The following is a 72089-nucleotide window of genomic DNA, read 5'->3' as shown; positions in this document are numbered from 1 at the left end:
CATTTGTGATTCCACAAGATGACTTAAGGATCAGTCACTTCTATGGATTTTTTTTTTTTTTTTTTTTTAAAGGCAGGTTGTCAGAGATATGGGTCATAATGAACAGCAGATGTGCAGGATCTTCTACAGCAAATATACATCCAGCTTCTCAGAGTAGCTGCAAACTCTGCAAGTGCTCACCTATTATTTGACACGTAACTTTTGTTTTTCTTTCCTCTAGCCACAGACTGGAGCTTTGGCTGAGCCCCTTCCCCTTACCTTGCTCAGGGAGTCCCATGTACATGCAAACACTGTAATGATAGGAATTTATATGGGCTGATTCACAATCCGCTTCCCAAGAGGGTAGCAAATCCAGACCATCAGCACAGGACCATGCTGAACACGAGTCACAACTGCCCGGTAATCGGAAGCATATGGCACAAGCATGGAATAGCCCCATGAGCTGAACAAGCAAAGGAGAGTTTTGGCTGAATGCATGGCTTGAAATAGGTAGGTGACAGCCAGTGAGGGCATAGTAGAGGGCACACAAATAAAAGGAAAGGAAAAGCAAGGTTGTTGGCAAAACAGTGGGGGCAAAAAATAAATGTGAAAGAAGTGTACAGAGGCTTTAGTCTTTAACTCTGCTGTTGGTGAATAGAGCCAGCACTTCAGCAAACAGTCCCATGGTGGGCTTATTCCTTACGTTAAAACAATAGTGATTCACAGCAAGAAAAATCTGTGGATGCAAGCCATTTTAATATGAAAGCTTATACCCTATAATGGATTTTAAGATGAGGCACACTTCAAGGGCTTTAGTGGTAGAGCAGACCAAAGCTTCTCTCCTGCAGCCAGCATCAGCTACTCAGCTGCTGTAAACCAGCCAAATTTCACTGACTTTAAAGAAAACTGTATTAATTTTCACTAGCTGTAAAGTTGTTCCAGATCTTCCAAAGCAAACACAATTGCTTCTTATTTTTCCTTCAAATGACTGTACTTTAACAAGTGACTGTGTAACCAATAGGTGACAGCACAGTGTCAACAGGAAAATGGAAATTATTAAAACTAACAAGGTAAAAATGTATGTATTTTTTGTTTATGTTTTTTTTTTTGTTATATATTGAGACCTTATTATCATTATTTAGTCATAGTTTTTCTCTTTGTTAAGCATTTTTTTTTTTTTTTAATTCCTAAGAAAACTTAACCCATGTGATTTTGTTGGTAATGTATCTCAGGGGAATTTTCCTGCCAAAAAAGAAAGAACTGATGATATTTTCCCATTAAGGGAAACCACATTACACTGGAATACATTCCAATAAAACCTTACACTTTATTGAAAAGAACTCTATATTTTTGTATAAAATTCTTACTAAATATATGTATATATGTATACATACATTTACATACTATGTTAAAGCACTAATGAGAACCAGAAAGTCAATTTTTGAAAAGTTGCTTGGCATCTTGTTTCTCAAAGCAGATGTTTACCTTTGTCTTGTTTGGGGGATTTCTGAGAGAACATAAAAGGCTATTTAACAAAACTCATTTAGTAGGATTTACTCTAGGTAAGAGGCACAGAAAAGGAGCAGACAAAATGCTAAGCTCTCTGAACAATAACAGATATTCTGAAAAAAAATGACAATTTTCATTCCCAGGTGCAAATTCCCTCTTTACCTCTTTTTTCATTTATGCTATCTGGAGTAATAATCCCTCTGAATATGTATTTAGCATCCGCTATGGTATGTGATTTTCTATGACAAGTGAATTGTTTCAGGCTTGGTGGTAATACCTAGGGACTTGGAAATTCTGAAGCTGCCTGACTTTGTTATGTACCAAGCAACCTTAAGCTATAACATGGTTAATTAAATTGCATTTAGAGGTATTTCACACTTGAATTATGTATGCAATGGCATGATAATATAGTGCTAATACAATTTCTCTACCCAAGGACCAAGTGCGGTGGCTGTGTTTAGGTTTGCTTGTTTGTGCCATGTTTGGTTGTTTTTTTTTGGTTTTTTTTTTTTTTTTTTTTTTTTTTTTTTTTTTTGTATGGTAAATGGCCTTTGCTGTAGCTTGCATGGCAGAGACTTTCTATAGACACATTTCCACTAACTTTTTAACTGAAGCATCTTCTGCCCTGTACCAAGTAGCTCTGTTGGCTGCAATAAAGAATTGTCCAGCTGTACAGGGACCAACATGCTGTCCCTTTGAGTAGCTAAGGAGCAGAGGCTGATTTCTTGACAAAATGCTTTTGTGTGTGTTGCATTTCTCAGCCTGTTAGCTCCACTGTATATTTAGTCACCCTGGAGCTCCTCTTTAAAGTAAATTATGATGGAAGTGAATCTCTAAGTGCAAACAAAACAAAACAAAAAACTCCCCAAATTCCAACCCCTCTCTTCTGCAGTGGGTGCATTTTTAAGAAAATACCTCCATGCAGAGCTGTATGTCTGCATGTGTGGGTGAAAACTGGACTGTTCTGTCATAATGACGACCTTTAAGGTCACCTCATTACCTCTTGGCAGGTTTCTCTGCATAATGAATAACTGCAATGTGGACAATGGAGAAGGCATATAATGATTTTATTGCAGCTGTGCGATCAAAATCCCTTTCACATTGATAATAGTTTTCCTTGGAATAAGCACTAGAGAGATCTTTCCTCTTTCCCCTTCTAACTGAAAAGAAAGCATAAGATAAAGAATAATGACAAGGTGAAAATCAAAGGAAGGAAAATGTATTCAAATAGGAAATGGTTTAGAAGCAGCTACAAAGAGCTAAATTACAGTTTTAAGAACTACCTCAAGTTAGTGGTAGGAGATAATTGCTCAGGAGCAGAGATTCACTTTTAACTTAACAAAATTTTTCTCTGTATTCTCCTATTTCATAGGGAGCTCAGTTTTCTGTGTAGGTCAGAGAGGAATGAATGAGTGCCCTCCATGTGATCAAAGCCATGCAAAGTCTCAGAGGTGAAAGATGGTGATATTTGCTTTCTTCCACTCTTTGGGAACCTCCTTCATTTGTCATGAACTTTCAACAATAGTCAAAAGTAGCTTTGCAATGGCACTGGACAGCATCATCAGCACCTGTGGGTGCATCCTGTCAGGTTCCACAGTCTTGTGCATGTTCTGTTAATTTAAATATCCCCTAACCTGATCCTTCTCCAGCAAAAATAAGTCTTCTTTGTTGCAGACTTTCCCTCCTGAAGGACAATTTTACCTGTACAGACCAAGGCAAAGAAGCCATGGCCTTTTCTTTGGCCTTTTTATTGTTCTTTGTGAACAGGTGAGAGGAGAGGAGCGGCTAGAGAGCAGCCTTGCAGGAAGGGATCTGGGGGTGCTGGTCAGCAGCAGGTAAGCCAGCGGTGTGCCCTGGCAGCCCAGAGGTCAAACCACACCCTGAGGTGCATCAGACATGGCGTAACCAGGCAGGCAAAAGAGGTGATGAACCCTCTGCATTCAGCGTTGCTGCAGGCTCACCTGGAGCGCTGTGTGCAGTGCTGGGCCCCACAAGTTAAGAAGGATGTGAAGGTCCTTGAATGAATCCAGAGGAGAGCAGCAAAGCTGGTGACAGGGCTGGAAGGAATGTCCTGTGAGGAGCAGCCAAGGGGTTTGAGCTTGTCTAGTTTGGCGAAAAGGAGGCTGAGGGGCGACCTCATTGCTCTCTACAGCTCCCTGAGGGGAAGGGGAGAGGAGGTGCTGAGCTCTTCTCCCTGGTATCCAGTGTTAGGATGATTTGGAATGGTTCAAAGCTGCACCAGGGGAGGTTCAGACTGGACATTACGAAGCATTTCGTTACTGAGAGTGCACTGAAACTCCGGAACAGGTTTCCTAGAGAGGTGGTCAATGCCCCAAACCTGTCACTGTTTAAGAGGCATTTGGACCATGGCCTTGGTAACACATATTAATTGTTGGTCAGCCCTGAACTGTTCAGGCAGTTGGACTAGATGATCATTGTAGGTCCCTTCCAAGAGAAATATTCAATTCTATTCTATTATTCTATTCTACTTGGTCTGATTTGATTCATAAAATTATAGAATCATAGAAATTTATGTTGAACTTGATTCTATATAAGGTGCTGCTCCCTATTCATCAGCTGGCCCACATTTTCCCTAAGCTACATTTTGCTGATGCTATACATGTAGAAGTCCCTCTGTTGCTGTTCATGTCTGTCACCAGATTCAACTCCAGGTGAACTCTGGCTTTCCCAACCACATTCCTGTATGCTCAGACAGTGTTTCCATATTCCTTCTGGGTCACCCTGTTTCCATCTCTGGTAAACTTCTCTTTCATGCATAAGTTTAGTCCTTTACATCCAGGAGCAACTTGTTCATTCATGAAGGCCTCCTACTGCCTTTGCTTGACCTGTTTCTCATCAGGATGCACTGCTCTTGAGCTTGGAGTGGATCCTTGAATATCAGCCAACTCTCACGGATCCTTCTCTCCAGGACTGTGTGCCCCCATAGGATTCTCTGGCATAGTTCTCTGAATAGTCCAAAGTCTGTTTTCCTGAAGTCCAAAGGCATGATTCTATTACTTGCTTTGTTCCCTCTTCTCAGGATCCTCAACAGAACCATCTCACGGTTACTGAAGCCAGAGCTGCCCCATCCTTCACATTTCCAACCGGTTCTTCCTGACTGTAGATATGAGGTCATGTAAAGCACCTCTCCTCATCATCTCCTTGATCACCTGTGTTAGGAACTTTTCATCAAGGTACTCCAGAAACCTCTCACATTGCTTTTTCCCATGTGTTATCCAGTCAGCAGATATGGGGCTGATTAGTCTCCAGTTAAGTTTGAAATGTAACTTACTTCCTTATCTGCATGCACATCTGAGAACTGAGGCAGCCATGCCTTCTTCCAGAACATCTGATTTACAGTCATTAACAATTGGCTCCTTATCTGTTCTTAATGACATTAGCAAAGAACATTACTATCTTCCACAGCCTCTTTCCAAACTTCACTGAATGTATATGCTAATAATGAGGCACCTACTTTTTATATGAAGGTAAACATTTTCCCATCTTCTTAAAATACAAATTAAAAACTAAACATTATATCACCTCCTGTGACTGTATCAATACATTTCAGTAAGTAAGTTCAAACTCATTAACTTTTGATAGCAAGTGTTCTACCAAAACCAGAATATATTTCTATAAGTAATAGCATGAGTGCTTTGGTAGTAAAGATTATGGCATCACTAATTTGGTGTATGAATTTCTCTGACACTGTTTGTGAGTTAACAACACAGTGTGCACGCCCATGGATTGTGATGTATTCTGACTTTTGAGGTCCCTAAGTAATAACTTGCAATGCTGTTTGGGAAAGTATAGCCTAGAAAACACATCATTCCCTTCCTCTGCTTGGAGGTTTCTTTCAGCTCATGTCTCAAAGGTCAGTGCATATAAGGACACTACACCAGATGAACAAGGTAGACTGGATAAATTGCTGAACACTGAAGGATAAGGGAAGCAATCTCTTGCTACACAAATGGGTGATTAAAACTTCTATAATGTTATTCTACAGGTAGGACAAGTCTAGGTGAAGTCGCAATTATGAAGAAACTTGCTTATAAAATTGTATACATGTAAAAAAAGTATCTAGGATATATCTGATTCTAAAGTTTTGTGGGAAGAGAGACCTGAAACAATATTTGAAATTGAAAAAGTACCTCGTTTGCTTCCATAGGAAGAATTTTGTTGATATTTCCAATCTATAAATAGGATTGCATAAAAGAACTACTTTATCAGCATGGGGTGATTTTTTTTCACTTAAAAAAAAAATAAAATAAAAAAAGTCTTCCTGTATATCTGCCTTTTTGTCTCCCTTTCATTCTCACTAATTTCTCAGTTCTTTGGTCATTTTCAAATAATTTTAGTAGAAACTTAGAGTCCATTAAGATATTGATTTTTGCCAGTTTTATGAAAATCATCAGTGAAATAAGAGATTCTCTCGTGGTGCCATTAAGTAAGAAGTAGTGAGAAAGCAATCATATACCTATGTATGCATATTTGGCAAGGTCTAGAGAGCAAAGCAGTGTTTATGAAGTTCTGTACTGGCACGGGGACCATGTGAGGACTGAATCTATTAGATGTGCTGGGCTCCAGGGTAAGCTTGGAGATATTGGAGTATATGAGGTCCTGAGAAAATGTGGGAAGTTTGAAATGTCTTGGAAGAAATACAGGAATATAGAAGATAAGTCTTGAGGAAGGCAAGCTTCGTTAAACAGTCATTGAAGTGTGTTTCCTTGCTAACAGAAGCAACTTGTAAGACCTTGAATATTGACCCTGACTGCAAGTGGTGTCATTCAGTTGTCTCGTTAACAGGACAAAGGCAGGTTGCAGTGGCCACAGTAGACTACACTGTGAAAACATCAGGTCTCATCAGAGATGTAGGCAAGACTACTGAAATATACATAGCATGTCTGCTACTCCTTTTAAAAACCTTCATAATTTTCTATCAATCAGAAGTTTTTATTAGTCAAAAAAAAAAAAAAAAAAAGAAAAAGTCTTCCTTCTAGTTTATTGTACTGTTGTTAAGGAAAGGTAGATATGAGGATTTCTAAGACCCAAGGGATTTCTCCATCTCAGTCTTTGTGCTACTGCATCAGTTTGCAGGTCTGGACACAAGCAAGGCTGAGCCTACACTGTAGAGAAGCCAAGATGTGCAATACACACACCTGCAGCCACACAGACCAACACAGATGGTGGTGTCATTACTGTTACCCACATAAATGCATACAACACTTGTACAGACATGGACAAGACAGACAGCTGACCCTATTTCTCCTCTCTGACTGAGCAGGATTTCCACATGCACACATCCTCCTTTTAATCCCCTTTTCCTTATTTTTTTTCCATGGTTGTTCATACCTGACTGTCTTTGATCCAATCCCTTACCCTCATTTGGCCTTTCCCCTAAACATCCCAGATGTTTTGCATATTCCCACAGACCCAAAACATCCTATGACAAATTTTACACTATCCTACCAGCCTAGTCAAACATCCAATCATGGTTTTGGATTATATAACAAGAAAGCTTGCTTGTTTTCATAAGAGCCATGGTAGTCAAACTACACTTGAGTGGTTCCTTTAGTGGCCCATCCATCCGTGAACTGAGAGCTCTTGTCCTTCATACCATTGCCATTACCTCAATGTTGTTATGGTTCATATACTTTAGTGTTTAATGTATTCTTCTTTTCTCTTCTTTTTGATTTTGTTTCATGTGGAATGGCTGTCAGCATCACCAGCTGGATGTCCTTACATTCAGGTTATCCACATATCAACATTCCGCATACCCTTATATCTACGACTGCCATATTTGTTCTCATCCCCTGTGCTCTTTATCTTTCTGTTAGTGTGTGTCTTATTTTCTCTTTTTTCAAAATTTCTTCATAGATCTCTTCTGCCTTTAGAGGATATTAGAAACATGATCTTAAATTACAGTTATTTTAAATTAGTTGTCTTGATTACAAAGTGTTAAGAGGTATTGAACCTGACTGACAGAGGGACAATCATAGAATAAGAATAATCATTGAATAATTTAGGATGAAAGGAACCTCTGGAAAACAGTCTGTCTAAGATACTTTTCAAAGCAGTTCTACTTTCAGGTTTATATCAGGTTTCTCAGGGACACATGTAGTCAAATACTGAAAATCTCCAAGGCTGTAGCTTCTACAACCTTTCTGGGAACTGTTCCAGAGTTTATCCATCCTCATTGTGAAACCAAAGCTGATTTCCACAGACATGTTTTGTGGTTTGTTTCTCTTCCCACCAGCTCCCCCCCCGCCATTTTAGAAATATTTACAAAAGTGAGAAAAACCACTGGCTTTTTAACAAAAAAACAAACATCAGTATTTGTGATAATATATTTTGACATGTCCTGTAGAGAGAATGAAAACTCTGAAACACAATTCCAGTAACAGTTTTCCATCTGTTTTGTCATTTTAAATATTTTTTTTAATTTCTAATATAAATATATGTCTATATAGTGAATATTTTATTTTTAAAGTCAGATTTTTCAGGAGAAAATGTCAGTGAAATAATTTTTCATCTTCAGATTTTTTAAAGAATGATAGTCAATCTCTGGAGTGAATGAAGGATTTTAATTAGACAAATAACAGTTTCCAGTGATTGAATTATAACCACATTTATATCTTCTGAATATGAGTTGATTTTATTATGCATTGATTTTAAAATCAGTTCATTCCTTTTTCTTCAATAATTTGTGTTAGGGAATCTCCAGAAACAGAAGGCTTCTTTGAACTACTTAAAAATTACATATTTAATTTTTTGAAGGAATGGATTAAAGTAACTCCTGGTAATGTCAGTAGTGTTGTTACTTCAATAATGTTTACTGTAGGAGATTCAAATTTATTTTTGAAGTATTTATTTTAGATATTTATACTGCCTCCATTATCACAGTTCCTAAGTACATCTAACCCTCCAGGTTTATTTTGATGATATCTTTTGGATGCTCAGGTAATAGCCTTTTACAAGCAGTCTGGGGGACTGAAGTGAAATCAAATAGTATTTCTAGGACAAATGAACAAGTGGGCAGACACGATTAGACAAATGCCAGTGAGGCTACCTTAGATCTAAGACCAAGATGGTTATTTTAGCTTATGTATAATGTCTGCTAATATAATTAGAGTGATCTGAGAAGTCTGTTCTCTACTCAGAACACACAGCATCCTGATAAACCTTTCTAAGAGAAACTATGTGTTAGAACATGAGACTAAGGTCAGAAACAGTATCATCTGGCTTTCTCTTTAGTAGTATAAACATATATTTTGCATCATGCTGTATCATATAATGTTGATGTATCTTTAAAACCTTCCTAAAGCAGACACATGCTTGAGGTAGACCTGGGAGTCAGACAGAAGCCTGCTAAAATCCAGGTTCAAGCCCTATTTGACCACTTCATCAGATACATGTCACTTGTGCTTTCTAGGTTAATAGTCACATTTTGTAAGGATTGAATGCATTTGTTATATATACTTCAGCAGTTATATTGGGTGGTGTCATCATTCTCTGCCCTCAATCCAGTGTTTTAAGTATAAAACTACTTTAGTGAATTAATGGTAAATACTCAGCTCTACCACTCCATGCACAGACAGTAAAGTTCAGTGCAGAAGTTCAGTTACTGACTTTTCAATCTTCCTTTGAGACAGGGGTAAGTCTCCTTCTTCCATTATTTTGTCATCCTGGTCAACTAGTTTGGTCATTAATTTTGGTGGATTGCATAAATTAGGGTTCTTTCATTCTTCTCCACTTGAAGCAATCACTACATGAGCCTGCTAATAGTGTAATTACCAAGTTCTGTAGTTGAAGTCAAAATCTGAGCAGAAAATTAAACAAGGACCTTCAACCCACTGCATTTCAAATAGGGCTGTAGAGAGAGAAATGTCATCTACTGTGGGAGGAGAAACATCTTGGGTTCACCTGGTGGCAAAGATGGTAATGTTAGCTTGGGATTTAGGACAGTTTTCTGTTCTATCTCAAAATTCCTGTGTGACCTTACACATTCTTATAAATGAATCTATAAACCTATTGTCAATGTAGATGAAAGGCTAGTGTCCTTTACATAAACCTCTAAGTACGTCTTGAAAATCCTTGAGATTGCATCTTTTTCTGAACTCTCTGTAGAAGTCCTATGTGATATCACTCCTACATTTCAATTTATACAGCACAGATTTCTCCATTTTCACCTTAAGCTTGCTTTGTTTTCAGTTGGGAGAAATAGGTCCTTTTATGGGTCAATCTCTCTGACTGTAAAATGGAACATACTGTGCCATAAAGTAGTATTCTTTCTCCCTGAAATCCTTAAGTCTATTATGAGCAGAGTAGTTACAGAGATCTACATTTCCTTCACTGAATTTCTAGGACACAAGTTTTTCGGGGTTTCTTTTTTCCTAAGTAACTTAGTTGTCTTCTGTAAAGATTAAATAACTATGTATTTGAAAAGCAGTAACACTATTTCTCTATCTCACTGGGATTTTGAGAGTCTAGGCAGCTACAAATGATAGGATAATAAGAGCAAGGAATCTAGTTTAGCTAGATCATCAGTCCATTCAGGTTTCCTGCACCCTTACTGAGATATTGATAAAATCTGTCATAGTTTAGGGGTTATATTTAATATACATAATTACTAATCAGAAGTTATATTTCTATATGTAGTAAACAAAGTATGGTTACATCTGGTGTGTATTTTTGCCCTTAGCTGAAATATTCTTCTCACCATGCAGTAATCTACCAAAAAAAGCAATTTTAGGATAAAATAAGAGATGTGTAGTCCTTCTTTTGTTATAATTTTGTTAAGCATCATGGCCCACTGTGTGGACAACTGACCTGGGCCTCATGCATTAGTCTGACATTCTTAAAAATTCTGCTAGTGATCTAGAAATAACCTTGTCCAAATCACTTTGTCTCTGTGTGACTTCTCTCATTTGTAACAGTCATAATTGTACTTTTATCTTTTGCAAAGTAACTAGAGATTACCAATAAAAAATCTACTGTGCAAGCCATGCAATCTTTTATTACCCATTTCAGGACAGGTATTAGTTAATATTTAAATTTGATTAGCTTGCCTCTTGCTATGTAGTCAGTGGGACTACTCTTAAAGTTATGGATATGCTGAAGTACTTTACTATACTGACTTAAATTCTAGTTTATGGGAAAAGCTGACATTTAATAACACATAGGGGTGTACTTTCAAATTGATTCTGCAGGTATTCATAATAAAGCTGCTGTAATTAGAGTGAAGGAGGTAGACCCTAGTGCTTCAGCAAATGATTTTAGTTTAATTCTTTCACGCCATCAGATATTGTTTAAGTATTTATCAAACTGTGACTTACATAAAGGCCACAAAGAAATTCAGTACTAGAAGTATCAGGTATTCTTGACTTTCAGTTTTGTGTCTCATGCTGTCTTTTTTTTTCACAGTATTCAGATGTGTTTGAAAATCCAATGAAAAGCACCGCTATTTTGTGAAATCTCCATAATAATTGGCAAGTGTCCTTAAAAAAGCAATGTTAGTATTTTTTTAATATTTTGATTTTACACTGCTTTATCTTAAATCTTGTTTAAAAGCTCAGATTGATTTTTAATGCTGACTATCACAAAGTGTAACGCTCCCTAAAGTACAGCCTCTTACAGCAACAGTTGGAAGGTATGTGGTTGTCCATGAATACATTTTGGGTTCTCAGGAGACGGAGGTCATGCCATATTTCATCAGAAAGGTAATTTATGCCAGATTTGTCATAAAGTTTCAGATTAAACATGTGATAGTTTGATATCTTGAACACACGTTGTACACCTTTCCTTAACAGACTAGCTCACTTGCATGCTGATAGGTACCATGGCTAGGAAATGTATTCCCTTTATTAAGCTTTATTTTACAAGTCTGTTTAGCTGAAAACTATTCTTTACTCACATTATGTCCTCCTAGAATATGCAAATATATTCTCACATTCCCAAGGCAAATATCAAAGAGAGACATGAGCAAACCATTTCCATCATCATTATAATCCTATCCTGAACAGATGTGGATTAGTGACGCCTTATTGCCAAGATCACAATCTGTAGTGGAATGAACTGATGTTACTCTGAAACTCACCACGTCCTTTAATTTGTTATTTTCCTCAGTCTTTCCAGCAACTGAGGAAGAATAAAAACAAGATAATAAAGTCTGCAGCTGATGGTGAATACCTTAGTATTCTGTTCCAAAGTCTCTGATGTTTCTAACATCCAACAGTTGTCACTTGGGTCAGTGAAACTTTATTATATAAACTTTATAATGACAGAGAAGATTATAGAGTTATTTCACTTAGTAACTTTCAAACCACTTTTACAACTCAACATTAAATCCCATTATCATTAGATTATCGAAGTAGGTTTTGGAAGCTTTTAACCCTATAGGATAAAGAACAGCTTAGGTAAACATCTCTTGGAGACTTTCTAAGTATAATTAAAGTTTACTCAAAAAGGAAGGATGAACAAGGTGGTCTCTTGAGGTTGTTTCTGCACTTACTTGGCTATATTCTCATTTTACTGATATAAATTGTTAATTCAGGGGTGAGACACTTGGTTTAAGGACATCAGCAGGCAAATAGCAGAGCTGGGAACACTGCCTAAATCTGCCCCTACTCCTTTTTTCTTTTTTTTTTTTTTTTTTTCATGGATATCTACTTAACCTATGACTGAATCTGAATTTAAATTTAAAGAAATCAGAATAATTAATTCTGTGGAATGTAAATCAGTCATTTAAAATGGACATTAAATCTATCAGTCTCCTTTACTCCTTTACTCTTTACTGGCTAAAACTCAGTGTTCAGTTTGAGAACAAGGACAATAGCAATCATTGAGTTAAAAATACCACTAAATTAAGAAATAAGTTATGTCTAAGATTCACCGTATTCTTTTAATGTGATTTCATGATTCTTCAGCCTAACAAGTACTGGAATATCAGTAAACAAAATCTTTATTGTGGATGGAGGAAATTCCCAAAAGGGCTGTGTTAGAAGTAGATTGTTTTCTATTGACATCTGGGGTATCTTTCTACCCTCATTAGCCCTTCCAGTCAATTTTATGTTTGCATAATGAAAGTTTGTTCTAGCTTTGAATCTGACATTAGATTTTAATGAGTGGTTCTTACACCTATAGTCAAATTAGGGCAGTCACAAGAGATTTTTTTGGCATAACAAAACCGCACTAATGTGCCTCGAGTTTTTGTTTGCTAAGTATTGAGCATAACTGCAAATAGTATGAATAATACAATCTTTAAGCCCCATTGCAACATATCTCTGAATATTTGAAATTTATTGAACTATTACAAAAATTCTTGGAATAATTTAACTACATAAACATGAGCAGGGAATCTGAAAGGAAAATGGGGAAGTTTTTGAGGACTTGCTTTTAAAATATATGCTTTAAGACAAAGTCTGTGGGCCCTGGTGAGTTTTTCTTCTCCAGAGACACTGACATGAATGTACCAACACTAAGTACTTGCATCCATATACTAACGATAAATTTCTGCCTGTTTCCTGTCTGAAGATATGGAAACTGTACTAATGATAATTGAGACAGACTATGATATTTAAACATTAGAATTTGCTACAAAGACAAGGAAAAAATAAATCTAATGAGTCTATACAGTAATTTGAAAACTATAGGGCTGTTCTGTTTCTGCTTTTACTGGAATATATGTCTAAATAATTCTTCTAATTTCTCTCCTGCTATTCCTGGTCTTCTTCAAAGTGGCAAGAGACATGAGTTGCATGTTCCACATGATTTATGGTGTTTTACATTCTTGCAAGTTATAAAGATCTTCAATGCTCTTGTAGAATTTGAATGAACTAAACTGAATTAACTTGTAAATGGATCAGGATTTCTTGAAATCTAGATAGAAAATCTGCAGATGTTTAATTTAAAATTACAGAACATTCATTTCACATCCTGTGTCATAAAAATGGTCCCAGGATACATGGCTTTTCAGGGACATCTGTGAGTAATGCAAATGAGGATGCCAACTGACAGCCCTGAAAATTATCCTTAGAGCAGCAGGGAGGTGGCAGCAGGGACTTTCTGCAAAGCTGCTCACAGCGAGCCTGCTGCACAACTCTGTTGAGCATCTCGCCTCCAGATCTGGCCAATTTTCTCTTTTTTAAAGAGGACTGAAAATTTGGATGGCAACTTTGAATCTGAGAACTCTGTTCAGTCATCAGGAGACCACAGAAGTTTACAGGTTCCTGCTTGCCTGCAGTTGAAACAGGAAGACATTTCAGACACAGAAGCTGATATTCAGTTAATCACTTGTATACCCAGGTAATTAGACCTGCCTGTGGCTGGCATGTTGTAGTAATACAGTCTGGAGACACCTGACAAAATGCAGCTTTTAAAAAATTTATTTGGAGGATTTCTTCCTTTTTTAGTACTCAAGAAGTCAAAACAATGAAGAATTTTTTTTTGAGATTGCTACAAAACCTATATTAAGAAATCAATAAAAGCAGAGTTATCTTTAGCAGCTAGTCTTAACTATTAAGGAAATAAAGTAATAAGCATCCTTTACTGTTTTCTTATCACTTATACACTGTTACGTATCCAAACTTTGTGCCTGTTCCTTCTCCCCTTGGTGGGTAGAACTTCTGGGCCTCACAGATTACAAGACTTTTTGCATCCCTGCTTTTCTTCTCCACTTTCCAATGAAGTTTTCTGCCTCACAGAGCAGATGCAATTGTGTTAAGATTCTTTTTGTGATAGGTCAGTCCTGCTGTACAGGAAAACCATCTTTGATATTTTATTAGCCACACTGATATAAACCAATGCTGCTCAGCAAGAGTATAACACACCTGGATATACTCAGATCTCCTATTGAACTCTAACTGTTGAGATCTTCAAACATCCATCAAACAATTGCTTTTGGTCACCTGGTATATTTCTTCCTATAATTTTAGCATTTAATTCCCTAACTACATTTTAAAAGGAAGGAAACAGGAGGGAAAGGGTGGAGATTGGTATTCCAGAAACTAATTTGCACAGAATTACTATCATCATTATTTTCAGACACGGAAATGGAATAGACGATGTGGTACATCATCCCTATATTTTGTTTTTGTTTTGTTTCTAAAGTTCGTTATCTTTATTTAACTTCACGTTTCTTGCAGAGACATTGCAGAAATTGCTGGATTTTACTTTAGGATGGCTACTGTCTAACAAGTTAGAAAACAACTCAAAGTCTGATTTCATGCTGGTACTAAAAGGTTTCTGGGAATCACCTTAATCCATTTTTTTCCTGTTTACACAAAAATATTACCAAAGAAAACTTAAACTGAAAAATAAGTTGGATGAAATGTGGTGGAGCCTGTGGGAATAATGGAGAGCATGCAACTTCTTCAGAAATTATTGCATGAAATAAATATAAGAACACATTTTGTGCAGACTAAAAAAATCTGCACAGTTTTTATGCTAAGTAAGCTAACTAAAAAAATACCTGTTTCTGATGCTGTTGCTGGAGATATGGCCGGCTGAGATGTGCTGAACTGCTTTTATATATGAGTTGTCAGTGCATATAAATGCTTCTCCTTTGTCAACCGGCAACTTTGAAACTCCATCTTTTCCCACTTCTTTGTTTTATAAACCACCAACATTTTAACCCTCAACAAGTGCTATAAAAAATGATTTTTTTTTTCCTTCTCTGTGATGAGTGTAAGTGTGATGTGTGAATATGAGAAGACTGATTTTTATGTTGATATGACCTATTAGGCCGTTGGTATGGGTATGTTACTTACAGAATATGTTATTTTGGAGACATTATTAAAATCTGAACTCTTATAGTACCATAGGGATGACCTCTGTTTCGCATCATACAAGTTTTTATGAAGATGTAATACAGTCTGGGTAGCATTCCAGCTATACAGGTGTCTGCAAGATATCATCTTGATTTTTTTCCTAATCCGATTGAGCAATAAACATTAAGACAATGCTAGCTATTGCCTTCAGTAAAGCTTCCATTACAGAAAGTCCTGGTGAGAGCTCTTCCTTTCCAAAACTATTGCAGAGCATAGATCCTATAACCTTCTCCTGTATGACAGGAACACCCCGATGATGGAAGATTGATTCACCTTTTAGGATGAAAGATGGTCTGGCTATATCTATGGCAGTAAATTAAACAGAGCTGGAGAACATTGCTGGACACAGGAATGTGACTGCACAGACTGCAAATTCCTCAAGCAGCTCCTTTCAGGCTTTTTGCCCTTGCCAGCTCATGATCCCTTAAATAGCTCCTGAGCTCAGTTTGAAAGTAGGATTCTTCCAGGGACTTCACCCAGGAGCACTTTCCATGCAGACTCTCTGCAGCCTGATATTTTAGTAACACAGTAAAATCTGGGCTGTTCTGTGTCAGCTGGCTTCAGTGCTAGGCGTGTTCCCAGCCATGTCTGCCATACCTGAAGAGGCAGATATAAAAAGTGCCTGTGGGTTTCTTTGTGTGTAGAATGAGAATCAAATAGTCTTCAATACCCTTGACATGTGAGGCCATCTTTTTTTGTAAACTATTTGGATAAAATAGTAAATTTGTATAACACGTGGTCAATATTTGTCAGAAACCTAAACATATATATTGCATATAGATTTCTCAGTGATGCACAGCTAAAGAATATATTTGAAGATGAACTGGATTTAGTTTTCATCCTGTCAGTGTGTGATTATAGTGGGTTTTTTTTGTGTGAAGATTTTAGTTTCTTCACCTAAGTAGGATTACTGATCTGTGTCTGAAGTCTGCTTACACAGGATGTGTTCTTGAAGCAACGTTAGTGGGAGCAGGTATTGCCTTCATACCTTGCTTTTGTCCAGGGATGTTTTCAAGAGATTTTGAGATAGCCAATGTACAACCAAGGCACCATGATCAGAGGCTATGAACAAGAAAGCATGGGTTTTTTTTCTCTCTCTCCTGTCATTTGTCTTTCCAAAATGAATTTGTCAGATTGTTGGATGAAACACAAGAAGGAGCTGGAGATAATTGCAATGTTTTGGAAAGATGAATGAATGGTGTCTTCAGTAAATACCCTGGGGGTGTACTTTGGTGATGTCACTTACAAAAAAAACAGAAAACTCTCCAGAGGAACACCTTCAGGGAGCTGAACCTTACTTCCCTAGAGAACAATCTCGCCTCCCTGATAGTATCAAACAGTGGTTTTTACAGAGAACCAGGACACCAGACAGCTCCCTTGTGAGCTGATGTAAATCAGTATCTCCACAAACCAAAGGAAGTCCAGCTGGCTCTAAATTTGCATGAGGTTACTAAATTGCCAAACTGAATGGTTTACTAGCACAAGGCTCATATCTGTTATCAGTACTAAAGCCAGAGGCATTGAGGGAAGGTCTAATGGTCAATGTAGATTTCTGTGGATCCAGATGCCAAGTACTGCCTTTTAAACATAGGCTGATCTATCAACTGATTCAAAATGCTCCTGTGCACACTGACAGGTGATTCATTTGTAATTCATGACATGGGTTCCACCTGAAAATTAGAAGTTACACTGGAAAACAATACATCCCTTCACCTGTCTGTTTTTAGGAGCTGTTTTTCCTGCTTCAGCCACGATATGCTCTGAGGAGCGACTTCATTGCTCCCTATAGCTCCCTGAAGAGGGGAAGGGGCGAGGGTGGTTCTGAGCTCTTCTCCCTGGTATCCAGGGATAGAACACATGGGAATGGTTCAAAGCTGCACCAGGGGAAGTTCAGACTGGACATTACAAAGCATTTCTTTACCAAGAGGGTGCTCAAACACTGGAACAGGCTTCCTAGAGAGGTGGACAATGCCCCAAGCCTGTCAGTGTTTAAAAGACATTTGGACAATACCCTTGATAACATCCTTTGACTTTGGTCAGCCCTGAACTGTTCAAGCAGTTGGACTAGATAATCATTTTAGTGCCCTTCCAATCTATTCTATTCTATTCTATTCTTCTATTCTATTCTATTCTATTCTATTCTATTCTATTCTATTCTATTCTATTCTATTCTATTCTATTCTATTCTATTCTATTCTATTCTATTCTATTCTATTCTATTCTATTCTATTCTATTCTATTCTATTCTATTCTATTCTATTCTATTCTATTCTATTCTATTCTATTCTATTCTATTCTATTCTATTCTATTCTATTCTATTCTATTCTATTCTCATGAAGCCCTCACCAGTGCTCTTCTGTCTCACCATTGTTATAGTCCTGCTAGGATCACCCTGCCTATACCATTCTGTTCTCTTGCTGTCTGTCATCAATCCCTGCACCCATTAAGAAACTAATGACGCTGAACTGTTGCAAGCTTTAAATTGTTTGTGTTAAATAATGTCTGGCACATACACCAAATGAGATACACAGAGAAACTCAGAATAACTGGCTGTTATTTAAATGAAGCAAAGTCCTATGCGTAATAAATCTCTGAATGTGTACCTTGAGATCATGCAAATGCACACACTTATGGAAGCTGAGCTGAAGTTTATGCTATACATTATTTCTGTGATTTGAGTTTGCAATTTAAACATTTTAATACATTTTTAATATATAAGAAGGAAAAATGGAGTGTGGAGCAAATGAAAAGTACTGCTTTTTGCATAATGCGGCCTATGTTCTTGTTAAAGATGTAGTACACAATAATGTGTCAGACAAGCTGTGTTCTACTTGATTTTTTTGAACACGTGCACACTCTCACACAGGCACTCATATTTATTTAAGTGATGTGTTTATGAAACAGTGTTGTTCAGTCACCTTTTATTTTTTTTCTTTCTATGGGTAAGCTGGTACAGAAAAGGAAAGGAAAACAAAGTTTATCTCTACAGAAGAAAAGCAACATGAAGAACATTACTGAAGTAGATATGTAGATATATGTATATGATTATATAGTTAACATAATAGTTACCTAAATATCAGCATCACCTGACTACATCTCAGGTTACTTGTAGGCCCTTGAAACATCTTTAGAAGATACTTAAAGCTGTGAAATAACACACACTTTGGACCTGCTTTTCTTCACAGTTATAGTTTGATTGCACTACAACTTTCAGTAGAGATATGACGTCAGAAAGTCTTTAAATTCCGGTGAGGACAGAACATACATGGTTGCTGCAGGCTGTCTGCAACCTTGGAAAAATGTGGCATGTTTTTATACTTTTTAATGGCACGTATTGTGCACTGAGAGATCTAAGCTGGAGTTTAATACAGGTAGGAGAAAACACCTATTCCATTTAAGAGTTTAAATAGCTTATCCAAAACTTGGTTACAGGATTCAGTACAGGTCAGCTCTTGACATCTGTTTGTTTGTACTGTGTTAAATCATGACTGTTCTGTCACACTGTCAAACATAAGTGTAAGGTAACAAAGCCATGATTTTATGTTTTCCTACTTTTCTAAAGGTGTGTGAGGTGGGGTACCCTTTGACACAGTAACATAAGAAAAAATTAGAAGAGGCTTACTATGCTTGTGAAATTTTTTTTTTTTCCGTGCTTTGTCCTGTGAAAAATTAGAGTATTTATGTGCAAATGGTCCAATAATTTTTAGTGAGTAGAGTTTTTCTCTCATATGATTCTTTAAAGTCAAAGAGCTTTCATATTTCTTTCTTCTATTTCTCCAGTGGCAATTCTTAGCTTTTTTCCATGTTCCTCTGCTGCAGCTATTGCATTATTTCACGCCAACTTGAATTAATTTAGGACTAGAAGTTCTGGCACAAATAACGAGTGCTTTATATGTCTTTCTTATTCTTTCTTTTTCTTTACATTACATTATCCCATTTTTCACTGAAGTACTGCACATTAAATCTGTCCATATGACATCAAGCCTGAGTTATTTCCCAGTCTTAGCTACTGCTACATTTTTATTTTTATTTTTAAAATTCTTAGAAGGGGTGAGGCAGCTTTGTACCAACAAACACAGCAATATCATGTACTTCACAAGTGTAGCAAGGAATCTGATTTACTTCCTTCCCCACTGTTTACTGCCATCACTGAAATCAGAGTTAAAACATGGTGGACAAATACAGAAAAAACATGATGAAAGGACTGTGGCAAGTAAAGACAACTAAAGGACTGCCCTCTGAATGTTTATATGAACAAATATAGTTCTGCCTATCTGGATAATACTAAGATATGCGTTGGTATAACTATGAGATAATGGGATGTTGAAGGGGTTAATATTGTTTTCTAAAGATGCCTGTATGGCAGTTATATTAGCATTTGGCTTTGGAAGTGTTTTGTGGTGTGTTGGGTTTTTCCCCTCCTTCTTTTTAGGAATCAGAATCATAAAGTCATTTAATTTGGAAAAGACCTTTAAGATAATGGAGTCCAACCATTAATATAGCACTGCCAAGTCCACTACTAAACCATCTCCCTAAACAACATGTCTACATGTCTTTTAAATACCTCCAGGGATGGTGACACAACCACTGCCCTGGGCAGCCTGTTCCACTGCTTGACAACGCTTTTAGGGAAGAATTTTTTCATAATATCCAATCTAAACATCCCCTGGCACAACTTGAGGCCATTTCCTCTTTTCCTATTGCTTGTGTCTTGGGAGAAGAGACCAACTCCCACCTCACTACAACCTCCTTTCAGGTAGTTGGAGAGAGCGATAAGGTCTCCCCTCAGCCTCCTTTTATTCAGGCTAAACTCCAGTTCCCGCAGCTGCTCTTCATAAGACTTGTACGCTGGACCTTTCCCCACTTTTGTTGCCCTTTCTCCAGGAGAATGCTGTGGGAAATGGTGTCAAAGGCTTTCCTAAAGTCTAGCTACACAACATCCACAGCCTTTCCCTCATCCACTAAGTGGGTCACCTTGTCACAGAAGGAGATCTGGGTAGTCAAGCAGAACCTGCCTTTCAAAAACCCATGCTGAATGGGCCTGATCACCTGGTTGTCCTGCTCATGCCATGTGATGGCACTCAAGCTGATCTGCTCCATAACCTTCCCTGGCACTGAAATTAGGCTAACAGGCCTGTAGTTGCCCGGAACCTCCTTCTGGCCCTTCTTGTAGATGGGCATCACATTTGTTAACTTCCAGGCAACAGGAACCTCCCTAGCTAGCCAGAACTTCTGATAAATGGTGAACACTTCTGCCAGCTCCATTTGTGCCCTTGGATGGATCTCATCTGGCCCTATAGACCTCTGTGTGCCTAAGTGGTGTAGCAGGTCGCTAGCAATTTCCCCTTGGATTATGCGGCCTCCATTCTGCTCCTTGTCCCTGTGTTCCAGCTCAAGGGGGCTGGGTATCCAGGGAACAATTTGTCTTACTATTAAAGACAGAGGCAAAGAAGGCATAAAATACCTCAGCCTTTTCGTCATCTTTTGTTTCTATGTTCTCCCCTAAATCCAGTGAAGGATGGAGATTCTCCTTAGCCCTCATTTTGTTGCTGATGTATTTATAGAAACATTTTTAATTGTCTTTTATGGCGGTATCCAGATTAAGTTCTAGCAGGGATTTGGCCCTTCTAATTTTCTCACTGCATAACCTCACGACATCCTTGTAGTACTCCTGAGTTGCCTACCTCTTCTTACAAAGGTCATAAACTCTTCTGAGTTCTAGACAAACCTCTCTGTTTAGCCAGGCCTGTCTTCTTCCCCACCAGCTTGTTTTCTGGCACATGGTGACAGCCTGCTCCTCCGCCTTTAGGATTTCCTTCTTGAAGAATGTCCAGACTTCCTGGACTCCTTTGCCCTTCAGGACAGCCTCCCAAGTGACTCTGCCAACTAGTCTCCTAAACAGGCCAAAGTTTACCCTCCAGATGTCCAAGTTAGCAGTTCTGTTGACCTTACTCCTTATTTCTCTGAGAACTGAAAACCATAATTTCTTGATCATTATGCCTAAGGTAGATTCCAACCATAACCTTGCCCACAAGTCCTTCTTTGCTCCCAAACAACAGGTCCAGCGGGACCCCTTCCCTAGTTGTTTTCCTCACCAGCTGTGTCAGGAAGTTATCTTCCACACATTCCAGGAACCTCCTAAACTTCTTCCTCTCTGCTGTACTCCACTTCCAGTAGACATCTGGTAAGTTTATATCCCCCAGGAGAACAAGGGCTAGCAAATCGGTTATTCTTCATTACACTTACATAGTCAAAACAACTGAGTTGCAACAGTAATTGCATAGATTTGATGATTAAAATATATCATTATATGTTTGACTTCATGTAACACAGGATTGAAATCTTTATGATCCGTAGAATTGGTGTTTCCTAGCAATAGAAGTAGAAAATGATCAGCACTGAAAGTTCATGACTGAATTAGCATATTTGATATATGTTTAGAAGTTAAGTTTGAATGCAAGTATTTAGTGCAATTTTGCTTTTCTTGCTTTCCTTACATGACATAATGTATAGCAAGTTCAAGCAAACAGCTTCTTGCAATTATACTTTAGCTCCGATCTCATAACACACGCTTCAGCTGCATTCTCTGCCAAGGGAAGCTGAAATTGATGTAATTCAGCATCCAGGCAATTTCTCCTCCTGTTCCTCTAGTGGACACACACTAATAGATGTCTTCTACTGATGGCCTGGAGACCTGTGGAGACAGTCCATGGCCACCAGATGCAAGGCTTAATCAGATAAACAGATGGACCTGCAGCCTCCTTACTCTTCTCCACCCTCTTCATTCTCCCCTTCTGTGTTGTAATTCATGCACAAAGTGAATACATATCCTCAAATGACTTCTTAAAGCCTATATTTTTCAAATATTGCTTCTTTTACCTTATAAACTCACACATGACTGGTACAATAATTATATTTAAAACATCTGGATTTGCATTAGATTTTCTCTGGTTTAGGAAAAGCCAGATATTTTCATTTAAAGTGTGTCAAACACCCAATGATATGTGGAAAAGTGTTTGAGCATCTGGCAGATAAAAATCAGAAAAAAATCTGATGCAATGGAATTTTAAAAATATATTTTGGCTGTTCATTACCCAACTACCTTGAAACTTTGTAAGGCTGTACATTATAATTACACAGGGTGTAGTAAACAGTGTTTTACCAAGCCATTTGTTAATTCTAATGACATTTCTTTTTAAGACCCCATGAAAGCTAAGCAAAATATTTTATAGTCTGTAATCATTAGTGTTATATGGAGAATCTGAATGGTCTTTCTTCACTATGGTTTCTTCCTCTTTTAAAGTAGATAAATTAAACACATATTTCAACAAAATTATGATCTTCTTAAATGTAAAAGGGTTTCAAAAATACAGCCCAAACATTAAAGTTAATGCTTCCAAAATTATTTATATTTCTGCCATTAAAAGCCTACACAAGGCAACACAGAGTTAAAATAAATTCCTTTATGACTAGTCACTAAATCCTTGATATACACATCATTAAAATAAAGTATGGGAGGAAATATGTGACTCCATCAGAAATTGAGGTCAATTAGTGACTCGTTATGAAAAAGCAGTGAAATTGATTTGTAGCTGTATCTCTTCAGGCTGCTGCCATTCTGTAGAGTTAATAATAAAATCTGAATTCTGACAAGGAGAGTCATTAAAACACTTCATAGGCAAGAGTTATTCATTACTTTAAAACTTATTATCTTGAATTTATTCCCTTCTGCTAAAATGATTTGTCATGTCCAAGAGATTAATGATTCTGAATACGAAAGAGATGGCTGACACCAGTTGTAGTGTGCTGTGTTTCCAGGTGATTTACATGCAATCTGGGTCCTTTGTACAGTTTTTAAAAATCACTGCTCCTGAATCTCACATCTTTATTTATTAATTTTCCTTCAAGAGTGTGGTACCACAGGGCCTACTTTACAGTTTGAAAATCTCTTGCTTATACTTTATGAGGAACTTGGAATGTACCGTATTTCAATCAGTTTTATTTCACCTGTATTTACATTTTAAGATCTACAATCTGTTCAATTTATTATTAGCTTAAATGTATCAGGAAAGCTGTCTTTTTATCTGTTTATCTGTCTGCTTAGGAAAACATTTCCTAGGTAGGAGCAGTACGTATTTAGTGGGTTTTTAATCCCAGAATTATAAAAGTGTAGTCTCTGCTCAGTGTGCATTTATGATTCCTCCTCAATCATCTATCTAGAATGAAACTTGTAAGAAAGCAAAAGCAAACAGTCCCATTTAGGCAGAAATTATCCAAAGGTCTGCAAATTTTGTGAAAATTGTGGATAACATCCTTATAGAGAATTCGAAAATTTCTGGTCAAAAGTGCTCAAAGAGTTTTCTATTTAGCACTATTGCAGTGTATGGTGCCATCCTGGTTGGGGCTGGACTAGAGTTCCCGTTGGTTCGGCAGCAGGAGGAGCTGCAGCACCCTGAGACCCCAGGGGCTCCCCAGGTCCCAGTGCCCTCACCTGTGTGCGGGGGCGGGGGGAGCACAGCTGGAGGGCTGGGCCCCGATTGGCCGATATTCCATGTCATGTGACACTGTGCTCACTATATAAAGGCAGGAGTGGGCCAGGAGGGGCTCTCACTTCTGGGGAGTGTTGCTGTGGTGCCTTTGTGTTTGGGATCGCCAGCTGGGAGCAGGTGGGTGGTGAGCAGCTGTATTGTACTTCACCCGTTGATACTCCTGTCAGCGTATTGTTCTGTTACTGTTATTGAACTGTTTTTATCTCAACCCGCGAGTCTCCCTTTACCCCTCCGATTCCCTCCCCATTCCCAAGTTATGGGAGGGTGGGTGAGTGACTGCATGGCATTTAGCTGCTGAGTAGGCTCAAACGATGACAGGTGCTGCAATGCTTGTTTTTCCTGGTAAAGTAACATCTCACACTGGAAGTTTGGCTCCTTGTTTCCATTAGGTGCCTCATCCACCTACGGTGTTTACAGTTTCTTAATATTCTAAACTAATGAACTGTAGCTCATTCAGGAAAGGTGAGTGTTTTTGGCACTCAAATTCTGCATTTACATTTTGCTGTGAACTTAAGCTGGTTACAATGACAGCACACTTCTAATGTGACCGTATATGGATCAGGGCAGGGGACAACATGAAAAGTTTCTCTTGAAGTTCTCCCAAATGCACCATGTGCATGGTAAGGTTGAATTCACTGTTCCAGCCAGTTACACCACATGGTGTCAGCCTTTTGAGGAGTGCTTTGGGGTAGCTTTCAAGACCTGCTTGGCTGCACTAATGGGCAGTGAACCTGGAAGAACATAAGCTACAGTTTCCAAGTGGCCAGCACTACAGCTGCAAGGTTAGAAAGAAAGGGGGCAATCATTGCTCTTTAGACATAAACATCAGCTCTGCCAACATCTTCAAAAACCTCATGCTGGAGGTCATCAGTAGAAGTATAAATGATATCAATAAGCAGAATCAAAGACCAGAAGAAACCATCACCTGAGGGCCAGAGTCAGCAGACTCAATAGACTTGAGTGACACAGGTCTCATGAGCAAGGAAATAGCAGCTACTTCTAGAAGCAAGGCTTGGTAATGTAGCAAGGTAGGAGATTTTAGCCCTTGATAAAAGGCTCAGGTTTATCATAGATAAAACACCTGTAAAACCTGTCCTACAGCAGTGGACTGTGTTTCTTCATCATTGTCTATGTACAGTAGTGCTGTCTCTCTGTGTGCATGGTAGGCTTGCATTTCTACAGCCTACCTTCTGATGGCTGAGGCATCCACATGTGATGCTTAGAATCTTTTATCTGGTCTGCTTATCTCCATGACAGGGATGTGGGCAGACCTCTTTATGGGCTGCTTCCTTCGAACCAGGAAATCATGCTTGACCACTTCCATTAGCTAGCTGTACATATTCTGTATCCCTCTGTGAAAGCTGTCACAGAGGATAAACAAGGTTTTGAGAGAAATGGTCCCCTTGTGCTATCATGTTGAATACGGCTTCTTTGTACATCTTTCATGAAGAGTGATTGCATTTACCAATCTACTATTTTTTTTACTGTTTGTTTCATCTCAACACAATTTTAGTAATTTCTTACATGCTATTTTACTAACTTTTTACATGTAATTAAGCATGTATATCCCGAGTCACATCTAAAAAAGGCAAAGCTGATTACCTATAATGAACACAGAAAAATTATGAAAGCCCATTCCAATTAGAGCTGAATTTTAATACAACAAATCCTGGCTACAACCCACTGTTTTTTTAAAATAGTCCTGGCCATGAAGAATCAGCTTTTTTTTTTTCTTTCTTTTTCATAGATGATCAGTTCTGTCTGAATACAAACTTACACTAGGTGATCCAAGTACAGTAATATATTTTTCTTCTGTTTTTCACAATGTGATGAATTTAGGAAGTATGTATGTGAGTTTTCTCTTTTGTGAATGTGACTTCTGTATAATTTCTGAATCTCGGTCTTAATGTGAAGGAATCTCTGTGAAGATAAAGTAAATCTGTTCGTGTCACATAAGATTGCTGTTTCATTATTTTTCTGCAGCAACTTTTCATCTTACCCTGATCACCCAGACAATATTACGCTTCATGAGTGTGAAAATACACTATACAATGTTGTATATATGAGAGGCAAGTGTCATAGCCCACCAGACTTCCAGTTTCAGTGAGAGAGAATAGTTTTTTGTACACCTCTGCATGGGCAGTCTTAACATAGGAGATTTATTTTCAAATTTTCAAGTACAGAGTGCCTTCTTTCTTTGAAGAAGAGATACCTTATTCTTAAAATACGTGTCCCTGTACTAGCCTGAACCTTACTTATTCAGAAATGAGACAGTACTCAAAAGCAGTAACTTTCTCATGCTACCATAAATCTGCACACCACAGATTTACTCAGAACAGCTTGGAAACAATGTGACCCGGAGGTATTGTCTCTCAAAGAAAGTTAAAGCAGAATAAAAAGAGTATACTGAAAGTACACTAGCTGTTGCATATAAAAAGCTTCTGTGGATATTGCTATCTGTCATCAAGGAAGTCTTTGACTGAATTTTCGTTAATGATATAAACCAATAATTTTAAATTGCATATAGGTGTAAAAATGCAATAATTTTGTATAGTGGTTGCACTGTAACCATGCCCCAAATCCTTTTTTGTGCTGTCTTACCTCTGTCCTTTTTCTTGTACTAATAATTATCATGCAAGAGTTACTGTTAAGTTTGCAATAAACTGAAATTGTTGACTAGAACTGGGCTAGAAGTCTGCTAACCTTCACTTGTTATGATTGTCTATGGAGAATAGAAGTTCACTAAGGAAAAATTAATTCTTTTTAAAATGTTTATATGAGATTTATATACCTGGGGTTTGAAAATAGAACATTTTTTCAGGTCAGATCTGTGCAGGCAAGAACAAAGTAGTTATTTATCATATATTGGCCTGTAACTATTACGTGAATGAAGTTAAAGTGGAAGAAGTCTAAGAAAAGACAATTTTTTACTTCTTGTTTTAGTTTTGTAGTAAATATGGCACTTAACAAATGAGAGTTTCTCTATTCATTTGTACCATTTTATTAATAGCTATCAAATCCAACAGCTTATCTTGTGGTATTGTTTCAGTTGAAAAATTTTCCTTTAATTAGCTGGAGATTTTACGATCATCTTCCTTAATGTTTTAGTTAATCAATTTCCAAATGTCTGAGAAAGTAGCAAGAAGAAAAAAAAAGTAACAGAATTAATTTTGTTTAGCTTCAGTATCCTCTAGAAGTATCAAATGGAGAAAGTGTCCTTCAGTAGCCCATTCACCTTCAGAAAAGGGCTATCATATCTATATTCTGATATGGTGCTGATTCTAATCAGTGGATTCTATTATAGGCCTTTAAGCAAAAAAGAAAGTGCTGATGAAGGCCATAAAAATAAATGAGGCTTATTGCTTCTTGACATCTTTAGCACTTTCTGAGGTTTCCTGAGTGAGCAGGGGTAGCAGACAATAGCTGAGAGATTGTGTGTAAGATAATGAGAAAAATAAATGCATCCTCGGAAGCAGCCAGCAGGAACTACGGCTAACATTCATTACTCAGGGTCTAGGCTGCTCCCAGTATGATGTTATTAATTTGTGGAATGAGCTAAGAGGTGTGAAAGAAAGCTGATGTTTGCTCCTAACCTTCCTGACCAGCATTTTGAATATTAACAGAGAGGTCAAATGCATTAGCTGCTTGAAATTGTCTCTCTCTCTTCCTCTTTCCTTTGGTGAGAAGTGAAGCAAAACATACTAAGTTAGAAGAAAGGGATGTGGGAAGCACCTGCTGCCCTTGCTTTGGTCAAAGGAACAGAATAATTAGGACTGAGTGGAAAATAGGTGATGGAGATGAGGGTGTGTTGTAGGGATAATATAGAGAGGGAATGTTCTTCAAATTCAAAAGGCAATCTCAGTTCCCTTTCCAGGAATGTTCTGAGTGTGAGAGTTTAATAGCAGGATATGTGAGAAGGTAGATATAGTATTTGAATGTTCAAATAGCAAATTCCAATTTTTGTATTCACATCCTCTCAGGTGTAGTCTGTACCATAGCACTTCCGTGTGTGAGTTTTTTGGTATTCTTGGGATATAGATTAGCGTCACGACTTAGTGGGAATAGCATTTCATGTACTTTCACTGTATTGAAGGCCAGATTCCCTGCAGGGTGTATATGTGCTATATATATGCATGACAGTTTCTGCCTACTGGGGAGTTTATGTAGTTAACTAGTTATTTGTATGAGTTAAATAATCAGAAATAGATTCAGACTATGAATACTTACATAGTGAATGAGCACAATCTTAATCACAAATTGGAGTATTTTGGAGGAAAATATGTGATATGCAATTAAAACAACACTGGCTATGCATGTAGATCATTTGATGTAACAATAGCATGAACTATGTTGTTGAATTTAGTAGGCAATTTACTGAACAGGAATTCTACACCAAAGACATTTAAAATCCTTCCTATAACAGATCTCACAGAAACACACGCACATTTAGTCCAAAGTATTGTAAGTATCTTTATTGGCTTCAGTGGCACTCTTAAACAGGTTTAATAAATTCACAATCTGATCATGGAAATGTCACAATCGGAATAAAAGGAAAATTAATTAGATATTTTACTTTCTGTTTTGTATGCACTTAGCTATATAGTTACATAATTTGAATACATGAAATAGAGGCATAGATGTAGCAAGACAAAGTACTTCCTTTCCTTTTATATTGGCACCTCTTGATCTTGAAGATTCAGCAGACAACGATAACAATGTACAATAAACTGGGGTGAAATGTTAGCATGTCAACCTTTAAGAAGTAATGGTCTTGAGAATGTAAAATAAACCCAGTCCTTTTGCTCACTCATCCAACAGTGATTCTGTTCAACTGACACAAATCTGAAACAGAGAAAGTGCAGCAGGAAGGCATTTTGTCTTTGTCCAAATATTTTGTGACTGTGTTTCGGCAGGTTTATTTTGCTGAGCTGTGGAAGAAGTGTAGATATATTCTGAAGCTGGGATACAGAATGATTAGTGTCCTGGTTGGGGCTGGACTAGAGTTCCTGTTGGTCTGGCAGCGGGAGGAGCTGCAGCACCCTGAGACCCCAGGGGCTCCCCAGGTCCCAGTGCCCTCACCTGTGCGCGGGGGCGGGGGGAGCACAGCTGGAGGGCTGGGCCCCGATTGGCCAATATTCCATGTCATGTGACACTGTGCTCACTATATAAAGGCAGGAGTGGGCCAGGAGGGGTTCTCAGTTCTTGGGAGTGTTGCTGTGGGGCCTTTGTGTTTGGGATCGCCAGCTGGGAGCAGGTGGGTGGTGAGCAGCTGTATTGTACATTACCCGCTGATACTGGTGTCAGAGTATTGTTCTGTTACTGTTATTAAACTGTTTTTATCTCAACCTGTGAGTCTCCCTTTGCCCCTCCAATTCCCTCCCCCTTCCCAAGTTGTGGGAGGGTGGGTGAGCGACTGCATGGCATTTAGCTGCTGAGTAGGCTCAAATGATGACAATTAGGAACCAGTGAAAGCTAAAACCAAGCAGAACATGTGAGAAAGAAACCCAGTCTTCTCTTGAAGTTTTCTTTAACTTTTTTTCTTTAAAATGCACTCAGATAGCAACACCTGCTAATTTGCAAATAAAGTTGTCAGGAGGCACAAATGCTCTTCTGTTTTATTTTGCATAAGAAGGCTTAACCATGTCTTCAGAATCTTTCCAAATTCTTTCTTGGCTTTTCTTTCACACTTTCACATAATTTAGGCTGGAAGCCACTACTGAATCGGTAGTTTTACTTCTGATACATCAAATATCTGCATATCAAGTCCACAGACTTTTTTTTAATTATAGGTTCTCCACAATATAATAAGCTAAAACAATACAAAATCAGCAAGCCACCAATTAAAACATTTTGAAGGAAAAATTATTGAGATTACATAGAAAAAAAAAGAGAGGCAATGCAATATGAGTTTATTAGAGGTAGATTATATCACACTAGATGGGTTTTACTGAAAATTAATTAACAAGAAAAAGAAATATACTGCTAAATACAGAATAGAATTTGAAATGGAAGTACATTTAAAATTATTATTTAAGATCAAGGAGATAGTGCCTCATGCAGAAACTATAAAAATGAGAAGTTGACAGCAAGCTCAACTGAAGGATAAGCATTAGACTAGAAGGAAGATGCTACTGAAATTTCTCAAAAATCAATTTTAGGAATAGTCGTGTTTAATGTTTTTATTTATGATATTGGTGTAGAAGCAAAAATTGGGAAGCGTCATTTGGAGGACAGAAAAATATTGCTTCATCATAGTGAAAGAACTAAATGACCTTGAGAGCAGAAGTAATAGGAACAGGGTGAAATTCATAAAGCGAAAAGGGATAATATAAAATAAACTTGGAAGCCTAGTTTCAAATCTGTCTTCTATCATCTATGAATAGAGTTACAAAGAGCTGGAAGAGAAGGGCTTTGGTCATAGGAGTTAATGAAAGGTTATTAAGTTTAAATATGCAACTGCAAAGAAGTCAAACATGCTCCTAGGACATACAAATAATTTTTAACACAGGTTGCAAAAGACTAATTGTCCAAGACTAAAGAGATTTCATCTCAAGTAGAGAGTACAATTCTGGTGAGATGTGTTCAAGAAAGACGTATTAAACTATACAAAGATTTTGTTTTTCATCATTACAATGTTCAAACATATGAACAGTGACTGAGAGAGCCTGTGGGATCTTCATCCTTGAGATATTCAAAGCCTGACTAGACAAAGGTCTGAGCAACCTGATCTCATTGACCCTGATCAGAAGTTAGATTAAATGACATCCAAATATCCTCTCCAACCTTAACTTTTCTATTATTCTGTGATTCTAACTATGGCTTGTTCAGAAAAGGAACAGAAAAGGATTTTTTTGACAGTCTAGGGACACTAAATATTACACAAAACAACAGCTTTGCAGATAAAATCTGATAAGTTTATGAAAAGTATTGTATGGTTTCTGGCTTAAGAAGCAAGGGACTTGCCTGGGCATATTCCCAACAATTCCTGCTCTGACATTTTCATGATGGTTGAGGAATTTGTAATGTCAAACACCAGGTCTTAGCAAGAGAAGTGACTTGAAACAAAAATGTTTAGGATTTTAGACATTTTGATCAGGATGATCCTTCCTGATCCAAAATCAGGCTGTTATTCTGAGCTAAGATATCTGCACAAGACATAGTCATCAACAAAAGAAGCTGCTGGAGTTTTTTTTGTTAAAATAAACAGAACTAAACCAAACCCCATTCCATTCCATCAGCTACAATCAATACTGGATGCTTCAATTCCACTCAACCACTCCTCACCACAAAGCCCTGAAAATGTACAGTAAATCTAATCAATTTCAGTGTGATTTGGTAAAAGTCTGGACTTTGCATGTGACACTGGGGGCAGGCAGTATGGAGGTAATTAATGTTTTGGTAAAGACAGTGTGATAATCAAGAGGTGAGAGAGTCAGCTTCAATCTTAGCAAACCCATATAGAATTTAACAGATTTCTGAAAGACCTGTCATGAATGAACCAAGTTAAAGCACGTGTTGCCCAAACATAAATCATTTCAATAGAAGGTTGATGACTGAAAATAAAATCAGCATCTACCCATAGTTACCATTTTCCCACATTGATAAGAAATTGTGCTTAATCTCAAGAGTGAAGATTTTTAGCTTAAGCTTCTTGACATTATGCACTGTATGTCGTAGGTAGGACTTCTATCAATACATTTCTTCCACAGTTTCCCAGCTTTTTTTCTTTTTTCAGTCCCTGTTCACTTATGAAAATTACACAACATTTCACTGAATTGGGAGTATATCATTTAGCTCCCTGACAGAGTCATCTTCCCTTCTTTCAATTGTTTTACAAAGATGTACAATCCCTGCATATGTCATCAGTAAAGATTACCTTTTCTGTTGATGAACTGTTGACACAAAATGTTCCACATGGTTGGACTAAATCCAAACTATTTAGAAAACCTGTTAAAACTGCCTTAGTATACTTTATAGAAAGTCTGTTCTGTCAAATTTGCACTTGACAAGTGAAAGTGGGAATCAATATAATAGTTGGATAAACAATGTTGCTTTATTATGTGGTGAGTAATTTCCTAAAATATATTACAGTTTGGGTTCTTTTTAATTTTTAAATACAAATGTCATGTGATATTTTCTGAAAGCTGTAGAGAAACTCAAGTACAGAATATTAAATGGTTTATTTAGTCAACCAGGTCTCTAACAGACTGGTACAACAAAACCTCTACTCCATGAAAGATGCTTTTCATAATGCTCACAAGCATTAAGAAGTTTTTTAAACCTTTAGCTCTTTATTGGTGGAATCATTAATTAAGCACAACTTTATTCATTGTATCGATACCAGTTAAACAATTCCATAGTTCTCTGATTTACTTATCTTCAGACAACGTAATTCTATTGATTATTATCAGTCCTAGTAGGTATTTCCAGTTTACCAATTTACCAATTAAAATTAAGTGATATACTGTTACAAAGGAACAATCTGATTTCAGAAATCTCCTTCAGCTAGTTCTCTTAGAACTCTTGTTTGTAAGTCAGCTGATTGTGTTCAGATCTTTATGATTTTCTCTGAATTAAGAAACTTTCCTTTTTATCTTCCAAGTAGATAACTTTTCCTTTCCTATTTTGTTACAGTTAATAAGCAAAAATATCTGTTGAACATTTCTGTCTTTATATTATTTATGACAGATTTTTCAACAGCATCTTCTCTTGTACCTCATTTTCCTTTTAAACAAAGATGCCATCTTTTGACAGACACTGGTAGAAAAAAAATACATTAATTTAAAAAAAAAAAAAGAGTGAATAAATTAAAATAAGAACAGGACAAAAATGATGGTAATAATTACTTGTTTTTCTTTGAAGTACCTAAAATATGTAGTCATCAAAGAGTTGGCAGTATAGTGTATTTGGTGTCATATAAGAACAAAGTAATATATTATAATAATTTTAGCTACTTTGCAAATTCTTTATATTAAATTTTCCATTAATAGTTTCATAGAATTACAGTCCAGAAAGAGCCATTAGATTATCTTGCCTCTTTTGATGCTGTAAAGTATACATTTCACAAAGAACATTACCCTGAGAACAGTATCATTTATATCACTGCTCTTCTTTTTCCCTTTTATTTTTTTTTAGATAAATAAGACAGTAGACAGTAGTCTCCATGTCTGAATGTACCATGCTAAGTAAAGAGTAAAGATGTTAGCTCAAACATTGAAACACTGATCAGCCCTAATACTTAATTGTTAGCTCTCTCTGGCACAGAGAAGCCTACCAGCCTGTCCAGGACAATGCTAAGACACTATTAACAGAATAAAATGAACCAACAACCATTTCCCAAAGCAAACCTGAAAAAAACCCCATAAAACAAACCTGCACTAAATTTGTCTCCTTTCATCCTATCAAGTCTTCCTTTGTACTTTCAGACATCCCAAGGTCATTCTGACACACCTCATAAGATCATAGGACAATTAGGTTGGAATTATCTTCAGGTCACCTAGTCCAGCCTCCTCTTCAGAGCACACAATGCATGGCCTCAGATACATATTATGCAAATCCCACCCATTTGGGCTCCAGCAGCACTTAGATTGTTTAAAACACTTTGAACAATCCTACACAAAGAACTCAGAGGAGATCCAAGGCCAAACATTACGTATCAAATGTTATGGCCAAATGTATGAATGTGACTAGTCTATGCAACAGGTCTCATGGCTAAAAGAGTCCCTGTCCTAAACACTTTAAGTGTAAAAGTATCCTATACTTTTATGCATGTACTGATAGGATAAGACAGTTGTTTTAAGATTTTGTTCATGAGTGATTTTGGAAAAAAAAAAAATAGTTTTCGAAGTGAGAAGGTTAAACTTCCCATAACAGGTGGGATCACTGTGTATAACTTTTGCATGCAGTTTTTCTTGGTCACCCTTATATGTGTTTCTGTCTCCATCATAATCAGATTTCCTGTCTCTTACTAGGTATAATGTACCTCTCACTTGTAATATCTATCACAGAATTTTGCACACTGAGGTTCAATTAATCCAGGAGAGATGCCTAGAGAGGCCATGTCAATATATAGGCAGGCCAGATAGGAGCGAACTATATTTCTGTTTTTCTAACACACAGCTGTAATTTATTTTGAAAGCCAATTCTTTTAAAAGTTCAGCTGAGTCTAGATCCTGTCCTCAGAGAACAATCTCAGCAACCAATCTGTGCAATGGAGAATGATTCATGAATTCATACCCAAGGGCTGTAGAAGGAAACCAGATATGGCTATGTCCATAACTTCAGTCTCATGAGGTAATAGATAGTGGATCAAGCAGATGTGGATGCAGAAAATCACATATACAGCTCACACTTCCCATCACCTGCAATGATCTGGACCATACAATATAGGAAACTACCAGTTTTCATGAGCAGGCTGTAATGCAAATTGATATTTATATATCTGCATGTCTACAGCAAGCTTCTTATTCTGCTTTTAATAAGTAAATAAATAAATATATATGGGGGGGGGGGGGGGGGACGGACGACTAGCCAGTCCCACCTACAGTGATATAAAGTGGAATATATATAAGGCTAGGAAATTTCTAGATTGATTATTATTTGGCTCTTTCTTTACCAAAACATCTCTAAGTACATGTCATACAAATGCAGTAAAACTCTGAATAGAGAATATGTTTGTGCATACTGCCTATATATATTGTATCATATTTATATATATCACTGTGTTTCTGTATATATTAGTGCATGCACATAGTAACTGTTTTAAATGTATGTTTCAGGTAGTTGAAATTAGAAGAAATATAGCGTTGGTGTCACAATATTAATACGTATTTCCCTAGAAGCTTTTCCTGTTAACTTTTTATATGGTGCAGTTTAAGCATATGTCTAGACATCAGATTGAAACACACAGTTCTGAACTCTGAATTAATTGTTTTACCAGGGATCAGCACAAAGCCATGCAAATACTAACCAGAGTGTTGTTAGACAGCTAGCCCTGGGACCTGACAAGGAACAACCAAGTTAGCACAGTGCTGTCTGATCCAATGAACTTTGGCTTTTGAGTCATACTTTGTACCCAATGGGTATTATCCCACTGCATGGCTGTTCTGCTACTGATTCTGGATCTGGGCTACACTTTGCAGTGTGCCCTTTAAAACTCCTAAATCACAACTATTGTGCTGTATTTACCAAGGACTACTTTATGCATTTAGTCACAGTCTAGAGAAAAGGGTGAGGTTAAGCTGCTTTATTCCAGGAGTCACATCAGATGATACTGCAATTTACAGAGACAGATCATCTTGACATCAGCATTCTGGTTGACAGAAACTGTAGAAGAATTATCATGTGAAAGTACAACCCTCTCTTCAAACCAGCCACACATACCGGCCAACCCAGGGGAGATGGTGCCATAGACTTTTTTCTTTACCACTTCCCTGAAAAGAGGAGTTCAGAGTTTGCTTTTTGCTGTGGTTAGAGCCATAACCAAAGAAGAGCTACCATGCAGAAGGGTTGGGGAAGTCATTGTTAAGCCAGAGTGACTGACACATTTTGTGTTTCTGACATGCATGATATGGAAGGTGTTTTGTGCAATTTTATTCTAAGACGCTACGGAAGGAAGTTTAATTTATTAAACAGGGAGGTGGTGTTTTATGTATCAGTAAGCAACAAGACTGTGACTGTTTTCAGAAGTTCTTAATAGTCTCAAAATATACTCTTTTTTTCTATTTATAGAAAAAAACCTGCTTGGTTGGCCATTATCTAATTGTCCTTTTGTGTACTTCTGCATTGATTTATCCCAGTTATAATCTCAAGATGGAGGGTTCCAGGACATTTTCTAAATGGGTCTATTGTTCTTTTAATTCACTGCCTGTCTCTTATCAGCATCTGATAGAAGGCTGGGAAAAAAAAGAGGCCATTGTTTTCCCTCATTGCTAATTATTTAACAACTATGGCAGTTAATTTGTACGTCTTCTGTGAACAATATTCTATGTATGTCTGTTGTATTAATAATGTCCATTTCCCTTCCAGGAAAACTTTGACATGTTTTATATGATTCTATAAAACACACAATACTGAACAGTAAATAGGCTCCACAGGAAAAGATTTGTTAATGAGTCCCTGCCCAATTATATTTTTTCCCAATCAGGGAAAAATACCAATTGATATTGAATACAGAAAAATAATTTGGATCAATCTTTCAAGGCTTAAAGGCCTTATTCACTGTAGGTTTTGCACATGGTCACTTATGCTTTGTAATACTTTGCATTAAGGTTATACTATGTAGTCATTATGGATCTAATACAACTCATTAAAATGTTGCTCGTGAATGAAATAACTAAAAAAATGAGTTAATATATAATACACCAGATTTGTATTAAATTAGATAATTCCGTTCAATATAAAATTAACTAAATGTAATTAATAAAAATAAAGCTCCCAATTTTCTTCTGGTGTTTCAAAAAAGGCCATATTCTCATTCACTTTTTTTAACCAGGTATGAACTGTCCACTTAAGCAATCTAGTCTTGTTACAACAATAACCCTCTATTCTACTCTCCCATTTGCAGGTCTAGAAGCTTGTTAATGCCATCTAAAACGTCTATAACTTAGGAAAATCCTCCCACCTTGACTCTGCTAATATTTTTTATTGTGTTCATCCTTGAAACCCTAAGAAAACAAAAGACAAGAATGCTCTTTAGTCTAGTACTCTATATAAATATTGGAGTTAATTATATTTTTCAAAGTGTGGTAAGATAATTGGTGAGTAAAAGAATTAAGAGAAATCCCATGTATTTGAAAACAGAGAATGAAAGTTGTTCACTAGATCCCCTGTGCCTTTGTTCTTGATTTCACAGGAAGGCTGACTGAGAGAGATTGTTGCAGTTCACCTGAGCTTTTATATAGGTTTCTGTGAAAGACACACTATCGACCAAGCAAAATGTAACTTCCCACATGACTGAACACAGTCTGATGTGTTTGTATATGAAACATATTGAAGTCATGCTCTTACGACAAAACTGCATTTAGATGTTACACAGGCACTCATGGAGTAAATGTTGCTAAAAAATCCCTAATGTAGTAGAATCTTTGCACAGTCTAATGGTCGCATGAGGGATAAAGTCTCTTGAACAGGATGGTCAACCACTACCTGGGTGGTGACTCAAATCTCTGTTGCAAGTGTATTTGTAATGGTATCTCCATTAGGGTTGGATAAGACTCCCCAAAACATTGTTCTACGGAATTCCTATATCCAACTGGTCCTGTGCAATCATTTCATTACGTGCCCAATCCATTGCTGTTGATTATCTTAAACTATCTACCAACCAGCTCCTAATGATCTTAACTGTGCACAAGAGACTAACCTGCATGGTGCTTTCTGCATGTTTATAAGTTCCTACTGAGTATTTCAAAGTATCTTGTCTGTACAGGTTGGTTAGCTCTGGAGTAGGAAGGCCCTGGGAGAGTTTCTGGGATGGCAGTTTCTTCACCTGAGATGAATCAATACACTGAAAAGAAACAGACTGGTTGAGGCACAGACATGAGCTGTGAAGGGGATTTGTCGTGTCTGCCTCAAATTGTCAACAGGAATGCTCCTGTAGCAGTTAAACACATACTTTGTGAAGACAGTGGCTAGAAGGTCAGTCCACCCCCTTGTCTCAGCTTGCTCCAGTGTTTAAATTGCTTATTGTTCCATCAGTGAGATAACTAAATGGATCTACGCACAGGCACAGCCCCTATACACAGTTACATCACAATTATAACTCTACGCTAAACTTGAATTTCATCCTTATATCCCATTTATAACTTAAAATTTCACATCTCTTGTCACACCAAGAGGTCAGGAGTACTTTTAATGAAAATCTTTCACTGAAAAATAACAACTTGACAGAAGTGTTTGCAAACAATAGAAACGTAAGTAATTGTTTCTCCTGTTTCGTTCTTACTGTATTTGTCCTAATTTATGACTAGAGAAAGTCAGTCAAAAGAGAGTCACTGACTTCAGGAGAAGCTGGAATGAATCCATGATGAATTACTGTAAGGCTTGTACTCACACTTTATTTTGGCTACAATAATTAGATAAGCAAGTTCTGGAGCTGATCCAGGCTAAGTATGCAGTCAGTAATAGGCCATTAAGATTTGGTTTGTTTGAGCATTAGCTAAAGAGACTGGACCTTCAAACTAAGTAAGAGGGCTTTGGCTTCTGGAAAACTCCCGTTATGTGCACATCAACAGATGTTTAAACCTAGGGTCAATATTTAAGGAACCAGCATCCATTCTTAGCACACATTTTTTGTTCCACTCATAGGTGTTTTATTCAGAACTCACTTTAGGATCCTTAAAGTAAAACTGATTCCGTGTCCTTATTGTCTGGTACATTAGAGGTAAATACATTGAAAGTTGGTGGCTTAGAGTCTGCAGATAAAAATGTACATGCTGGATTCACATAACTGAGCTGACTCTTCTCCCATGACATGACTGCTTTTCAGTAAATGGGTGCTTTGCTGCTATTCCTTTCTGAACACCACAAATTACTAGCCAGTTGGTAAAAAAACACAGCCATGTATTTTCTATATAAATTATAACTCTTAGTGAGACCATTAAAATTAGAGTTACAAAATTAGACTATAGTGACACAAAGTACAATTTAGAACCTTAATTTTTTGTGTGATTTCATCTTCTTTGTTTTCATTCAGTTATCTACTGAGATTTCTAAAATGATCCATGTTCTTCTGGCTCTTTAGAAGTGGAAATAGCACATGAAGGCTTGCGAAGTTCATTCCAAAAACAGATACTAAGTTGTGTTTGGTGTTTTGGTAGATTATTCAGTTTCCTTTCATTCACACATGCATGACCTGAAGGCAGTTTAGTATCACAGTAACCTCTGCTGCAATAAAGCAGCTTATGTTCAGTACAGGGTTTCACTAATTTTGTTTGAAACTTAGTGTCCAAATAGCTCTCCTGTTCCTTTTGCTTGATAGTCTACCTCTTTTCTGTATCTGGAGCTTGTTTCATTCACCTTTTAGAATTATATTTTGCTACATTAAAAGTAAAAATGTTTTTTATGTTCTTTTTTTCCAGTCAGCTGCTCCCATAGGCATTAACACTGATAGGACAGTAGAGAGGCAGCTGAAATGTTCTGAGTAATTCATGCGTGGACTGAGACAGACCTCGGTCATAGTGCTGTGAATTAGACCCCTAGCACATTGTGCTGCAGGTACAACTGTCATGCTGTGGAGCAAAGTGAAGGCCTGTATGAGGCTCTTAAACATTTTTTTATTTCATGGAGCCTGATTGCTTTTTGCTTTGTGTTGCAGGATTCAAGTTGAATGAGAGAGTCAGCATGTATGTGAGCATGGTACATCATGTTAAGGATTTATGTAACCTGTTAGTCATTACAACTGACATAAGAAATGTGGATGTGTGGGTCCTCTGAAATATTAAGGATCTCTTAAAGTTCATGGGCAAATTGTCCCGTGTCAAGCCCTGCTCTGAATCTAAGCAAGGCTCTGGTAGCTGTCTCTGGGATAGCCTAACATGGTACAATAGTCATCCCTGGAGGCTCACACCTCTCATTCTTTGATACCCATCTTCCCTGGCTACATTAGCAGCCAGACTCATGCATTCCAAGGAGGTCAAATGTGGCTAGATGTTGCAGCTCTATCTACACTGGTCACTGTAACATTCTTTGTCAAGAGGGAGAAAAAAGCATTTGTAGTGTCCAATTCCTGCAACATAACTTAAAAGTTTACCACAGAAAACAGTAAGGTCTCTTGACCTAGATGATCAGCAGAGATGAGATAGCTTCTTTTTAGAAGGCTTTAGGTGCTTAAATGGACCTCACATGTCATGAGGAGGGTCTCTTAATTGCAGTGGCTGAGGACAGTGAAAAGCTATGTCCTGTTAAAACTAAAGCTTAATGTTTTAGTTGTAGAAACACAGACTTCCTATTCCTACCTATCTAAACCAAAAAACTCCCTCACTATTGAAAGAATGTTTTAAAATTTATTTTCAAGTGCTTTTTCACTGTTTTGAAGCACAGAGTGCAAAATGACAATTCAAACGGCATGCTGTGTGTTATAAACAGCCCTGCCCTACATATAGCAAGTCATTTCTGTTCATGAAGGAACAAAACTTTATATTCACTGCATTAAAGTCTACGTTGATTTACAGCACTCTTTGATCAGATGATCAAAACCCAATTTAACATTGCTCACAGAACAACCTTAGTCCTTGCACATATATCATTCATAGCTGGCACAGATACTGAGCATCTCAGTGTTTGCTAGAGCCGTGTGTCAGCCTTTGGCATTGGGGATCCTAGCTTTGTGCCTGCTGTCTGAAGTAAACAAGAATAAAGATAAAATGCATTTTCTTGGGACTGATTGTGCCAGCTTGGCCTGGGCATGAGGATTGTGTTTTTTCCCTTTGGTGCCAAATGAAAGAGAAATTAATTTGAGCCCTAAGAGACAGGTACATAGTGCTCACTAAAATTACAGGCTGGCTGCTGGATTAACAGAGGTAGACATGGAAACTTAACTATCATGGTTTTTATTTCACAGAAGAGGAGAAATTAAAACATAAGAGAAAGCAAGACTCTATAAAACAGGGAAGATTATAATAGTGTAAAGTAAAAAGATTTAAATTGGGATGGGTTTTAAACAAAACCAGTGTATTAAATTTCAGGCGTGGAAACAGCTGCTGCTGTTTGTAGGGAATTCGGGAAGAATTTTTAGGTGAACTATACCACAGTTCTATGATTTTCTTTTTTCTTTCATTCTTTCTTTGATTTCACTTGAAATAATCAACTGACCATATATTGTTTGTAGAAGTTCAGTTGTTTGGTGCAAACTGCTTCATGTGACACTATTTAGGTGGAAGTTATTAGGTCAGTGTTATGGGATTTATGGGAATAAGCCCAGCCATTCCAGAAGGACATCAACATTTTGAGGAATGAAATCTTGTGGTGCCTTTAGGTTCTGACCAAGTTCTGGGTGAGACCTGTTTGCCTAGCAAAAGAAAACTTTATCAAGTTTAAATAATCTGTGGAGTTAAATCCAGTTGATAGCAGAAGTCTAGAAAAGAATTGAAGGGCAGAGAAACAATATTTGAGGGTCATGGAAGGAGAGTAAGCATGCACTACACATGTGCCCTGAGAAGGGTGGCTATATGTTTATGTGCAATAAGGGACATGCACTGCTGACAGATGCACAAAAGTACACACAAACAATAAACCCCCACATTTTTGTGCACATAAGCTTTAAATTGAGATAAAGATCATGTCCTGAAAAAGAATACTAGCTTGTGAATTGACATAAGGCTCAGATGTGGTCAGGTTAGGGAAGCCTGGTGGGTTACTGGGTGCTGGATGAGCAATACACCACAACAGGAACTACCTGAGCATGTACTTTGAATTCGCCCTGGGCTCACAATACTGCTCTGCCCATGACAGGGGTTTGAGTTAATGTGTTTTACCCCACAAAACAGAGGTCTAGTAATATGCACAGGCTTAGCTACCATGATTTAGCTGATGGAGGTAGTTAATATGCTGTAGTTGAGGGGACTGTTTTTGTGTGATGCTTCTACAGTACCCAGGTTTATTGCTGTATCTCAATTACTCTGCATGGTTTATCTTGAAGTCATCTGTCACACTGCAAGTAATACCTGTAGCTGGGTCTTGGGCACAACTGCTGCAAGTCTGGGTGGACACCTTCTTGAGAATAGCCTCCAGGTGTGCTTCTCTGCCAGATGGAGGAGCTTAGCACTTGTTGCCACCTCCACCTATCCCATCTCTCTTTGTGGCAGTCACACCAGGAAGATATGATTATACATTGTCTTTCCTTGGAGGACTCAAATTTTTCCAGCCCAAAATGGCAGCCTGAATTTAGGCTTGAGTAGAGACTTCAGATGCTGGTCCCCAGGGTGGTCTGAACTATTGAACTATTTGAAAATTGTCGTTGATATGATTCTATAGTATTAGAAGATAATAAATATAATACATATAATAAACCAGAATTGTAAAGAGAAAAAAAATAGGAATAAAAAGATATTCAATAAACATGATGAAACAATAGCAGATGCAAAATTTAATATAAAAGGATTATCAGAGATATTCCAAATTTTTGTAGCTGTTATTAGATATCCATTTTAAGTTGTTGCCTTTTAGCTCCTCCAACATCCTAGTGTGTTTTATTTAGATGTTGTGTTTAAATCCTGATCCAATTTAAAAAGTAGATATTATAAGCATGTAAATATTGTAAACCATGTAAACTGAAAAAAAACACGAAAACCAAACCAATGTGATATTATCCACTGAGGTCTGATCTCACTGATGAACTCTAATAGAGTACCTAAATTGTGGATAAATAAATAGTTGTGTGCTAAAGGTGTGATGAAAGAAATCCATGCCCATCTGGCCACATCTGCTATTTCATTTCAGTTACCAGCACAAGTGCAGAACATCAGGGAATAGCTGCAAGGGTCCATTTGTACTTACTTTGTTTGTTCTGTCACGATCTCTGCTTTTATGGGGGCATCAAGGATGGATTCCTCAGTGGCTGATCATATGTGCAGAACACCCCCAATGGCCACTGTCAAGAGTACAGTGGTCCCCGAGGTATTTTAGCTGATTCTCTGCGTAACTGTCTCGGAGGCATGCAAATGGCTACTTGCACCCACGGTGTTGATCTCCCCTACTCCCAGCTGCAGCTGTTCTTTGTGTGCCACATCCTGTTATTGAAAAAGAGGATCTTAATGGAAATGCCTGGATTGCAAAGTTTCTGCTGGAGTGCACATATGGAGCAGACTGGATATAAATTGATTGCAAAGTACAGATGGAGAATACACATTTTAATTAATGCAAACTTTTATGTACTTGGAGGACTCACATGCTTGTAGATGTGATTCTATCCCATTTGGTCATGCAGAATCTAATTCTGATGAATTCGTTAATTTTGCCAAAGAGAATTCATAGCTGCCTCTTTTCACCCTGGTACTTTCTTGCAATTACTGTTGTTTGACAGCTGTTGTTTTCATGCAAATTTCACGTTGTGGTGCATGAGTTTCTGTGAGCTGATAATAACTGTGCAGATCACGCTTAAACAATAGATGTAAGAACAGATGATACCATCATATTTCTGAGCTGTAATTTGATTTGAAGTATTTGCCTACTGTGGCTATATGAACCTCACAGGCCATACTGCTCATTTCCCCTTGAGATTAATGATATTCAATGGATGTAGAAGAACACAAAGCTGCCTTACATGTATTAACTACGATTAGCTGGGTTACTGAATAGACTGTATTCTTGCACTTTATTTAGTCATTTCACCTAGACAAAATGGTTTTGCACTGTTTTATGCCCATTTTACGGATGTGCAAATTCCACAGTGCAGATGCAAAGGATCAGATAAGTTGGCTGTGTCCTGTGAGACCCCCCTATTATATATCTGGGCTGGCTCTCCCACCCCACTTTCACTGCAGGACTGCTCCCAGAAGCCCCTTGAGCAGAAAAGAGGAGATACTCAGCTTAACTGATGTGTAATTCAGTGGACAAAATTAATGTACTCTGCTTGCGGAACTGGACCTAACATGAAGATATCTGAGGCAAAACTGTACAAATGTTGTTAACGGTCAATGTCAGAGATACCTGCTACTAATCTACTGCCTCTTCATCATGCTAGATGCACTGTGAAGCCACACTTTACAATTGTCAGCCACATTTAAGTGCTGGGAAGATGTTGGTAATAAGAAATGTAAAATGACTCACTCTTAATGAATAAAAGGATATCAGATTTTTGTGTAGGGTATTAGTGTTTACCCAGTTCAATCATAATAAAATAGTAATGCATAGACAGTGCTGATAAAAGCTCAGAATTAGAGAAGCTCCCTGTAGCTCACACAGAGGTATGAGCATAATGAATTAACAAGAGATATTTTTTTTCTTTTGATGACAGCTGAGTTCCAGTGGAGAATAAGCAATTTCAATAAGAGACAGTACTGCACTTTGAGATATGTCAAGATGAAAGATAATGTATCTTAGTGTTGTGCATAATGTTAGGCAAAGAGTAGTCATCAGTAATACTTCATCTATGGATTATTTTGATTTTAATATACAGGAAGAAACAATGGAAGAACAGATATGAAGTCACTGTGAGAGGACTTGTATGCTTATCAGTTGCAATGGGCCATCTTGAAATAGTTTATCGCAAAGGGTAAAGGTGAATTTTTGTAACAGCAGTTACAAGACACTGTCCCGCATGCTGCCTTTGTCTCTAAATTAGAAAGACATGGATTTGATGGATGAACCACATGGCGGATAAGGAATTGTTGAATGTTATATTGGTAGATAAAGTGTTGTAGTCAACAGCTTGATGTCCAAGTGGAGAGAAGTGATGGGTGGCATTACTTAGGAGTTGGTATTGGGACCAGTACTGTTTAACATCTTTCTCAGTGACATGGACAGTGGGATTGAGTGCACCCTCAGCAAGTTTGTTTACAACACCAAGTTGTGTGATGTGGTTGACACGCTGGAGGGAAGGGATGCCACCCAGAGGGACCTTGACATGCTTGAGAGGTGGGTCCATTAAAATCTCATGAAGTTCAACAATGCCAGGTGCAAGGTCCTGTAAAAGGGTTGAGGCAATCCCACACACAACTACAGTCTGGGCAGTGAGTGGATTGAGAGCAGCCCTGCAGAGAAGGACTTGGGGGTATTGATGGATAGAAAAATTTATATGAGCCAGCAATGTATGTTCTCAGAACAAAAAGCCAACCATATGATGGGCTGCATCAAGAGAAGTGTGGCAAGTAGGTCAAAGAAGGGGCTTCTTCCCTTCTACTCCACTCTCATGAGACTCTACCTGCAGTGCTGTGTCCAGCTCTGGGGCCCCCAACATCAGAAGGACATGGACCTGCTTGAGCAGGCCCAGAGGAGGCCACGAAGATGCTTGGGGGGTTAAAACACCTCCCCTGTGAGGCCGGGCTGAGAGAGTTGGGGGGGTTCAGCCTGGAGAAGAGAAGGCTCCAGAGGGACCTTTGAGCGGCCTCCCAGGGCTTAAAGGGGGGACAGGAAAGGTGGGGAGGGACTCTGGATCAGGGGGTGTAGGGTTAGAATAAGGGGTAACAGTTTTAAGCTGAAAGAGGGTAGATTTAGATTAGATATAAGGAAGAAATTCTTTCCTGTGAGGATGGTGAGACACTGGCACAGGTGCCCAGAGAAGCTGTGGCTGCCCTCTCCCTGGAAGGGTTCAAGGCCAGGTTGGACAGGGCTGGGAGCAACCTGGGCTGGGGAAGGTTTCTTTGCCTATGGCAGGGTGGGTTGGAAATGGTTGATCTTTAAGGTCCTTTCCAACCCAAACCATTCCATAATTCTGTGATTCTATGATCCTATGATAAAGTACCATGGAAAGGATACAATATTTTAATTTCATGTTTACAGACCCCTTGGTTGTAATGCAATTTGATTTTAGCACTGTAAACTACTTTCTTACTCTAATATATCACTGCTTCTGAACAACAGGTAAAATCCAATAAAGGCTGCTAATAGCAAATCAAATTATTTAAATAAATATTATTGTCGTTATAAATAATTTACAGTAAATAAAAGCAGTAATGGCTCAGCTGCTTAGTGCCATGTTACATGATCATGTGTGTCCATAGCTGTCACTGTTCATGCAGATACACACACACACACACAATTTGCTTTCTTTTATATTGCACTTCTCTAATATGTAGCTTGAGACAGTGTCTTGGATTTGCAATTCATAAGCAGCCAGCCATCCCTTTGCTATCCAGCTGATGAGGAGCCTGTTCCTGTTGGTGAAATCCTGGCTTCCTTTGTCACTCTGTGACTCTTGCTGAGCTGAACCAGCACTTTCAGCTTGGTGAATCAGTGTAGCTGTCACTGAATTAGCAATTCTTAGTATTTCTGGGTATTCAACTATACTTTGTGAGGTAATTACTTTTGGAAATGCCAGTTCAGCACAGCCAGGGACAAGCAGAAAAAGAGATGCAGACTTTCCCAGCAGGGACAGCTGGTGCTGCTGATTAAGGATGGATGAATCTGTTTGGGAAAACAAATCTGCCTAAGCCCCAGTTCTGTAAAACTTCCATATTAATTCCTGTGTTTGTGAAAATGTTTGTGTTCCAGAGGGCTGGGATTTTTTTATTGTTTTTTGCTCTTGCCAGCATCCAGTTTTCTTCCAAGAACTATGATCTGGTGACTGTAAAATGTTGAATTACTTGTCTAGTCATATCCACGCAGAGTCACTAATGATGCTGTTTGCTGATAGCATCTTTGGCAACTCCATGCAGCATCTCCTTCAGGAGCTGCAGTAAATGTCGTGGCACAGAGAATAATGGTATGCAGCAAACTGGCAAGGAGATTTAGAGATTGGCAACAGTTTACATTGCTTAGAGTTGTCTATCTTTATCAGGGCTTCCATTAGTACCTTTTGCCTTAGAAGCAATAAAGTTGTATATTAGATTTCTGAAACCAGAAGGCTGCCCAGATTACTGGGAGCAGGTGACATTAGTGTTGTGATGAAGTATCAAGGAGCAGAGAGGCTGTGTATGAAGTCATCCTATATTGTAGGTAAATTCTGTGTAACAAATGCATTCTATATGGTTTCAAGACCACATGTGCAGGGCAGCTGTTCCTCACCCTCCAGTGATAGGAAAGGATAGTGCCCATGTGCATCAGGTGGTGACTTCAGATTTTTACTACATTTAAGCAGCACTTCCACAGTCCTAGAAAGACTAGCTGGACTATACATCTATCATTTTCCCTCAGAAAAAGCAAAGAATAAGCCAATCATACACTAAGAAATCTATTTTTCTTTAAAAAACACCAAAACAAATGAAAAAAAAAAAAAAAAACAAACAAACCCACAGCAAAACAACCCCCAAACCCAGTAGATATTAGTGAAGACTATCTTGGTACAGATCACTAAGATGATTGCTTGTAGGGTCATATGAAAAGCTCCAGAGCCTATTCCTGAAAATCTGGGGATACCTCACTCACCATGATGTTCAGTATTTTTAAATCCATGTGCTGTCCATTGTGCTGATTCCTCACTTTTATAGGATGGGTATGTTAATGTATATACTGATTTCTGATGTTTAACGCTAACCTCACAATTTATGAAGCATTTTCATATCACAGTGGTGATTTCAAAAAAGAAGGAAAACAGTGAGTCCAAGCCAAGAAAGAACAAATACTACCTCTTTAACTGAATGGCAAAGCTTGGAATAAATATCTAATGTTACTATATTTGTAGTGTTGATAGTGATCAAATAGAGTGTCATGGCTTTTATAGTAATGACTCTTGTTTGAGGGTGCTTAATAATAAGTTCTCACGATAAAAACATTTTTAGTCAATGAGCTTCTCTGTCGTCTGGGTTTTCCCATCAACGTTGACAGATCTGGACCTGCTCAGAGCTCATATAACCGTTTTTTGGAGGGACTGTGTAGTGCAAACAGATTGCATGTACTGGTGATATAACTTCTGCAGGTCTCAGTAGAAGGTAGTGCCTTTGGAAACTAAATTAAGCAAAACTAAAACAAAGACAGTTATCTTAATGTGCAGAATTATGTTGAATTAGAGCCCTGAGTGAAAGAAACAGTTCAAATGCCCACCTTAGTGTAAAATCGGAATTTCTTTATGTAGAAGGAATAGTGATCAGCTCCTGCCACAGCATTTCCCATGAACACGAGAGATCTCTCTGCTCTTTTACAGAAGTCTTTTATATGAACATTAAGAGGAAAGGGCCTGGATGAACTCAGTTAAAGCCAAATTCAGAGTCTAAACCATCCCAGTAAGTTTGTTAGGAGCTACAGGTGACATTCTCTGCCTCCAGTGTCTGATAGTTTATAGCTGCCTTTTTAAACACAGAAATATTTTTTAGGTGCCATGGTAGCATGCTGGGGTCTTCTGTCCCTTCTACAGAGACCAGGTGAGAGTGACACTAAAGTTCAGATATGCTGAGGAACATGAGAAACACATGAGGCACAGTCCTCTGTTAGTCACAAGGGAAGAGGTGAGGAGCCTGCAGTTGCATCCTCCTCTGCAGGCTTAGTGCTGTAAGTAAATCCAGAACTAAAAATCCTTTTGCTTGCCTAAATAAAATTACTCATCCACACTCTTCCCTTTCTTCAGATCACGAGACTCAAGAGTTATTCAATCTTTGCAGCATAAGACACCCACCAAACTCTTAAGGTGAAAGCTCCTCTCCCCAGACTCTCAGGAGGGTGGTTTGATTCACATTTCCAAACCCTTCTCAGTGCACAGAGGAATGTCTTGCCAACAACCTCTGCAGCACTGATATTAGGAAAGCAAGGCTGAGGGGGGCATTTAGAGAATGGGATTAGATTAGCATCTTTCCCCCAAACCGTTGTTCTGTGTTCAATTTTCCAATGAATTTTCTACACACCAGGTATCATTGGTCACATGCCATCATGCTGATGGAGGTAAAGTCACTGCTGATTTCTGCAGTAACTAAACCCTGTGGCAGAAATCCTGCCTGGGTGAACCCAGCCCATTGTACATAAATAACTGTCCTTTAGAGCAGCGCAGAAACGTGGGCTTTTCTTGCTTGGACTGGGTCCAAAATGATCCTGACTCAGCTAATAACCCAGAGGGACAGGATTAAGAAGCTTTTTTCTAGCATAAAAAAGAGCACATTCTAAACCCAAACGGAAACAAAACAAAAAACCTGATCCAAATAACTGGGAACCCTGCAAGAAAAGAAGTCAGCGCTGCAAGAGCTGGAGGGAGTGGAATGAAGCAGGATAGAAGTGAAGTATTTGTCACTAGAGGGCAACGTGGTAACAGAGAAGTGGATGGATGCTCCCCTGGAAGACAGTGAAATATGGGGACAAGAGCATGCCACCATATGGAGGAGAGACTTAAAAATAACAAGGCAGCCTGGTGAAGCACAGCAAAATGAGAAATTGAGTTTTACCACCTTTAGTCATTTTATTGACTCTCTGGCTCAGCCAGAAAGGGGAGTGGGAGTTGAAGAGAGGAATGTAGCTGCTGTGATTTGATCAGCCATGCCAACTACAATACAGTCAGACACAAGCTCTTTCTGAATGAAGGACGTGTGATAGAATCATATTGATGATCAATGTGCAGAAAGGGGGGAAAAAAATAAAATGTACTGGATGTCTGAGTTTCAGACAAGCTTCTGGATTTGTGACATCTATACCTTATATCAGAAATGTTGTTAGTCTCTCACAAGGCAAGTCTAGAAGCTCTTAGTCCATAAATTTTGAGTTGATTTAAATCTCAACACAATACACAATGAAAAGCTACCTCTTAAATCACTCCATGTCTGTCTAAGAGTGACAGAAAGGAGAGAAACAGCATTTCTGTAATTTCTGATATATATTTTGTTAACAAAAGCCAATATTAAACTATTATATTGGTGAGATCATGCTGTTTTTAAACCTGTATAAATAAGCTTTTAAATTTGACCAACTTTGATTGTAAAATAGATGGAATATGTGTCCGAGATAACAAACTGCTGGGAGTTAGAATTAAAAGAGCATTTCAAAGCTTCTTTATAGCGGAAGTTGTTTTAATTCATCCAGAATGTGAATATATTGGCCTAAACTGCTTAGTACACACAGATGGATCCCTGGACCTACAGCAAAATAACCAAAACAACCTGGTGTCTTCATCCAGAGCAGATTGTGTGGATCTACACCACAGAGCATCTTTTTCTCTGGGACCGATGGGATCCTAAGATAAAATAGTTAATTAGTATGTGAAATTGCTTATGAAATACTGTAAGGATTGTGTTGCAGCCTGCCAGAACTTTGTTTTTGTATATTTGAGTGGTACAGTTGTGTCCATCTAACAATTTGCTGTGAATGTGAAGAGCAGCCTCATTTTGCTCTCTCTGCTCCAAGATCCTCCCTGACTCTTCTCCCACCTGCACCACACAGAAGATGTCTCTGATGCTCTTCTTTGTGCTTTCATTGTGCTGATTTAATTTGCTAAGTTTGCAGAATACACACACTTGTTTCAGTGTGCTTATTTTCTGTCAGTTCAGTGAAACAGAAAAACCTATGATAGAGACTGCTGGGCTCCAGATCTGGCACAAGCAAACCAGCAGCAGCTGGTGGGAGCAGGATGGCCCATTCTCTGCCATGGGGAGGCATTTCATTGTCTCAGCTCTATCACTGAAATGTGCTCTTATTCCACTTTAAATTAATAAATCATTGGTATGTAACCTATATTCACTGAGAAGATCTTGACAACCAGGCGTCCATTTATTAAAACTAATTGCAGTTTTTGATATTTAGATTTGACAAAAACTGTCAATAGTTTTGGGATGTTCCTCCTTTCCCCTCACACCAAATAATAATAATAATTTTGAAAAGGTAAAGTCAGGTAAAAGGAAATCTATAGCAAAGATTGTGGAGAGATTTTTAAGTGTTCTGCTTTTCCCAGGGAAAGACAAACTTCACTTTCTTGGATTTAGTCAGATCTGCATAGTAAAGCTAAGTGTAAAATCATTGAACATCATTGGAAATAATAGTCAGGATCTAAAACAAGAATGAGCCGTTCTGCAATAAAAACACTTCTAACAGTTATTTCTAAATGGGAGTGAAGTGAATAACTAATTGCCATTTCTGAAATGAGCTTTATTCTCTTGTTTATTACACTGTAAACCAAGAATAATTCCACTGTGTTAGTCATGTGAAAGTGATACGACTGAATCAGAATTTGTTTTTCTGTTTTATTACTGGATATGAAGAGTTATGAGTTGAAGCAGCAATGTGAATTCTTCTGAAAGGACAAAATTGTTTCATTTGGGAGGCCATTCTGAATCCTATAAAACTGTGGTTGGAACTAATTTTCTCCTTATGCTACATGGGACAAAATTGCTCTTATTGCTGTGCTTGTATTTACAACCTTTGGCACAATGGGATTCAATTGTTTTCTGAGGTCCTGGTACTTCACTAATACAAATAATTATAGCTGTGGCACAGGGACTATATTTTGTAGTCAGATATAATCAAAACCATGAAAGAATTATCATCATTTATAAAATGTACTGTGAAAAGACATAATGAGGCAGCATAACTCACTAACAGTAATTCAGTCACCCTGGTTGAGATCAAAGGTCCATCTGTCCAGTGACCTCCCTTTGATGGCAACAGAGAGCCTAGATTGTGCAAACTGGTCAAACATAAATTCTGCTTTCTCTTGACACTCTCCCAAGCATTAAACTTTTACAGGGACTATGTGAACCAGAAATGGTTTTTATGTATTAAGTAACACTCAATTGATTTCATTCCTATGGGCTAGTCCATTCATCTTTTGCATTTGTGCGTATTTTTAGCACTGGTAGTATCTTCTTACAAGGAGTCTCACATATTCCCTCTCTATTATGTGAAAATCCACCTTGTTTTGTTTGTCTTTAACCCCTGTTTCATTTGATGCCACCTATTTCCTGTACCATAAAAGATGGTAAATCATCAACCCTATTCAGTTTCTTCATGTAAAAGATTGTTATGTACCTACAGGTCATAACCCCCAGAATTGTTTATTTTGACACACTGAAGAGTTTAGTTAGTACTTAATTTTATAGAAACTTGATTACAACTGTCCCAGGAAACATCCATATGCAGAAAATAATTCATAATGGGATAAAACGACTGTGTGCTTCTTTCATTTTATCATAGAACATAGGAAAAAAAGCACAGTCAGTCCTGTAAAGTGACATCATTTTTTTCAGTGTTTCTCACTTGAGAAGAATATAATTTGAACTCTTTGAATACAGTAAGCAGACATGTCATTGTGCTGTGTACTTTCTCAAGGATTTGACAGCTTTTTATTTCATGCATCATTCACCCCTTGCTATAGTAATCACAGAAATAAATATTTCATTAATACAAAGTTTAAAAGCTGATAGGATATTGAGAAATAATATCTGGACCCGGGCATGTTGGTAATGGATTTCACTGTACTGTGCTACCCCAACTGATGCTCACATGGATATGACATCTACTTACTGCAAAATAAATAAGAGATTGAACTGGAGATTGTTTGTTAATTTTTTTTTTATGACGGGGAGTCTGGACTAAAGGCAAGTGAACCCAACCCCAGCATTTTACGGAAACTGCAACATAAATGGTGTGCATCAAAAGAAACATTATCAGAATATGGACTTTTGCTTTCTTCATACTGGCTACGAAGAGGCAAAAGGAGAGATTCCAGTGTGGATCTTTCTGAACAGATAGCATTTTCTCTCTCCTAGAGGCAGTGCCAGAAATATTGATGACTTTCATGGTGAGTAGGATTTGCTGTGACGTGTGTCAATTACATTACTCAAAAAGTGTAAGTAAGCAATGAAAATCAGGATTAATTTAAATTTGCATCACAGGTGGTGTAGAGTATTGACAAAGGGATTTGAATTGCAGTCAGCTGTCAAAATGGCACACTGGTTATACAAACACAAGTGAATCCAGCATCACATCAGTGTGAGGCTGTTTGCTAATGGTGCTGAAATAGTGATGGCCTGCAAAATATATTAGGGTCTTAATAATTATATGTACTAAAAGACACATTTCATTAAATGTATAGAGCTGAGAGAGGTAAGTACTTAAAATTTTATAATTAAAAAAAATATTTTAGGTTGCCTATGCAGCATCCTGATTTTACTATATTTAACGATATCACCACATAAAGTTTTTTTTCACTGAATGTTTCCATCTGATAGATTCATTACAACAGGAATCACAAAGATTTTTATTTGTTGAATTTCAGTTATTGCTTACAAAGAGTACAGAAGCATTCCTAAAAGGATTGCAAAGACCATTTTTTAAAATGGAAAATAATATATAAAGCAGTTTAAATGAAACTACTTCACCTAAACATTAAAAAGTATTATCATGAGGTAAATTTGTATTCCTGATGCATTTGGAAACTGAGGACAACTTCCTAATATCAACATGTGAATTTTAAACATTTAAAATCCAGTATTTTGGAAAAGAAAGGAAGAAAAAAATCCCAAACCTCTAATCTTGGGTTATAGATAGGCTTTGTTTCTTAGATACATTATTTAATATAGCTAACATAAGAGTGGATTTCATTTTTTTTCATTCTAGTAGCTTTTCTAATTCTTGGTTCCTGAGTCCATCTGGGGTTCAAAGATATCCAATGACAAAATGAAACTGATTTATTTCTGGGCACTGGGACTTCCTTCACTGGCCAAATGTAGTAATCTAGTGCCACCACTAGTGCCATCAGCCACAGACATTCCTAGACGTTAGTAAAGAGCTGGCAGACACGCCTCAGAACTTGACAGAGACCTGGCAGCTACTAGAGGTCACCTCAGCCAGTGCCTTTAGTCTGAGAAGTTAATTTAAATGCCTACATATGAAAGTATCCTGTGTCACTTCCAGCTGCTACAGCAAAAAGAGATGGATCTTTGTGAAGTCCTGTGGCATATCTGCCTGCACTGTACAGATGTCTTGGATATCCCTGGGCACCATTGGTGGCAGCAGACATCTCTGCTGCCTTTAGTCATAACAGTTAATGGATTGTGCAGAAGGTCTCTGCTGATCTGCCTTTGGGTGCCTACTTTAAGTGAACTCAATCTCTCTACAAGATCTAGTGATTATGCTGATCAGATCTTTGTCTGCTATGAGACCGTAAACAACAGCACGGATGTAGACATCATCATTTAGTGGGACTTGGCAGTACTAGATATATGGTTGGAGTTGATGATCTTAAAAGTCTTTTCCAACCTAAGTTATTCTATGATTTAGGCACTTGGGCATTTAGGTATGTGTAGATACAGACATTGAAACTCAGTCCTATACTAAATGGTAGTTGCTAACTCGATTCAGTGCCCACTGTTCCCACAATAAAGAGCACATTTAAGAAATAACTGCATGTTATTCAATAGTATTCCTTTTTTGTCATTTTAGAGGGTGACTTAACTCTTCAACATGTCTCCTTTGTTCAGTACATCACTGCACTGCGAGAAGCTAAAAGTACGTTTTTAGCACTACAGATGTATCTTTTTTTAAATGACATTATTTTTATTGCAATCACTCCTGAATGCTTTTTTCATGATTTGGAAATAGATGAAGGAAGAGAGCTGAAGTGGTAGGAAATGTGAAGAGATGGGTTCTGTATCATGCACTTTATCTACGTGGACTGTGATTAAGTAAAATAGCTCAATTCATAATAAAAATCCATCTCAAGGATTGCACTTATCTTTAAATCTTGATAGTCTATAAGCAATCTTAACATCAGGTGTATGCTGAAAAGACTGTCATGAATAAGGAGAACTTTTAAGAATGGTATTTCTGAACTGGGGTCATGAAATGGGTAATGGCTGGTGATGGCAGGATATCTGAAATCTTACACAAGATAGAATAATGGAAGTCGACTCAGAAAATATGCTCTAATGTAGAAGTCTGGCACTTGTGTTAGAAACGTATTTATTCTCTGGGTGAATCTAAGCACAAGTTGTAAGTGTTGAGCCTAGTGCAACGATCACTTTGCATGACATTTTACTGTAGCCTTTGACAACTTCATGAACAGGAAAATCCAGCTGAGTGGAAATGAATACACTAACCATAAAATGTAGTGGACATGGAAAATAAGAGAGCTGTTCTTGCAGCTACGGCTTAGGGAAAGAGAAGTGAGAAGCAGTTTTCTAAACCTTCAGGCTTGTTAAGAAACACATAAAAAGCAATTCCAGTTTTAACAAAAGAGTATCCAGACAGACTTTTGGATAAGACATCCCTGAAGGAAGAGAAAGAAGAAAGGAAAATCTCCTGAATCGATTGAGAAGCTGGACAAATCAAGGAGAATATATTGTCAAACACAAGTTTGATAATTATTCTATAATTTTGCAACTTTGTGTCTCATTTTAATGTAATATTTTAATCTTTTCCTTAATAGAGTAAACCAAATGTTTTCTCTTTCTTTAATCTTTTTTTTTATAGAAAGTATCATTTCTGAGTAATCTGACTCAGTTAATAACTCCAGTCCTTTGGACATAGTGACTCTCTGGATAACAGGAAATGCCATGATTAGAGATGGTCAGTCAACCAACATAAGTAGTAGATTTCTGGAAAGTAGATACTGGTCAGTGGTTATTTTAAAGTCTAGTGACATAAGGATGTGGAGAAGCGGTCTTCCAAACTGTTTGTGACAAGCAGTAAGAGTGGTGGCAAGGTGACTGCTGTTGTTGTGAAAGACTGTCCATACATGTGAGACAAGGAGCTCTACAAGTCCCTGAATGGACTGCAAATTTGTTTCTTGATATGTATGATCTTCCCAGAGCTCATGTTCTAAAATTGGGTTTACTACATCTTTGAAAAAACGTTTGGGGCTTGACTGTTTCTGTACATGCATCTTTTTATGTTGTATCCAGTGATCCAGACACTTAACTTTATTGATGGTAGCCAAAAAAGGGGAATATTGAACACACTTAACTTCTTTATGATTTGCTTTTTCTGTCAATTTCCTGACATCATTAGGTTTTTCCCCACCCTTTCTTCCCCTGCTTAACAAGAAAAAACACTGAAGCTGCTGTCCTCCTGGTGATTTAACATTGGGTTTTTCAAAGCATAAAATGTCATCATGTCCTCTGGGCAATGCAGATTACCAAGGTCTATTGCTCTGACTGATATAATTAGAGATTCTTATTCTAGGTGTTGTGTATGAACACTGAAATTTTTACAAGTCTTCAAATGAGTGCAAGGGCAACCTCCATGAAAATGACAAACTAAAAAGTTCAAATTATTCAGTCATGTTTAAAAGTCTTTACTTATTTTAATAAGAGCAAGAAAAAAACATATGCTAATGAAACTGAAAACTGAGGGTCAATATGCTTTAATTGAAAAGCTTTCTGTGAAGAACAATGTTTATTATAACCTATAACTTATTAAGCTTTCTGGCTGATGCTGTGCAATACACAATGAAGCATATTCAGCCCAGAGGAGGTCTTCCAGTCATAGTAACAAAGATTGGGTAAGGATGTAATTGTGGCTGTAGACAGTGATAAATCACAATGTTGATATGGAGATGAAAACAAAGGGCTTTGTTGTTGACTCATTTAACACACCATTCATCCCTAAGGACAGTAGAGAAAGCTTTGAGTAGTCCTTTATCTGGGATTGAGGAAGGCATAAGTGGAGGTGAGAATCTAGTTCCTTCATGAATTGAATTTAGGTAAGGGAAAGAAGAGCTGTCTCCTAATCTCTTAAACTGGTATGGGACAAAGTTTTTGTAAGGCTCTGTGGAAAAGTGGATTTGGGAGGGAATTATATCAATCTCCAGTGTATTGAAGGTGATCCCCTTAGGCAATGGAAGACATCATAAGCTAGAGGGGAATGAAAGGGGGAAAAAGGGAAGTGGTGCAGGTATCTGTCTATTGTTTGGGAAGTGAACACATTTCCTGTCATACTTTGTATGGTATAGACCATAAATTCATCTTTACAAATACTTTTTTGAATTAATGAAGGTGTGTATTAAAGAGGTGTTGTTCATGGCAAGCAGCAACTGATAGTTGTCATTAGTTTGTTGCTATCACCTGCTTCTTCCTTTTGGGGTGTACATGCAGTCTTCCTTCCTTAAAATGGTAGTTACATCTTCCCTTTCATCTGTCCTACATTGTTTGATCTTCTTGACCTCTTGCAAGGATTTCAGAGGACTCTTTCCATTAGCTGTTTTCTGATGGGTCTTCCATTTTGACAATGTCTTTCTGAAAAAAAAAAAAAAAAAGAAAAAAAAAAAAGTGTTGTACTGAAATTAACAGTACATTATCTCCAATACAATAATGACAGCAGCATGACAACTTGTAAATTAATGGTAAAATGCATTATCACCCTTTCGCACACATCTTTTTAGATACTTTGCAACATTATTTTTTTGTACAATATAAACTCAGGAATGTGTTAAATGGCAGCATCATTTATTGTTGTTTACCAGATACAAGATATTTTATTAAGGTTCATAAGCCTTCTATATCTTGTCAAATATGTGAGGAACACTTGATAAACCATTTTAAAAAGTGTCATGGATGGAAACAGCTGGTAATAGAGCCAAGAATGCTGCTTCGGGGCATGTTTCTTAAACCCAGATGTTGATGACTCTCCCATATAATTATCTTTGCAGTTTTTCTTTTGTAGGCCTGTGTCTGCATCTTATACAAGAAATATTCTCCCGTGTTTTATTTTAGTCAATTATTTTATTATAAGTATCTTAGTAGTAGTAGTACTTCATTGTTTTATGCCAGCACTCAGAGATTTCAATCAGAGCTGGACTTCATGATACAATGCATTATAAATGCTGTGTGCAATTTACTATGGGCTGTAAAAAGCTTACTGACTAAGGAGCTCATCATGTAGAGGTGAACAAATGTCATGAGGCTCTTGTAGCAACTTACTCCACTGGAACTGAATTTACCATGATTGCCCGGAAAGTAGTGTCCTTCCTTCAACTCAAAATAAAACTTTTTTTCTTTAATTTTTTCTATCACATAGTATGAGCAAACAATAATAAGTTATTCTCAACAACTTCTCTCATTAGCAAACTGAATGTTGACCAGCAGAGTAATATTAATTCTTGAGTTCTTGGACTGTTTTGCAAATCCTCTAATTTAGTTGTGGTAGAATAACACACTGGCAGTGAGCAAGTGGTTAACACTTGTCAAACAGAAAACTATAATTTCAGTAAGATGGCGGTAAAAATTTAAAATTCTTCTAAGATTTTTCTCTCCAGGTATAATCCCCAAATGACATACCAGGATAACAGCTGGGTATTCTTTTGCTTTTAGATATGAGACAGGAGGGAGACTGCAGGATCCCAACACTGCAATTAGGCTGATCTAGAGCGATCCTGGTTTATGATGTATGAATTACGAGATCTACACTTGAGATACACAATCAGTACCTATGCTGGTCCTCCAAACCCTGTTACAATGGAGAATATGTCCAGCTCTGCTGATGTAAGAATTATTAAGGTTAAATTTTAATTCACAGGATTGGGAGTGCTTCCTCACACTGATGTTCACATAAAAACCCTAAGATCATCCTCATTTCACACCGAACCATAGACTAGCCTTTACACATCCATCTCTCCGTGAGATGGAAACCCTGGCTCTCAGGCTGGAAGGTTGCTCAGCTGCACAGACTTTGTAGATGTCCATCTCTAATATGTTGGGTTTTGTTTGGTTGTTTTTTGTTTTTTGTTTTTTTTTTTTTTTTTTTTTTTTTTTTTCTGAATGTGCTAGAGCTATCACATTACAAAGCTTTACATTTTGAAATTTGAGCCAAATTTGGATTGGTGTTGATGAGGGCACCAAAATACACATTTCAGCATGCAGAGTGAGAGAGAGTGAGGATAATGAAGATGGTGGCAGTCTAGTATCTGTCGTGTCACACCAAAATCAAAGCTCTTGCTTCAAAAATAGTAGCAACAACTTTATGAGAAGAAAAACACAGTCCTATAGAACATGTTCTAAAATTTTCTATCTCTAATCCAGCCATAGGCAATTACTTTTCACTAAAAATTGTGAAACAGTGGCCATAGTTGGATGATTCATCTTCAGCATTTCCAAGATATGCATCTTCCTGAGCAATACTAGAAATAAATCTTCCAGTATCATATTCATACACTTCTTGCTCACAGTAAAATGCCAAAAGATTAACCAGATACCAGTTAATTGGTGCTTTGTGGATCTCTGTATGAGCTGAACAGATAGGGTTTTACAAGAGTCGAAAACTATTTGCTCTGCTGTAATAATGTCTCTAACTACTTCAACAATTAAAATCATTGTAAGGATTGTGTGAAATATATTTATTACTGTTGTTAATTGGGATGCATGAATCAAAAGAGGAAAGCTGTTATCCTGTAAGCTGAACCTGACTTCTCTTAGTACAGTGAGATTTATCTTGCGAGGGAAAAATGTTGCATAAATTCACACACTTTTCTCCAGTATTTACTGATTGTGTCAACTGACATTGTCCTATGATTATTTTTAAGAATTACTAGTCTCTGCTTTACTTTCTGTCTCAACTGTTTTTATAAATTCACCCAAATGTTTTCCCAGTGGATAAAGTCAAGGAACTCAGAAATATTCTAGGGTCTCTTGTGTCTCCTCTGCCAATTAAACCTGGTCTGATCATGAGCATTAACTCTATAGTTTCCAAAAGGAATTCTGCTAAAGAGTATTAATGTGGCAATCCTATCTGTGAGGTTAGGAAAGGGCAAGAAGAGGAACAAGAGAATTCAAGGAGATGAGACTATGATGGTCTTCAATGAACAACCTGATCGCTGTCTGGAACCAGCATCAGGTATGGTCAAATCCTGATTGCTGTCACCCATAAACTGGCCTTTTGTAACTTGGTGCTTGCAGGTATGCATCACCAGCATCCATGAGAGTACTCATTATCCTCTGGAGAACCCTTGAAGATGATAGCACCAGTACAGTCCAACAAGAAGCTCTTGAGCTACTAGGAGACAAAGCAAGAGAAAATATTTATTTAGAAGGCATCCCTGAGAACAGAACACATTAGACATAGGTCACTGACAGAGCACTGAGGGACGAGCTGTTTCCTTTAACTGAGTCATGAAGACTTACATACTACCAGGGAGTATAGGTTTTGTGATGGCTTTCTGGAGGAGCTGGTGGGAGTCCTCAAGGAAGGAGCGTTCCTTTGTGTCTCAAGTAGTTATTCCCATTTTTGACCTTGCTTAGAGGAACAGGAAATGTGTAGGTAAAGATTAGATATGAATTTCTTTAAAATTCTCATTTTTGATAGTGCATATAAATATAGAATAATATTTTGTAACTGTTGAAACAGCTGAGAATTCATTTTAGTAATGAATTTTTCTAGATTGTATTGTAGTTTCTTCTACTTTATAATTGCAGTGCTGTTTTTTATAACTGCATAAAAATAAAGTGCTATTGTCATATTCTCTTGAGTAACTTAATGACTACATTTTTTGAGGTAACTGACTACTGTAATTATGTAATGCATATTCTCTGTACAGGAAGTTTTATGCATATAACTTTAAAATACATGGTAGGCATTGAGTTACACTTCCTTTATCAGTTTTTTTCCTTAGTAAGGTGGGACTTTTCCTCTATTTTGAATACTTTTGATGAAGAACATAATAGAAAAAGCAAACATGACAATGTATTCTTAGTTTAGATTTGTTTGGGTTTTTTTCCCTTAGTCTTTTTAAAATCTGGAACCGATATACAGTATTCCATAAATGTGCCTCATTTTGGTTTGTTTTTTTTTTTTTTTTTTTTTTTTAAATTTACATTGTTGTGATGAATAAAGTATGCTTACTTTTTAAGAAAAAAAGCTCCTCAACTTTGAGATTACTAGTACCTGAACTAAAATATAGATTTGATATTAACGAAGCATTGACAGAAACAAAAGCTATGGAGATTTCAAATCCACCTTTTAATTTCAATAAGTTAATGAAGACATGTATTTATACCAATTCAAGTTAGCTCTTTTTCTTCTGAACAATTCAACAAAAACTTGAAGATTAGATGTAATGGTAAGCATTAAGTCCAACTGGCAGCTTTTTCCACACTGAGATTAGAAGTTTGGTTTGCCTTTTACTTTGAGCCTTTTTACTCTATTGAGAAATGGCCTCAAGAGATATATCTCAACTTTCTCACAAAAACAATAAATATTTTAATGCCAAAGAACTTCCAGACTTTTTTCAGTGTCCAAATCATCTCAGCTGTCACCTTGTTGTCAGTCTTCATTATTTTTTCATATTTCTCTAATTCAAGAAAGAATATATTGGCAATATTAATGTGTTAATGCTGCATTCACAGATTAGATTAATGGGCCTGGGGTTGAGAAGGTGAGGACACATTGTTCTGTACATCCAGACATATTTCTTTATAAATAAGCACAAATGCAGAATGCAGATTAATGGGCCCCTCTCACTGTTCTGGACTGCTAATGCACATCACAGCATCTAGCCAAAGCTGTGGATACAGATAGATGACAGATTTTCACTCCATAAAGCAGAAAAAGTCTAGATCTGCCATCTAGACGAAGAAATATCTCTGTGACATTCAGGTGGGATGGACTCCAGCAGAGTGAAAGCAGCCGGAGAAGGTGGGGTTTTTAACAAGATTCTGCTGTATGGACTGTTCTGCTCCTCTAGTCTGTCATCACTGCTCATCATACAAATGGTCACAATCATCTTTTGATTCCATATGTGTGACCAACACAAGATCTAACATATAAGTGGTCAGCAATATGAAGCAATAATCTTTGGGTAAATACAGCTTTGTTGTCTGGTGTGCCTGCCTAGAATAGGGCTGGAAGCTGTATAATATTCTCCATGGTAAAATGGTTACAACTAATTGGTATAGTTATAATTGATAGACCTTCAAAGCAGTTTGAAAGATATTAGTTACAATATAAGACCTCTTGCTGTCTCCTGACATATGCTGCTGACTGTGTTGGGTTGCATGATACATCCCCTTCCATGTCGTCAGGTACAGTTGTAACCAGAGAGCCACAGAGCTTTCTGTCATTCTGGGTAGGAATATAAACCATTGGACAAAGGTGGGCAGGTCAATACAGCTGACTATCCCACATCTCTAAGGAAAAGCATAGGCAAATCTTATGCATGTAAAAGGTTAGAACTAATTATTAAATCCTTCTCTGATTTGCACTTTCAGGAAGAACATCAACAATAATTTTCCACTATCATATCCAGATGTCCTTTTGTTCCTAGATATAAGGTGAGCAGGCAGGAGCTGGGGCTAATCAGATACCACCAGATCTGATTAACTTCTTGCACAGCTTCACAAGCTAATCAGGCAGAGGTGACCAAAGCAACAAGATGTTGCCACCAGTTCTTATAATTTCAATAAGTATTGTAGTTATTGAAGTTCTTGTTGGATTTATTGGGAATGGATTTATTACAGCTGTTAATATCATTAACTGGATCAAAAGCAAAAAAATTTCTTCTGCTGATATGATCCTGATCTTTCTGAGCACATCAAGATTTATCTTACAGGTGACCATACTGATGCACATTCATAGTCTCTACTTTGCAAATGTGTTTAAGCTGGCTTCTGTGTACAAAGCTTTTGGCGCTGTTTGGATGTTTGTAAACCATGCCAGTTTGTGGTTCAGTACCTGGCTCTATGTACTATACTGTGTAAAGATAATCAATGTCACCCAATGGCTGTTGCTGCAAATCAAGCTTGGAATAGCTGGGATGGTCCCATGGCTTCTTCTGGGATCACTGGTGATCTCTTCTGTGACTTCTCTTCCTTTACTATGGATTACATCCAGCACTTACCTCTGCAGCTCAACAGGGAACTGCAGAGAAAATAGAACAGCACATAGTACTGACTGGGATAGTTCAGATCTCTACCTGCTGCTTCTTTACTTCGTAGGTTGCTTTTTTCCTCTAGTACTATCTGTGGTAACCTCAGCTCTATTAATTATTTCTCTATGGAAACACACAAAGAAGATGCAAAGTTATGTAGATACTTTCAGGGATCCTTTGATACATGTTCACTTAACTGCCATTAAATCCATTATTTCTTTCTTGATCCTGTATCTTTCCAGTTTTGCAGCTCAAATTTTGTTGATACTGTCTACTTCTGAAAGTAAAGATGATGTGAAAGTTGCAATATCCTTAGTCGTAGCTGGGGCATATCCTTCTATACACTCTGTTATCCTGATCATAGTCAATTCAAAACTGAAATTGGCATTTAGGATACTTTGCCAGCATTTTAAGTGCCATTTGGAAAATATGAACCTAAGCCCCGTGTTATAGCTTGAGAGAAACATGCTATAGTAACAGAGTTGGAATAAAAACTTTTATGTATGTATTGTTTCACCATATTTTTTCTTAGTCGATAATTTTCATCTTTCAGAGATTTCTGTGATTAGACATTCTTAGCATTTCTAGACATCTAAAATAACATGCATTTTTGAATTTTTTTTTACACCACTCTTGTTCCCTCAATCTTATTTAATAAAGAGTGAAAATAAGAATGTACTGAAAGGAAACAATGCACTTAAATAATAAATCAAGTACAGGATGCTTTGTGATTTTGGATTCTCAGTTTAAGACTGACAGTGTTATGATACATTTGAATTGAAGAAAATTAGGCTAAAACAGAACCAAAATTTGCAGAGCTCACAAATACCAGTTCACTACTAAAGGGTCTTTCATCTGAGACACTTGAAATTGGGTTAAACACATGTTGTACAAGCCATAGCTAGTGTGACATACAAACAGATTATGCTTCTAAACATGAAAAACTAGCTAAAAGATAACCTGAGGAGAAATTAAGATTTGGAAACTTGTGACAAATTAATGTAATCAAATTACATTCTGAATCAGGTTTATTTGTGTTGGCATTCCAATATGTATATAGTAATTTAGTGGTTAAATACCTCTTTAAAATGAATCCTTTTGTTCAAAACATATTTTATGCTCATTCATTTGGTTTTCTTGAAAGTGGATTACTAAGGTGGTAATTACAATGTCAACAGATATATGTACATAGAACTACCTGTCCACTGTAGAAAATGTCTTTCAAATCTCCTTCCTGTTGAGTGGATCATTCTGGTCACAAATTTGTCTTGTTACCTGATTTGCTGTTGCTTTGAGTAGTTGTGAGTTTTTTCTAAGGCTGTTCAGTTTTAATATTTCATGTTACTATGAAGTTTCCTATGGAGTTGATTAAATGTTCAACAAATCCTGTCGTGTTTTGTCAAATAATGTGCTAGATGATTCTTTTCTGAAGTTCTCAGCCCAGCTCAAGTATTTTTATGCTGTATATTCTCTCTGCTGGAATTTAGATAATGTTAGATTATAAATCACTATGGTGAGAGTTTCAGTTCCATCTATAAAACTAATGAGCAGGGTGATTCACTTAGTCTTGGAGTGAGTGTTTGAAACATTGAAGTAATACCTTTATAAAATGCTTTGAAATCACTATTTAACAATATTAGATAAAGGGTGAATATATAATTTTTAACTGATACCTTAAAATATTTTTTCCAATTAAATATATATTAATAGGAGGAATAAATTAATGCACTGTGTAATATGAAGAGATATGATTATTAGCATTTGTAAACAGTGGGCTCGTACTGCATAGCAGGAGAGAAGAATGATTAAACTCATAAACACAGCGTTTGGAAGTACAGTACAATGTACTGTAAAACTAAGACTGCCATAATGTCCAGTGCTGTGTGTGTTGCATCAAGAGAGACCCAAAAGTCTCTTGAGAGTCCTGCCTGGGTGGTTCTGCAGAGAAGCAGATGGGAACAACTGTGCTTTACACCATATCACCACCCTGCTCTGCAGTCGCAGAGGTGCACCAAGATTAGAAGGGTCACACAGAGATAGCTCTTTTGGTTCTTTTTCCAGCTGACAGCATCATGAAAAGAAATTGTACTGAAAGAAATAAGGGATTCTGTGATGGTGATTTTTATTTTTTTGGGGGGAGAGGACAGGGGATGGTTATCAATGTTGTCTGGGATTTTTTTGACCTGATCAGGAAGCTTTGCAAAAATTAATTTTCCCAGTTAACTAATTTCTCTTTAGGTATCTCCAAACCCATTTATGGTGTCAGTCTGAAGGAAAGGGATCAGAGCCAACAACCCTGGCTCAGCTTTTTCCATGCCTCTGTGCCTTCAGGAGGGGAATATCTGAAGTGGGAGCAATGATTAATAAAATATCCTTCAGTGCTTCCAGGGGAGTGGAGGACAAAGCTCAAACACTTGATGTCTTTATATTGTATTGATGAAAGTTTTGTTACACACAGCACAGAGTGAGATGGATGGGTACATAAATTAGAATTTTAAATTACTGAATTGGTAAATAAATTATTAGTTTTGTCCTTTCCTTTTCCATTCTCCCCCAAAGTTCAATTTATTTTCATGTCTTGTTCCACAGTAGATACAGTTTCCCATTTATTTTATGATCTTGCCCTGCTCTTTGGATTTCAACCTTTCTCTTCCTAAAATCATTATCAGTATTCTCTGCGGATCTAGCTTTCTTTTTCTGGTACATTTTAAAAAAATCTTTCTGATTATTATTTTACAACAAAATATCATGCACCAAATTATAGTAGGCTTGTTTCTTTATCTAGTTTATCCCAGAAAGCAGATAAATAAATCTGATGAAAGTTTTGGCAATTACTATTTTTCACAAAAAAAAAAAAAAAAAAAAAACCAAAAAAAAAACAAACTTTGTTGAGATTTCATTGTCTAAGAAATTATATGGTGCTTGAAAGTAAGACTCAGTTCACTGGTACATCTCCCCTGGAACTTTACAAGTTACACAAAATGTAGACAACATGAATGAAAAATACTGTCTGAAGTTCATATGAGGCCAGTAGCTATAGCAACATCAAGATCATTGTAGGGATGATGAAAAAAGTGATTAATGTAGTTGTTCATACTGACAACATGAAAACCAAACCTTCTCTCATTCAATTGTTTAGTTTTTAGTGCTATGGTTATTGTTTTTCTAGGTCAGAATTAATCACAGTTCTCTTTCGAGGAAAACAAATATTTTGTTATGTAGAACTTAAGGGACTTCTGATTGCAGTCTCAGTATCATCTTCGTGAAGCTGACAAATTTCTCCCTACCAGTCCTTCAGTATGTAAATCAGAAAGGAGAGCTATGACAGACATTCTGGGTTTCAACTTCAAGTCTGCTTTGTCATGTCTTTCCTTTTGCCTGGATCAATCACAGGCTGTATGCGACTGAACCAGTAGCTGGATGGTGGATATGAACTCTGATATCTCAAACATTAAAATCCCTCTTCTGCTAACCCTGGAGTCTTCCTTTTTCTTTCTGATATTTTGTGGTCCTCCATGGTGCCAATTACCTCTCTGCAGAGATACACAAGGCAGCACTGCCAGCTCTAGGGATCCCAGAACAGATGTTTTTATAAATGCCACTAAAGTTCTAATTTTCTCTGTTGCCTGTTTTCTAACAGTGATCACAAAGTCTTTAACCTTCCTGGTATCTGACAGCACCATAGTGCTAATTTATTCTGATTAATTTTGGATAATCTCAAAAGTAAAATGTGTCAATGAAAATGCCACAATGTACCTATCTTTTCTTGAAATATGAATTCCCACATTCCTGCAAGGTCTGGAGAAAAGTTCTAACTTCTAGAAGAGTTTGTAATAGGGTGATAACCTCAGATTACTTTTATCTCTATTTATTTATTGTCTTCCCTATTGTAATGCTCAACCTTCATCTCATTGATATCACAAGGACAGTTTCTTCAATGTTATGAAATACTTCTGAAAGCTAATCCCTCTTCTCAATATTTCTTATCCTGTTTGTTTCTCATTTGAGGAAGTCTGTATAGGAGGTCATTGGAGCTTAGTTAGATGTATAAATAATGCTGTTCATGAATCTGTCAGACAAACTCTTCAATAGAAACATGGGCCTTGCCTTAAGGGTTATTAAAGAAAAAGAAAAAAAAATGAAAAAAATTTAGTTTATGAATGAATATGCAACTGGTTTTGACTACCCATGAATATTAAAAAAATAAACTAACTGCATGTTAATACTACTTTTTAGCTGAATGCTTCATTATTTTCAAACTGCCATGTCTTCTTCTCAATACCTATGCTTTTGCAGTGACTCAAAAGAACTTTATATTGGTCAGAGTAATTATAATGAATATCCATTACTGGACAAGATGTGATGGAAAAGAGCATGTGCACTCTTAAAACCAGAGTTCATGACACTCATAAACATTTCAGAGGTCAGAGGGTTTTGTCTCATTCCTAAAACTTTGTCTCCACCCTGAGAGACCATATTCCTTCTCTAGTATTCAGCCTACCTGTGTGTGAAAGGACAGAGACAACATTTTATTGTCAGAAAACAGAGAAGTAGTATAGATGGTGGCTACAATGTGATTTATGTGGACTTTTGAGAAAGGAGAGAAGTGAGAAGTAGCACTGATCCATGACATCTACTTTGTCTCTTCTCTTTTCACAGTGCAGGTAAACAACCCAGGGCAATGGTGCACCCTCCAAAAGCAGATGCTGCTGAATTGGGATTCACACACCAAATGCTCCATTGCAGATCTGTTTTTTTGCTATCACAGGAAAAGCAGAGCCAAACTGCTAAACAGGAAGAATGACTTGCTATCATCATCCCTCGGTTGCCTGTTGCAGAGGAGGGATGAAATTAAACTCTTTCTGGCCTTTAGGCACTGAGATGTGATACTGTAATGAGATTAAGATGGATGAGCAAATTCATAAATTAGAAAAAGGATTGGTAGGTGATAAAACTAGATCTTTTATCCTCTTCCACCCTGTCCCTCCTTTCCCCCTAGTGTCATATTTGCATTTCGTTTTTTCCGATCTTCATGTCTTCTTTTGTTTTTTTTCCACTTCTTTTGAGGTCTGTCTGTTTTCCTTTCTAGAAAGAAAAATATAATTCTTCATTTATCACCCCTCTTTCTTCCCACTTCCTCTAAAAATTTTGTCTGGTTTTGCTGCTGTTGTTGCTGTTATTGCAAATGCATACTAATGAAATCAAGCTGGGTTCATTCCCACATGTACTTTATTCTAATAAGCACACAGTACAAGACAGCTTATTGGTTTTGGCAGATTTATACTTTTGTGATAAAATTGAAAACAAAATTATTCCCTTTCCTTGTGAAGGTGTTTAAAAAAAAACAACCAACCCACACGCTGAGACCTTGAGATATTTGAAGCTTCCCTTTCAAATCCAACTTCAGTCAGTTCTACTTTGTTGTCCTTTCCCTATCGCTTGCTGATCCATTTTTCTTTTACAGACTTATGTCTGTCTATTTTCTTTCTCATTTTTCCCTGTCTCTTTTAAGATTGTTCTTAAAATCTTTTTTATTTCGCCTTACTCTCTTCAGTTTTAATCCTCACCTGTTAGTTAATCCTCAAAAATTCTTGTTCATTTCAATGTTTACACTGTTTGGTTCCATACCAGAGTAGAGATGACCATCCAAATATTTTCAACATCTGGGATTAAGATAAGAAATAAAAAGAGGAAATAAAATGTAGCTGCAAACAGCAATGTGGAAGATTATTCAAACACTGTATGTATAAGATGTATGTTTAAGACTTAGATTATTTGCAATACTCGCATCCTGAAAAACATCAGAAAAAATGTAGGTATTTATAGACTTGCTTACTCTCTTAAAGAAGACAACAAAATTCTATATATTATAATTAACTCTCACCATCAGAACTGAAGGAAATCAACTTTTTTCTAAGGAACTTCTGAATCCCCACAAAAATATGTATAGCAGGAATTGTGAATAAGTGTTGACGTCGTTTGGTAAACATAAGAAATACACTACGAACTTTAATATAGGGGTTCAACCAACAGAGGTTCAGTCTCCTAACATGCCATATAGGTATAATTTGAGTGGCAATGGACAAAGAAATCATGTTTCTCCTGCTTGTGCTACACAGGGCTTCCTTTAGGAATCTGCAGTAGTGTTATTGGATATGCAGAGCAACATATCTGTCCCTGCTGAATAATTAGGTACCTATCTCTCAGCTAAATCCAGTAAGAATGGAGAAAAGACGTAATCTAAAAACTTTCGTTGTCATTCTTAAGTCATGTTAGGACCACAGTTGCACCCAGTCTCCTTTTTTATTCTTTTTTTTTTTTTTTTATGTAACTGCATGAGCTCCTAATTTTTTTTTTTTTTTTTTTTGGTGCCATGGCTGTGCTTGAGCAAGGGGAAATACCTTGCTTTTCTTTCTGACTGTAGAAAAAAAATCTTACATGCATTAGCAGGTTGAGGGACAAGACGGTTTTGTTTGAACATCTTCACATGTATGAACATCTCTGCCTCCAAATTGCTGTTCTGAGCAAAATTGAGGACCCTTGGACGATTCTCAGATTACCCCTGGGAGCATTGCTGGTCTCTTCTGTCATTTCTTCTTATTATATGTTGGCTTACTTTAGCTTTTACTTTTTTACTTCAGTAATGAATCATCTCACAGACTTCAGGGTGGCAGATGCTGAGGTTTCTCAGCTCTCTGTATCATTCCACTGAACACCATTGGGATTGTTTCCCTTTCATCATTCCATTTTGGTGTAATCTACTTAACTAATTATCTGTCCTCAAACTTACCAGAAGGAGGTGAAAGTATTCAACTCGAGCAGTTCCAGGACACAAGTGTATGTAAATATCATCTAATGTCTGGCTTTTTCCCTTTCCCTACATGTTGCTCATTTTCTATGTGAGATCACACTGTTACTCAAGTACAGCAGCTAAATCACCAAGATTACCTGCATTGCCTTTAGGGATCACTGTTTCTTGTTTGAATACTCTATACTCATAACAAAACTAAAATGAATAATTGATTTAAAGTGTTGCATATCTTCCTTTAAATCACTGTAGTGCAGGAAATTCTTGTCCAGTCCCTTCCTCATTTTGAGGGGTGAATTCTAATAAGAATGTGATACAACTTAGTGCAAACACAAATAGTAGGGAAACGTCTTGGGCTGACCTTGTTCTTATACACCCATACTTTGAGGAAAAGGTTAGTGACACAAAATATAAATAATTTAAAATTAGTGAATATGCAGAATATTTTCCTCACTTATTTCTGAGACATTAACTAAATATAATTCTGTATTTTAGTTTGGTGATGACATCTACTATATCCTTTAATCTTTCAACTGAGAAGTCTTGAGCTTTCAAAAGTTAAATTGTTAAATCTCATATCAAAATATTAGGAGTCAAATAGCTCACTCAAGGAACTTTTTCCCACCAGAGCTTTGGGGATTTTTGGTATTATAGCTCATTAATTAAAAATTGACAGCCAAAGCAGTACAGTTATCTGTAAAGCAACTTTCATGATTTCTTTAAAAAATGACTTTTTGCATTGAACTGCTGTTGTTGTGATCATATACTTTATGCCATGTGTCTTGATAACTGATTGCTTGCTGTGCCCATGAACTACTTCTGGTACTCAAGCTTCTTACAATGTATATTCACATGCAGTTTCAAACATCGTACATTCATAGAGCTAGTTGAGCAGTCTTCATCCAAATATATTATTCAACAAACATTGCTATGGAATAACTTCTTTCCAGACTTAATTTAAAAGGAATTAAACTAGCTCTGATCCTCACAAGGTTTAGTAGGTTATGTGAAAAAGCATTGTAAATAGGGCAAGAGGGACTCATATTTTAGGTTCATCTCAGTTTAGATCTTTTATCCATGAGGCTTCTGATAATTCATTAACCATCTCTGTGATTCATTGTCTTGCAGTAATAAAAAGCTTTTTATCCACCACTCTAAAGCTGTTTGAAAGCAGTGCATACAATTTGCTGCATAGATGCAGAATATTTTATTACTTATTTTTATTTTGTTCACCTACATTTCACAGAAGCAGATTTATTGTTAATAAGTGTGTGTTTCATCCCATGCTTGGAATTAAGTGATGTTGCTATATAAACAATTGATTTTCTTGCCTTTCAACAAAGTCCCAAAGAGCCTTGAGAGAGAAACTTCTTTGGGTTATTTCCTACATACATCACATAGCTTTAAAAAAAACATAAATAAATTAACCCTATACTCTTCAGCTATATATCTCAGCCTGGATGTGGTGTTTATTTTCATATGCCAACTTTCTGATGAAAACATGCAGAAGAAAATTAAAATTAAAAAATAAAAAATGTGCAAAGATTGTGAGGTTTCCCTTCAATCAGCTCTTTTCCATCTATGAAATTTTGGATGTCCAAAGACAGGAAAACTGAGACAAGAACTTGGTAAACATATGGAATGATGGTACCTAAGAGTGATGGTGGTAAATTCCTGTTCCCCATGGTTTTCTGATGACTTCTGTTGTGCTCTGATGACATCTGACTTTGTGTGGAATTGTTTTGAAGCAGAAGGACCAGGGAGAGGAAAGGTTCAAAAAAGAGGCTGATTGACTAAACATCAGGAACATCTCATTAGAACATTTCCATAGAAGACTGAAAGACTGAAGTAACTCAGACTGTCAGTCTTACCAAAACAAAAATCTAGAGCATCCCCTACATGGGGAAAAGTTCTCTGATAAGAAAAGGTTATTTAAACTAATAGAGAGAAATGCAAAAATATACGATACCTTGGAGGTGAAAAAAAGACAAAATTAGACTAGGAGCAAGGTCCTTATTTTATCTGCAAGTGTAACTAACACCCTGAAGCAAAGTACATTAAGTTGTGATGAATTAACTACCATCTGAGGTCTTTTAAGCTGTGCTATAACTCAACATGAGGTTGTATTTTTGATACAGGTGTTCTTTAGTGAAATTCTGCTCTGAGTGATATGCAGAGGAACAGATTAATCTGTCATTATAAACACATACAGTGATGGAAACTCCACTCACTATTCCAGTTCTCAGTCTGTGAGAAATAAGTTCTCGTTCCCCAGAGTTAAACTCAACAGGCACAGTAGGATCCTACATGGTCACAAGATCAGTAATACACATGGGTAATTTTTTCCCTGGTGAACAACATGCATTCCTCTTATACTCTGACATTTAGGGTTTTTTTTTTAGTCAGTGGAGTTATGGGTAGTTTTCCAAGAAGGTGGCTTTATAGGGTTAGAAAGTGACTGTGATGAAAATGGATTTGTAGGAGATTAGAGAGAAATTGACACAACTGTCTTCTTTCTCACCATCTGCATACGTGTTTTATTTTTCGGGATTCAATTCTTTGTGGTGATTCTGAAAAGTTCAACTGGATTATATTTTCAGTTACTCCACAGAAGTTGTCGGTTATTATTACTGAAAGAGAAATTGAGAAGCAATAGACTTTAGGCCAGCTAAGACAGGGTAAAATTTTCCATGAGCCTGCAAAAAAATGTGGGTGTTTAGTACAGCCTGGAAGAAAAGCACGATATTAGGGATACATAAAATCTGATGAGGTTTAGTACTGTAGAGTAAATGAGAATCTCCCTTATTGCTCATATTGTGCAATTATTCTTAATTATAGCTGCTAAAGTGATCTACAAGCAAACTCTCTCCTTTGTTGTTATGTCTGAGTGTAAAAACCAAGAGAGAATTTGTGGAAACAAAAGTTTCTTTGAAAACCTGGAGCAGTAACAGTGCAGCCTAAAAATTGAATGGAAAAGTAGGGATTCTAAGTGAAAGGTTGACTACTGTGAAAACAAAATTCAAATAAACCAGAGAGGAATGTACTTAATTAGCAGCTCTCT

General features: G+C 37.3%; 1 protein-coding gene across 1 annotated transcript; it reads left to right on the top strand.

Annotated features, from left to right (window-relative positions):
• The first annotated feature begins 58052 nt into the window (after positions 1-58052).
• On the top strand, positions 58053-62673 carry LOC104357603 (taste receptor type 2 member 40-like). The gene is made up of 3 exons (XM_009963053.3): positions 58053-58079; positions 60660-60681; positions 61703-62673. The coding sequence occupies exons 1-3, from the start codon at positions 58053-58055 to the stop codon at positions 62671-62673; spliced, it is 1020 nt and encodes a 339-aa protein (XP_009961355.3).
• Positions 62674-72089: the final 9416 nt, after the last annotated feature.

The sequence above is a fragment of the Tyto alba genome, unplaced genomic scaffold (genome assembly GCF_018691265.1).
Source record: "Tyto alba isolate M040663 unplaced genomic scaffold, T.alba_DEE_v4.0 Super-Scaffold_2, whole genome shotgun sequence".
Taxonomy (NCBI): Eukaryota; Metazoa; Chordata; class Aves; order Strigiformes; family Tytonidae; genus Tyto; species Tyto alba.
The sequence above is the reverse complement of the archived record's forward strand: the minus strand, read 5'-3'. Positions and strand labels throughout refer to the sequence as shown.

Excerpts from the sequence above, each read along its gene's own strand:
- LOC104357603 (XM_009963053.3), top strand. The coding sequence starts at position 58,053 with ATGTTGGGTTTTGTTTGGTTGTTTTTT. Across the intron at positions 58,080-60,659 it reads GTTTTGTTTGGTTGTTTTTT|AATATATTGGCAATATTAAT; the intron begins GTTTTTTGTTTT and ends AATTCAAGAAAG. Across the intron at positions 60,682-61,702 it reads TATATTGGCAATATTAATGT|GCAGAGGTGACCAAAGCAAC; the intron begins GTTAATGCTGCA and ends CAAGCTAATCAG.